Source organism: Oncorhynchus kisutch, linkage group LG19 (assembly GCF_002021735.2).
Source record: "Oncorhynchus kisutch isolate 150728-3 linkage group LG19, Okis_V2, whole genome shotgun sequence".
Lineage (NCBI taxonomy): Eukaryota > Metazoa > Chordata > Actinopteri > Salmoniformes > Salmonidae > Oncorhynchus > Oncorhynchus kisutch.
This window is the reverse complement of record NC_034192.2, coordinates 36,461,584-36,533,672: the sequence shown is the minus strand read 5'-3', so window position 1 is coordinate 36,533,672 and position 72,089 is coordinate 36,461,584. Positions and strand designations below refer to the sequence as shown.

The 72,089-nt window shown below is 41.4% G+C and overlaps 1 protein-coding gene across 4 annotated transcripts; it reads left to right on the top strand.

Moving 5' to 3' along the window:
- Positions 1-23,047: 23,047 nt before the first annotated feature.
- On the top strand, positions 23,048-46,971 carry LOC109865075 (protocadherin-10). 4 transcript variants are annotated; one of them, XM_020453200.2, is made up of 5 exons: positions 23,048-26,076; positions 27,214-27,272; positions 27,641-27,747; positions 42,416-42,772; positions 45,672-46,971. In XM_020453200.2, exons 1-5 carry the CDS (start codon positions 23,575-23,577, stop codon positions 45,689-45,691), a joined length of 3,045 nt encoding a protein of 1,014 aa, XP_020308789.1. In that variant the 5' UTR covers positions 23,048-23,574; the 3' UTR covers positions 45,692-46,971. The 4 variants fall into 4 exon arrangements, with proteins under 4 accessions (XP_020308789.1, XP_020308790.1, XP_020308791.1 ...); XM_020453201.2 differs by having other exon boundaries at positions 23,052-26,076; positions 42,416-42,573; XM_020453202.2 differs by having other exon boundaries at positions 23,063-25,911.
- The last annotated feature ends 25,118 nt before the right edge of the window (positions 46,972-72,089 follow it).

The following is a 72,089-nucleotide window of genomic DNA, read 5'->3' as shown; positions in this document are numbered from 1 at the left end:
CAGTTATTAATTGGCTACAGTCATTAATTGGTTGCAGTCATGAATTGTCAACAGTTATTCATTGTCTACAGTCATTTATTGGTTGCAGTCATTAATTGTCTACATTTATTCATTGTCTACAGTCATTAATTGGCTACATTCATTAATTGTCTACAGTCATTAATTGGCTACAGTCATTAATTGGCTACAGTTATTCATTGTCTACAGTTATTCATTGTCTACTGTCATTAATTGGCTACAGTCATTAATTGTCTACAGTTATTCATTGTCTACAGTCATTAATTGGCTACAGTCATTAATTGGCTGCAATCATTAATTGGCTACAGTTATTAATTGTCTACAGTTATTCATTGTCTACAGTCATTAATTGGCTGCAGTCATTAATTGTCTACAGTTATTCATTGTCTACAGTCATTCATTGGTTGCAGTCATTAATTGTCTACAGTTATTCATTGTCTACAGTCATTAATTGGCTACAGTCATTAATTGGCTGCAGTCATTAATTGGCTACAGTTATTCATTGTCTACAGTCATTAATTGGTTGCAGTCATTAATTGTCTACAGTTATTCATTGTCTACAGTCATTTATTGGTTGCAGTCATTAATTGTCTACAGTTATTCATTGTCTACAGTCATTAATTGTCTACAGTCATTAATTGGCTACAGTCATTAATTGGCTGCAATCATTAATTGGCTACATTTATTAATTGTCTACAGTTATTCATTGTCTACAGTCATTAATTGGCTGCAGTCATTTATTGGCTACAGTTATTCATTGTCTACAGTTATTCATTGTCTACAGTTATTCATTGTCTACAGTCATTCATTGGCTGCAGTCATTAATTGTCTACAGTTATTCATTGTCTACAGTCATTAATTGGTTGCAGTCATTAATTGTCTACAGTCATTCATTGTCTACAGTTATTCATTGTCTACAGTTATTCATTGTCTACAGTTATTCATTGTCTACAGTTATTCATTGTCTACAGTTATTCATTGTCTACAGTCATTAATTGTCTACAGTTATTCATTGTCTACAGTCATTAATTGACTACAGTCATTAATTGGCTGCAGTCATTAATTGTCTACAGTTATTAATTGGCTACAGTCATTAATTGGTTGCAGTCATTAATTGTCTACAGTTATTCATTGTCTACAGTCATTAATTGGCTACAGTCATTAATTGGCTGGAATCATTAATTGGCTACAGTTATTAATTGTCTACAGTTATTCATTGTCTACAGTCATTAATTGGCTGCAGTCATTTATTGGCTACAGTTATTCATTGTCTACAGTTATTCATTGTCTACAGTCATTCATTGGCTGCAGTCATTAATTGTCAACAGTTATTTATTGTCTACAGTCATTTATTGGTTGCAGTCATTAATTGTCTACATTTATTCATTGTCTACAGTCATTAATTGGCTACATTCATTAATTGTCTACAGTCATTAATTGGCTACAGTCATTAATTGGCTACAGTTATTCATTGTCTACAGTTATTCATTGTCTACTGTCATTAATTGGCTACAGTCATTAATTGTCTACAGTTATTCATTGTCTACAGTCATTAATTGGCTACAGTCATTAATTGGCTGAAGTCATTAATTGTCTACAGTTATTAATTGGCTACAGTCATTAATTGGTTGCAGTCATTAATTGTCTACAGTTATTCATTGTCTCCAGTAATTTATTGGTTGCAGTCATTAATTGTCTACAGTTATTCATTGTCTACAGTCATTAATTGGCTACAGTCATTAATTGGCTACAGTCATTAATTGGCTGCAATCATTAATTGGCTACAGTTATTAATTGTCTACAGTTATTCATTGTCTACAGTCATTAATTGGCTGCAGTCATTAATTGTCTACAGTTATTCATTGTCTACAGTCATTCATTGGTTGCAGTCATTAATTGTCTACAGTTATTCATTGTCTACAGTCATTAATTGGCTACAGTCATTAATTGGCTGCAGTCATTAATTGGCTACAGTTATTCATTGTCTACAGTTATTAATTGTCTACAGTCATTAATTGGTTGCAATCATTAATTGTCTACAGTTATTCATTGTCTACAGTCATTTATTGGTTGCAGTCATTAATTGTCTACAGTTATTCATTGTCTACAGTCATTAATTGGCTACAGTCATTAATTGGCTACAGTCATTAATTGGCTGCAATCATTAATTGGCTACATTTATTAATTGTCTACAGTTATTCATTGTCTACAGTCATTAATTGGCTGCAGTCATTTATTGGCTACAGTTATTCATTGTCTACAGTTATTCATTGTCTACAGTTATTCATTGTCTACAGTCATTCATTGGCTGCAGTCATTAATTGTCTACAGTTATTCATTGTCTACAGTCATTAATTGGTTGCAGTCATTAATTGTCTACAGTCATTCATTGTCTACAGTTATTCATTGTCTACAGTTATTCATTGTCTACAGTTATTCATTGTCTACAGTTATTCATTGTCTACAGTTATTCATTGTCTACAGTCATTAATTGTCTACAGTTATTCATTGTCTACAGTCATTAATTGACTACAGTCATTAATTGGCTGCAGTCATTAATTGTCTACAGTTATTAATTGGCTACAGTCATTAATTGGTTGCAGTCATTAATTGTCTACAGTTATTCATTGTCTACAGTCATTAATTGGCTACAGTCATTAATTGACTGGAATCATTAATTGGCTACAGTTATTAATTGTCTACAGTTATTCATTGTCTACAGTCATTAATTGGCTGCAGTCATTTATTGGCTACAGTTATTCATTGTCTACAGTTATTCATTGTCTACAGTCATTCATTGGCTGCAGTCATTAATTGTCAACAGTTATTTATTGTCTACAGTCATTCATTGGCTGCAGTCATTAATTGTCAACAGTTATTTATTGTCTACAGTCATTTATTGGTTGCAGTCATTAATTGTCTACATTTATTCATTGTCTACAGTCATTAATTGGCTACATTCATTAATTGTCTACAGTCATTAATTGGCTACAGTCATTAATTGGCTACAGTTATTCATTGTCTACAGTTATTCATTGTCTACTGTCATTAATTGGCTACAGTCATTAATTGTCTACAGTTATTCATTGTCTACAGTCATTAATTGGCTACAGTCATTAATTGGCTGAAGTCATTAATTGTCTACAGTTATTAATTGGCTACAGTCATTAATTGGTTGCAGTCATTAATTGTCTACAGTTATTCATTGTCTCCAGTAATTTATTGGTTGCAGTCATTAATTGTCTACAGTTATTCATTGTCTACAGTCATTAATTGGCTACAGTCATTAATTGGCTACAGTCATTAATTGGCTGCAATCATTAATTGGCTACAGTTATTAATTGTCTACAGTTATTCATTGTCTACAGTCATTAATTGGCTGCAGTCATTAATTGTCTACAGTTATTCATTGTCTACAGTCATTCATTGGTTGCAGTCATTAATTGTCTACAGTTATTCATTGTCTACAGTCATTAATTGGCTACAGTCATTAATTGGCTGCAGTCATTAATTGGCTACAGTTATTCATTGTCTACAGTTATTAATTGTCTACAGTCATTAATTGGTTGCAATCATTAATTGTCTACAGTTATTCATTGTCTACAGTCATTTATTGGTTGCAGTCATTAATTGTCTACAGTTATTCATTGTCTACAGTCATTAATTGGCTACAGTCATTAATTGGCTACAGTCATTAATTGGCTGCAATCATTAATTGGCTACATTTATTAATTGTCTACAGTTATTCATTGTCTACAGTCATTAATTGGCTGCAGTCATTTATTGGCTACAGTTATTCATTGTCTACAGTTATTCATTGTCTACAGTTATTCATTGTCTACAGTCATTCATTGGCTGCAGTCATTAATTGTCTACAGTTATTCATTGTCTACAGTCATTAATTGGTTGCAGTCATTAATTGTCTACAGTCATTCATTGTCTACAGTTATTCATTGTCTACAGTTATTCATTGTCTACAGTTATTCATTGTCTACAGTTATTCATTGTCTACAGTTATTCATTGTCTACAGTCATTAATTGTCTACAGTTATTCATTGTCTACAGTCATTAATTGACTACAGTCATTAATTGGCTGCAGTCATTAATTGTCTACAGTTATTAATTGGCTACAGTCATTAATTGGTTGCAGTCATTAATTGTCTACAGTTATTCATTGTCTACAGTCATTAATTGGCTACAGTCATTAATTGACTGGAATCATTAATTGGCTACAGTTATTAATTGTCTACAGTTATTCATTGTCTACAGTCATTAATTGGCTGCAGTCATTTATTGGCTACAGTTATTCATTGTCTACAGTTATTCATTGTCTACAGTCATTCATTGGCTGCAGTCATTAATTGTCTACAGTTATTCATTGTCTACAGTCATTAATTGGTTGCAGTCATTAATTGTCTACAGTCATTCATTGTCTACAGTTATTCATTGTCTACAGTTATTCATTGTCTACAGTCATTAATTGTCTACAGTTATTCATTGTCTACAGTCATTAATTGGCTACAGTCATTAATTGGCTGCAGTCATTAATTGTCTACAGTTATTAATTGGCTACAGTCATTAATTGGTTGCAGTCATTAATTGTCTACAGTTATTCATTGTCTACAGTCATTTATTGGTTGCAGTCATTAATTGTCTACAGTTATTCATTGTCTACAGTCATTAATTGGCTACAGTCATTAATTGGCTACAGTCATTAATTGGCTGCAATCTTTATTTGGCTACAGTTATTAATTGTCTACAGTTATTCATTGTCTACAGTCATTAATTGGTTGCAGTCATTAATTGTCTACGGTTATTCATTGTCTACAGTCATTAATTGGCTACAGTCATTAATTGTCTACAGTTATTCATTGTCTACAGTCATTAATTGGCTACAGTCATTAATTGGCTACAGTCATTAATTGGCTGCAATCATTAATTGGCTACAGTTATTAATTGTCTACAGTCATTAATTGGCTACAGTCATTAATTGGCTGCAATCATTAATTGGCTACAGTTATTAATTGTCTACAGTCATTAATTGGCTACAGTCATTAATTGGCTACAGTCATTAATTGGCTGCAATCATTAATTGGCTACAGTTATTCATTGTCTACAGTCATTAATTGGCTACAGTCATTAATTGGCTGGAATCATTAATTGGCTACAGTTATTCATTGTCTACAGTTATTCATTGTCTACAGTCATTAATTGGCTGCAGTCATTTATTGGCTACAGTTATTCATTGTCTACAGTTATTCATTGTCTACAGTCATTCATTGGCTGCAGTCATTAATTGTCAACAGTTATTTATTGTCTACAGTCATTTATTGGTTGCAGTCATTAATTGTCTACATTTATTCATTGTCTACAGTCATTAATTGGCTACATTCATTAATTGTCTACAGTCATTAATTGGCTACAGTCATTAATTGGCTACAGTTATTCATTGTCTACAGTTATTCATTGTCTACTGTCATTAATTGGCTACAGTCATTAATTGTCTACAGTTATTCATTGTCTACAGTCATTAATTGGCTACAGTCATTAATTGGCTGAAGTCATTAATTGTCTACAGTTATTAATTGGCTACAGTCATTAATTGGTTGCAGTCATTAATTGTCTACAGTTATTCATTGTCTCCAGTCATTTATTGGTTGCAGTCATTAATTGTCTACAGTTATTCATTGTCTACAGTCATTAATTGGCTACAGTCATTAATTGGCTACAGTCATTAATTGGCTGCAATCATTAATTGGCTACAGTTATTAATTGTCTACAGTTATTCATTGTCTACAGTCATTAATTGGCTGCAGTCATTAATTGTCTACAGTTATTCATTGTCTACAGTCATTCATTGGTTGCAGTCATTAATTGTCTACAGTTATTCATTGTCTACAGTCATTAATTGGCTACAGTCATTAATTGGCTGCAGTCATTAATTGGCTACAGTTATTCATTGTCTACAGTTATTAATTGTCTACAGTCATTAATTGGTTGCAATCATTAATTGTCTACAGTTATTCATTGTCTACAGTCATTTATTGGTTGCAGTCATTAATTGTCTACAGTTATTCATTGTCTACAGTCATTAATTGGCTACAGTCATTAATTGGCTACAGTCATTAATTGGCTGCAATCATTAATTGGCTACATTTATTAATTGTCTACAGTTATTCATTGTCTACAGTCATTAATTGGCTGCAGTCATTTATTGGCTACAGTTATTCATTGTCTACAGTTATTCATTGTCTACAGTTATTCATTGTCTACAGTCATTCATTGGCTGCAGTCATTAATTGTCTACAGTTATTCATTGTCTACAGTCATTAATTGGTTGCAGTCATTAATTGTCTACAGTCATTCATTGTCTACAGTTATTCATTGTCTACAGTTATTCATTGTCTACAGTTATTCATTGTCTACAGTTATTCATTGTCTACAGTTATTCATTGTCTACAGTCATTAATTGTCTACAGTTATTCATTGTCTACAGTCATTAATTGACTACAGTCATTAATTGGCTGCAGTCATTAATTGTCTACAGTTATTAATTGGCTACAGTCATTAATTGGTTGCAGTCATTAATTGTCTACAGTTATTCATTGTCTACAGTCATTAATTGGCTACAGTCATTAATTGACTGGAATCATTAATTGGCTACAGTTATTAATTGTCTACAGTTATTCATTGTCTACAGTCATTAATTGGCTGCAGTCATTTATTGGCTACAGTTATTCATTGTCTACAGTTATTCATTGTCTACAGTCATTCATTGGCTGCAGTCATTAATTGTCTACAGTTATTCATTGTCTACAGTCATTAATTGGTTGCAGTCATTAATTGTCTACAGTCATTCATTGTCTACAGTTATTCATTGTCTACAGTTATTCATTGTCTACAGTCATTAATTGTCTACAGTTATTCATTGTCTACAGTCATTAATTGGCTACAGTCATTAAATGGCTGCAGTCATTAATTGTCTACAGTTATTAATTGGCTACAGTCATTAATTGGTTGCAGTCATTAATTGTCTACAGTTATTCATTGTCTACAGTCATTTATTGGTTGCAGTCATTAATTGTCTACAGTTATTCATTGTCTACAGTCATTAATTGGCTACAGTCATTAATTGGCTACAGTCATTAATTGGCTGCAATCTTTATTTGGCTACAGTTATTAATTGTCTACAGTTATTCATTGTCTACAGTCATTAATTGGTTGCAGTCATTAATTGTCTACGGTTATTCATTGTCTACAGTCATTAATTGGCTACAGTCATTAATTGTCTACAGTTATTAATTGTCTACAGTCATTAATTGGCTACAGTCATTAATTGGCTACAGTCATTAATTGGCTGCAATCATTAATTGGCTACAGTTATTAATTGTCTACAGTTATTAATTGTCTACAGTCATTAATTGGCTGCAGTCATTTATTGTCTACAGTTATTCATTGTCTACAGTCATTCATTGTCTACAGTCATTAATTGGCTACAGTCATTAATTGGCTACAGTCATTAATTGGCTGCAATCATTAATTGGCTACAGTTATTAATTGTCTACAGTTATTAATTGTCTACAGTCATTAATTGGCTGCAGTCATTTATTGGCTACAGTTATTCATTGTCTACAGTTATTCATTGTCTACAGTCATTCATTGGCTGCAGTCATTAATTGTCTACAGTTATTCATTGTCTACAGTCATTAATTGGTTGCAGTCATTAATTGTCTACAGTTATTCATTGTCTACAGTTATTCATTGTCTACAGTCATTCATTGTCTACAGTTAATCATTGTCTACAGTTATTCATTGTCTACAGTTATTCATTGTCTACAGTTATTCATTGTCTACAGTTATTAATTGTCTACAGTCATTAATTGGTTGCAGTCATTAATTGGCTACAGTCATTAATTGGCTACAGTCATTAATTGGCTGCAATCATTAATTGGCTACAGTTATTAATTGTCTACAGTTATTAATTGTCTACAGTCATTAATTGGCTGCAGTCATTTATTGGCTACAGTTATTCATTGTCTACAGTTATTCATTGTCTACAGTCATTCATTGGCTGCAGTCATTAATTGTCTACAGTTATTCATTGTCTACAGTCATTAATTGGTTGCAGTCATTAATTGTCTACAGTTATTCATTGTCTACAGTTATTCGTTGTCTACAGTCATTCATTGTCTACAGTTAATCATTGTCTACAGTTATTCATTGTCTACAGTTATTCATTGTCTACAGTTATTCATTGTCTACAGTTATTCATTGTCTACAGTTATTCATTGTCTACAGTCATTAATTGTCTACAGTTAATCGTTGTCTACAGTTATTCATTGTCTACAGTTATTCATTGTCTACAGTTATTCGTTGTCTACAGTCATTCATTGTCTACAGTTAATCGTTGTCTACAGTTATTCATTGTCTACAGTTATTCATTGTCTACAGTTATTCATTGTCTACAGTTATTAATTGTCTACAGTTATTCATTGTCTACAGTCATTAATTGGCTGCAGTCATTTATTGGCTACAGTTATTCATTGTCTACAGTTATTCATTGTCTACAGTCATTCATTGGCTGCAGTCATTAATTGTCAACAGTTATTCATTGTCTACAGTCATTTATTGGTTGCAGTCATTAATTGTCTACATTTATTCATTGTCTACAGTCATTAATTGGCTACATTCATTAATTGTCTACAGTCATTAATTGGCTACAGTCATTAATTAATTGTCTACAGTTATTCATTGTCTACAGTTATTCATTGTCTACTGTCATTAATTGGCTACAGTCATTAATTGTCTACAGTTATTCATTGTCTACAGTCATTAATTGGCTACAGTCATTAATTGGCTGCAGTCATTAATTGTCTACAGTTATTAATTGGCTACAGTCATTAATTGGTTGCAGTCATTAATTGTCTACAGTTATTCATTGTCTCCAGTCATTTATTGGTTGCAGTCATTAATTGTCTACAGTTATTCATTGTCTACAGTCATTAATTGGCTACAGTCATTAATTGGCTACAGTCATTAATTGGCTGCAATCATTAATTGGCTACAGTTATTAATTGTCTACAGTTATTCATTGTCTACAGTCATTAATTGGCTGCAGTCATTAATTGTCTACAGTTATTCATTGTCTACAGTCATTCATTGGTTGCAGTCATTAATTGTCTACAGTTATTCATTGTCTACAGTCATTAATTGGCTACAGTCATTAATTGGCTGCAGTCATTAATTGGCTACAGTTATTCATTGTCTACAGTTATTAATTGTCTACAGTCATTAATTGGTTGCAATCATTAATTGTCTACAGTTATTCATTGTCTACAGTCATTTATTGGTTGCAGTCATTAATTGTCTACAGTTATTCATTGTCTACAGTCATTAATTGGCTACAGTCATTAATTGGCTACAGTCATTAATTGGCTGCAATCATTAATTGGCTACATTTATTAATTGTCTACAGTTATTCATTGTCTACAGTCATTAATTGGCTGCAGTCATTTATTGGCTACAGTTATTCATTGTCTACAGTTATTCATTGTCTACAGTTATTCATTGTCTACAGTCATTCATTGGCTGCAGTCATTAATTGTCTACAGTTATTCATTGTCTACAGTCATTAATTGGTTGCAGTCATTAATTGTCTACAGTCATTCATTGTCTACAGTTATTCATTGTCTACAGTTATTCATTGTCTACAGTTATTCATTGTCTACAGTTATTCATTGTCTACAGTTATTCATTGTCTACAGTCATTAATTGTCTACAGTTATTCATTGTCTACAGTCATTAATTGACTACAGTCATTAATTGGCTGCAGTCATTAATTGTCTACAGTTATTAATTGACTACAGTCATTAATTGGCTGCAGTCATTAATTGTCTACAGTTATTAATTGGCTACAGTCATTAATTGGTTGCAGTCATTAATTGTCTACAGTTATTCATTGTCTACAGTCATTAATTGGCTACAGTCATTAATTGACTGGAATCATTAATTGGCTACAGTTATTCATTGTCTACAGTTATTCATTGTCTACAGTCATTCATTGGCTGCAGTCATTAATTGTCTACAGTTATTCATTGTCTACAGTCATTCATTGTCTACAGTTAATCATTGTCTACAGTTATTAATTGTCTACAGTCATTAATTGGTTGCAGTCATTAATTGGCTACAGTCATTAATTGGCTACAGTCATTAATTGGCTGCAATCATTAATTGGCTACAGTTATTAATTGTCTACAGTTATTAATTGTCTACAGTCATTAATTGGCTGCAGTCATTAATTGTCTACAGTTATTAATTGGCTACAGTCATTAATTGGTTGCAGTCATTAATTGTCTACAGTTATTCATTGTCTACAGTCATTTATTGGTTGCAGTCATTAATTGTCTACAGTTATTCATTGTCTACAGTCATTAATTGGCTACAGTCATTAATTGGCTACAGTCATTAATTGGCTGCAATCTTTATTTGGCTACAGTTATTAATTGTCTACAGTTATTCATTGTCTACAGTCATTAATTGGTTGCAGTCATTAATTGTCTACGGTTATTCATTGTCTACAGTCATTAATTGGCTACAGTCATTAATTGTCTACAGTTATTCATTGTCTACAGTCATTAATTGGCTACAGTCATTAATTGGCTACAGTCATTAATTGGCTGCAATCATTAATTGGCTACAGTTATTAATTGTCTACAGTTATTAATTGTCTACAGTCATTAATTGGCTGCAGTCATTTATTGTCTACAGTTATTCATTGTCTACAGTCATTCATTGTCTACAGTCATTAATTGGCTACAGTCATTAATTGGCTACAGTCATTAATTGGCTGCAATCATTAATTGGCTACAGTTATTAATTGTCTACAGTTATTAATTGTCTACAGTCATTAATTGGCTGCAGTCATTTATTGGCTACAGTTATTCATTGTCTACAGTTATTCATTGTCTACAGTCATTCATTGGCTGCAGTCATTAATTGTCTACAGTTATTCATTGTCTACAGTCATTAATTGGTTGCAGTCATTAATTGTCTACAGTTATTCATTGGCTACAGTTATTCATTGTCTACAGTCATTCATTGTCTACAGTTAATCATTGTCTACAGTTATTAATTGTCTACAGTCATTAATTGGTTGCAGTCATTAATTGGCTGCAGTCATTTATTGTCTACAGTTATTCATTGTCTACAGTTATTCATTGTCTACAGTTATTCATTGTCTACAGTTATTAATTGTCTACAGTCATTAATTGGTTGCAGTCATTAATTGGCTACAGTCATTAATTGGCTACAGTCATTAATTGGCTGCAATCATTAATTGGCTACAGTTATTAATTGTCTACAGTTATTAATTGTCTACAGTCATTAATTGGCTGCAGTCATTTATTGGCTACAGTTATTCATTGTCTACAGTCATTCATTGGCTGCAGTCATTAATTGTCTACAGTTATTCATTGTCTACAGTCATTAATTGGTTGCAGTCATTAATTGTCTACAGTCATTCATTGTCTACAGTTATTCATTGTCTACAGTTATTCATTGTCTACAGTCATTAATTGTCTACAGTTATTCATTGTCTACAGTCATTAATTGGCTACAGTCATTAATTGGCTGCAGTCATTAATTGTCTACAGTTATTAATTGGCTACAGTCATTAATTGGTTGCAGTCATTAATTGTCTACAGTTATTCATTGTCTACAGTCATTTATTGGTTGCAGTCATTAATTGTCTACAGTTATTCATTGTCTACAGTCATTAATTGGCTACAGTCATTAATTGGCTACAGTCATTAATTGGCTGCAATCTTTATTTGGCTACAGTTATTAATTGTCTACAGTTATTCATTGTCTACAGTCATTAATTGGTTGCAGTCATTAATTGTCTACGGTTATTCATTGTCTACAGTCATTAATTGGCTACAGTCATTAATTGTCTACAGTTATTCATTGTCTACAGTCATTAATTGGCTACAGTCATTAATTGGCTACAGTCATTAATTGTCTGCAATCATTAATTGGCTACAGTTATTAATTGTCTACAGTTATTAATTGTCTACAGTCATTAATTGGCTGCAGTCATTTATTGTCTACAGTTATTCATTGTCTACAGTCATTCATTGTCTACAGTCATTAATTGGCTACAGTCATTAATTGGCTACAGTCATTAATTGGCTGCAATCATTAATTGGCTACAGTTATTAATTGTCTACAGTTATTAATTTTCTACAGTCATTAATTGGCTGCAGTCATTTATTGGCTACAGTTATTCATTGTCTACAGTTATTCATTGTCTACAGTCATTCATTGGCTGCAGTCATTAATTGTCTACAGTTATTCATTGTCTACAGTCATTAATTGGTTGCAGTCATTAATTGTCTACAGTTATTCATTGTCTACAGTTATTCATTGTCTACAGTCATTCATTGTCTACAGTTAATCATTGTCTACAGTTATTCATTGTCTACAGTTATTCATTGTCTACAGTTATTCATTGTCTACAGTTATTAATTGTCTACAGTCATTAATTGGTTGCAGTCATTAATTGGCTACAGTCATTAATTGGCTACAGTCATTAATTGGCTGCAATCATTAATTGGCTACAGTTATTAATTGTCTACAGTTATTAATTGTCTACAGTCATTAATTGGCTGCAGTCATTTATTGGCTACAGTTATTCATTGTCTACAGTTATTCATTGTCTACAGTCATTCATTGGCTGCAGTCATTAATTGTCTACAGTTATTCATTGTCTACAGTCATTAATTGGTTGCAGTCATTAATTGTCTACAGTTATTCATTGTCTACAGTTATTCGTTGTCTACAGTCATTCATTGTCTACAGTTAATCATTGTCTACAGTTATTCATTGTCTACAGTTATTCATTGTCTACAGTTATTAATTGTCTACAGTTATTCATTGTCTACAGTCATTAATTGGCTGCAGTCATTTATTGGCTACAGTTATTCATTGTCTACAGTTATTCATTGTCTACAGTCATTCATTGGCTGCAGTCATTAATTGTCAACAGTTATTCATTGTCTACAGTCATTTATTGGTTGCAGTCATTAATTGTCTACATTTATTCATTGTCTACAGTCATTAATTGGCTACATTCATTAATTGTCTACAGTCATTAATTGGCTACAGTCATTAATTAATTGTCTACAGTTATTCATTGTCTACAGTTATTCATTGTCTACTGTCATTAATTGGCTACAGTCATTAATTGTCTACAGTTATTCATTGTCTACAGTCATTAATTGGCTACAGTCATTAATTGGCTGCAGTCATTAATTGTCTACAGTTATTAATTGGCTACAGTCATTAATTGGTTGCAGTCATTAATTGTCTACAGTTATTCATTGTCTCCAGTCATTTATTGGTTGCAGTCATTAATTGTCTACAGTTATTCATTGTCTACAGTCATTAATTGGCTACAGTCATTAATTGGCTACAGTCATTAATTGGCTGCAATCATTAATTGGCTACAGTTATTAATTGTCTACAGTTATTCATTGTCTACAGTCATTAATTGGCTGCAGTCATTAATTGTCTACAGTTATTCATTGTCTACAGTCATTCATTGGTTGCAGTCATTAATTGTCTACAGTTATTCATTGTCTACAGTCATTAATTGGCTACAGTCATTAATTGGCTGCAGTCATTAATTGGCTACAGTTATTCATTGTCTACAGTTATTAATTGTCTACAGTCATTAATTGGTTGCAATCATTAATTGTCTACAGTTATTCATTGTCTACAGTCATTTATTGGTTGCAGTCATTAATTGTCTACAGTTATTCATTGTCTACAGTCATTAATTGGCTACAGTCATTAATTGGCTACAGTCATTAATTGGCTGCAATCATTAATTGGCTACATTTATTAATTGTCTACAGTTATTCATTGTCTACAGTCATTAATTGGCTGCAGTCATTTATTGGCTACAGTTATTCATTGTCTACAGTTATTCATTGTCTACAGTTATTCATTGTCTACAGTCATTCATTGGCTGCAGTCATTAATTGTCTACAGTTATTCATTGTCTACAGTCATTAATTGGTTGCAGTCATTAATTGTCTACAGTCATTCATTGTCTACAGTTATTCATTGTCTACAGTTATTCATTGTCTACAGTTATTCATTGTCTACAGTTATTCATTGTCTACAGTTATTCATTGTCTACAGTCATTAATTGTCTACAGTTATTCATTGTCTACAGTCATTAATTGACTACAGTCATTAATTGGCTGCAGTCATTAATTGTCTACAGTTATTAATTGGCTACAGTCATTAATTGGTTGCAGTCATTAATTGTCTACAGTTATTCATTGTCTACAGTCATTAATTGGCTACAGTCATTAATTGACTGGAATCATTAATTGGCTACAGTTATTCATTGTCTACAGTTATTCATTGTCTACAGTCATTCATTGGCTGCAGTCATTAATTGTCTACAGTTATTCATTGTCTACAGTCATTCATTGTCTACAGTTAATCATTGTCTACAGTTATTAATTGTCTACAGTCATTAATTGGTTGCAGTCATTAATTGGCTACAGTCATTAATTGGCTACAGTCATTAATTGGCTGCAATCATTAATTGGCTACAGTTATTAATTGTCTACAGTTATTAATTGTCTACAGTCATTAATTGGCTGCAGTCATTAATTGTCTACAGTTATTAATTGGCTACAGTCATTAATTGGTTGCAGTCATTAATTGTCTACAGTTATTCATTGTCTACAGTCATTTATTGGTTGCAGTCATTAATTGTCTACAGTTATTCATTGTCTACAGTCATTAATTGGCTACAGTCATTAATTGGCTACAGTCATTAATTGGCTGCAATCTTTATTTGGCTACAGTTATTAATTGTCTACAGTTATTCATTGTCTACAGTCATTAATTGGTTGCAGTCATTAATTGTCTACGGTTATTCATTGTCTACAGTCATTAATTGGCTACAGTCATTAATTGTCTACAGTTATTCATTGTCTACAGTCATTAATTGGCTACAGTCATTAATTGGCTACAGTCATTAATTGGCTGCAATCATTAATTGGCTACAGTTATTAATTGTCTACAGTTATTAATTGTCTACAGTCATTAATTGGCTGCAGTCATTTATTGTCTACAGTTATTCATTGTCTACAGTCATTCATTGTCTACAGTCATTAATTGGCTACAGTCATTAATTGGCTACAGTCATTAATTGGCTGCAATCATTAATTGGCTACAGTTATTAATTGTCTACAGTTATTAATTGTCTACAGTCATTAATTGGCTGCAGTCATTTATTGGCTACAGTTATTCATTGTCTACAGTTATTCATTGTCTACAGTCATTCATTGGCTGCAGTCATTAATTGTCTACAGTTATTCATTGTCTACAGTCATTAATTGGTTGCAGTCATTAATTGTCTACAGTTATTCATTGTCTACAGTTATTCATTGTCTACAGTCATTCATTGTCTACAGTTAATCATTGTCTACAGTTATTAATTGTCTACAGTCATTAATTGGTTGCAGTCATTAATTGGCTGCAGTCATTTATTGTCTACAGTTATTCATTGTCTACAGTTATTCATTGTCTACAGTTATTCATTGTCTACAGTTATTAATTGTCTACAGTCATTAATTGGTTGCAGTCATTAATTGGCTACAGTCATTAATTGGCTACAGTCATTAATTGGCTGCAATCATTAATTGGCTACAGTTATTAATTGTCTACAGTTATTAATTGTCTACAGTCATTAATTGGCTGCAGTCATTTATTGGCTACAGTTATTCATTGTCTACAGTTATTCATTGTCTACAGTCATTCATTGGCTGCAGTCATTAATTGTCTACAGTTATTCATTGTCTACAGTCATTAATTGGTTGCAGTCATTAATTGTCTACAGTTATTCATTGTCTACAGTTATTCGTTGTCTACAGTCATTCATTGTCTACAGTTAATCATTGTCTACAGTTATTCATTGTCTACAGTTATTCATTGTCTACAGTTATTCATTGTCTACAGTTATTAATTGTCTACAGTCATTAATTGGTTGCAGTCATTAATTGGCTACAGTTATTAATTGGCTACAGTTATTAATTGGTTGCAGTTATTAATTGGCTACAGTCATTAATTGGTTGCAGTTATTAATTGTCTACAGTTATTCATTGTCTACTGTCATTAATTGGCTGCAGTCATTAATTTGCTGCAGTCATTAATAGGCTCTATAATGGGCTCTACCATGTCCTCTATGATGGCTTCTATAATGGTTTCTATAATAGGCTCTATAATGGGCTCTATGATGGTCTCTATAATGGGCTCTATAATGGGCTCTATGATGTCCTCTATGATGGTCTCTATAATGGGCTCTATAATGGGCTCTATGATGTCCTCTATGATGGTCTCTATAATGGGCTCTATAATGGGCTCTATGATGTCCTCTATGATGGTCTCTATAATGGGCTCTATAATGGGCTCTATGATGTCCTCTATGATGGTCTCCATAATGGGCTCTACCATGTCCTCTATGATGGCTTCTATAATGGGCTCTATGATATCCTCTATAATGGGCTCTATGGTGGCCTCTATGATATCCTCTATAATGGGCTCTATGGTGGCCTCTATAATGGACTCTATGGTGGCCTCTATGATATCCTCTATAATTGGCTCTATGGTGGCTATGATATCCTCTATAATTGGCTCTATGGTGGCCTCTATGATATCCTCTATAATTGGCTATATGGTGGCCTCTATGATGTCCTCTATAATTGGCTCTATGGTGGCCTCTATAATGGACTCTATGATGGCCTCTATGATATCCTCTATAATGGGCTCTATGGTGGCCTCTATGATATCCTCTATAATTGGCTCTATGGTGGCCTCTATAATGGACTCTATGATGGCCTCTATGATATCCTCTATAATGGGCTCTATGGTGGCCTCTATGATATCCTCTATAATTGGCTCTATGGTGGCCTCTATAATGGACTCTATGATGGCCTCTATGATGTCCTCTATTATTGGCTCTATGGTGCCTCTATGATGTCCTCTATAGTGGCCTCTATAATGGGCTTATAATGGCCTCTATAATTGGCTCTATGATGGCCTCTATGATGGATGCAATGATGACCTCAATAATGGGCTCTAGAATGTCCCATATAATGGCCTCTGTAATGGCCTCTATAATAGACTCTAGAATCTCTAAAACAGTGTTTACATGTATTTGACCTTGTACTCTACAGGGCTGTGTGACGTACAGTTCTAAGGTTGTTTGTTCTGTTTCTGTAGCTGATTGTCTGTGTGTTCCTGACTACATGTCCATATTAGGTCTCCCTCTGTTCTGTTCTGTTGCGTTGTAAGAACAGGCCACAGAATGAATGTGCGTCCCAAATTGCATTGTATTCCCTATATAGAGCACTACTTTTGACCAAAGCCCATAAGGGGAATGTGGGGAATAGGTTGTCATTTGGGACACAATTGAGTGTAGAGGTTGGCCACAGTGTTCCTTAGCTCTTTTTGTCCTCTGTGAGTCTGGTGATTAGGACGAGACCTGAGTGGGGAGAGAATATTGTATTCACTCTCTTTGAGTCTAATCTTGATGAAAAGCAGAGAGAATAGGGACAGAAATGACTACTTGACCTACAAGAAGGCCCTCCTCCCTTAGCCAAGCCCTGATGTTCATTTCAATATATTCCTTTGATGCAGCTCTTTCCCTTTTCAGCAATATAGTTAAATAATGACTGGATTCATTTGTTTGTGAGGGAGTAAGTGTGTGTGTATGTGTGTGTGTGTGTGTGTGTGTGTGTGTGTGTATGTGTGTGTGTGTGTGTGTGTGTGTGTGTGTGTGTGTGTGTGTATGTGTGTGTGTGTGTGTGTGTGTGTGTGTGTGTGTGTGTGTGTGTGTGTGTGTGTGTGTGTGCGTGCGTGCGTGCGTGCGTGCGTGCGTGCGTGCGTGCGTGCGTGCGTGTGTGTGTGTGTGCGTGCGTGCGTGTGTGCGTGTCTATTTTATGACCCAAGCCAACACTAGTCCATTTTTAAGAATGTCTCATCTTCATGTTACACTAGTGTATGCAGTGGACCAGTGGAAAAGGCTCTTAGCACTACCAATATGAAGTGAGAGGACTCGACCACCCCGTTACACTATCCTCATGGAGATTAAACACGACTGTCACTCCAGTATATTGGCCTAGGAACCAACTGCATAGTCTGGGAACTCTAAAAGCCTTGTCTGAGTTTCCTTCAGACGCCTGTCACCTTCGCTCATACAGCCACATTCACAAACCCATCTCACAGACAGGAGATGACATTCCGGTTCCAGAAGAGCCATTTAAATGTTTTAAAAGGGGTCCTTTTGAATTAAAACAATCACTACCGTCAAAAAAATATCACAATTTTTCATTGTGTCACCTCCCCTCTCTCATTCTATCCCTCCCTCACCATTCACACACACACACACACACGCACGCACGCACGCACGCACGCACGCACGCACACACACACACACACACACACACACACACACACACACACACACACACACACACACACACACACACACACACACACACACACACACACACACACACACACACACACACACACACACATCCAGAATGGTGCCTGTCACTGTGGCATCATTCAAACACCAGAGGAAGAAGACTAAAAGCCTCCTCCACCAGACAGACAAACAGTGTGAAACCAATATGGGCCTGGAGCCTCTGGGGATAGAGACAGAGGCTTCAGCTTGAAGAGAGGAGAGCAGGAGAGGCAGGCAGACAGGCAGGGAGTGAGTGACACTGACACATATGGCCATCAAACATTGAAACCACATACAGCTCTCCTGTGTCCTGGTTCTCTGGTTGTACTGTATGTTGTGGCCAGTAGGTAGTGGTGGATTGTGTTGTATGTTGTGGTCATTAAGGAGTGGTGGATTGTGCTGTATGTTGTGGTCAGTAGGGAGTGGTGGATTGTGTTGTATGTTGTGGTCAGTAGGGAGTGGTGGATTGTGTTGTATGTTGTGGTCAGTAGGGAGTGGTGGATTGTGTTGTATGTTGTGGTCAGTAGGGAGTGGTGGATTGTGCTGTATGTTGTGGTCAGTAGGGAGTGGTGGATTGTGTTGTATGTTGTGGTCAGTAGGGAGTGGTGGATTGTGTTGTATGTTGTGGTCAGTAGGGAGTGGTGGATTGTGTTGTATGTTGTGGTCAGTAGGGAGTGGTGGATTGTGTTGTATGTTGTGGTCAGTAGGGAGTGGTGGATTGTGTTGTATGTTGTGGTCATTAAGGAGTGGTGGATTGTGTTGTATGTTGTGGTCATTAAGGAGTGGTGGATTGTGTTGTATGTTGTGGTCATTAAGGAGTGGTGGATTGTGTTGTATGTTGTGGTCAGTAGGGAGTGGTGGATTGTGTTGTATGTTGTGGTCATTAAGGAGTGGTGGATTGTGTTGTATGTTGTGGTCAGTGGGGAGTGGTGGATTGTGTTGTATGTTGTGGTCATTAAGGAGTGGTGGATTGTGTTGTATGTTGTGGTCATTAAGGAGTGGTGGCTTGAACACTACTCAGCTACAGTACTGCACATGTACTGACTCCATAGAAACTGGCTCCCAGTAAAAAAAAGCCATGTTTCTGTACTGTGTCTTCCACAGTGGGTGACGCAAAACAGGTCAGCAAATGGCAGTGGAGTGGATATCCATTGAGCCAACAATCACCTCACTCTCCGCAAGCTTCTTCTTCAAGGGTCAAAACCCACACGCTGCTGCAGTAGTGTATCCTCAGGTTTGAGCAGAGGCCATTGACAATACAGCTGCGTTTATTTTGGGACATATAAAACACTGTTTTTAGGAGAGGTGCTTTGCCTTTCATTCCTATGAACAGAGAGAGAGGGAGAGATAATGTCACGCCCTGATCTGTTTCACCTGTCTTTTTGCTTGTCTCCACCCCCCTCCAGGTGTCACCTATTTTTTTCCCCCATTATCCCCTGTGTACTTATAGCTGCATTTTCTGTTAGTCTGTTGCCAGTACGTCTTGTTTGTCAGGCTTACCAGCGTCCGTCCTGTCAGCTCCTGTCTTTTCCCAGACTCTCTTTTTCTCGTCCTCCTGTTTTTTTTAACCCTTGCATATCCTGACTCTGTACCTGCCTGCCTGTACTACTCTGCCCGTCCCTGACCCTGACCCTGAGCCTGCTTGCCGTCCTGTACCTTTGCTCCACCTCTGGATTACTGACCTCTGCCTGACCCTGAGCCTGCCTGCCGTCCTGTACCTTTGCTCCACCTCTGGATTACTGACCTCTGCCTGACCCTGACCCTGAGCCTGCCTGCCGTCCTGTACCTTTGCTCCACCTCTGGATTACTGACCTCTGCCTGACCCTGACCCTGAGCCTGCCTGTTGTCCTGTACCTTTGCTCCACCTCTGGATTACTGACCTCTGCCTGACCCTGAGCCTGACCCTGAGCCTGCCTGCTGTCCTGTACTGTTGTCCCTACACTGGATTACCGACCTCTGCCTGACCTGATCTGAGCCTGCCTGCCGTCCTGTACTGTTGTCCCTACACTGGATTACCGACCTCTGCCTGACCTGATCTGAGCCTGCCTGCCGTCTTGTACCTTTGCCCCACTACTCTGGATTATCGACCCCTGCCTGCCTTGACCTGTCGTTTGCCTGCCCCTGTTGCTGTAATAAACATTGTTACTTCACACAGTCTGTACTTGGGTCTTACCTTGTTTCCTGATAGATAATCAGAATTATAATATTAAATCAGTAATTGCCCATAATCCTAAAATAATAATGGACCCTTGATTCTATTCCCCGTGTAGCGCTCACCTTTGGCTATCAAAGTGAACAGTAAAGCAGCGCGATAGATCGACTCTTCTGGTTTTATCTGACTTGATTTTAGGAGGAAATCTCCTCTTGGAGGCATCTGATGCTTACCCTCCTGTGGCATATTATGATTTGCCTTGGCAGTTGGCTGCTGAAGCCAATCTCATTCTCCCAATGTGTGGTACGTTCCTTTACTGGAGCCTACGCAGGACATCTTAAACGTCTCCTCTTTCGATCAAAGACAATAAAGGAAGAGGTGCTAAATGGGAAGAAAGGGTATAGTGCCGTTGTTGATCACTAGGGGGAGCTGTTGTTCTCTGGCAGCCTGAACAGGTTCCCCTCATCACCTGTGTTCATCAGTCCATGCCCACTGAACACTTGGCTCTAGGTGGAATCAGCCCACATGCACAGATATAGGATCCGCTTACCCTGTCTCATTCCTAACCTTAAACCATTGGAGAGAGACACTGAAAAACTCATTGGCTGTTTCCCAGTAAAAAAAAATTATAAAACCATCCTTCTCTTGTTTCCTTTCCTATTTAAACACAGACCTCTGAGGTCCAGGTTAGGAATAGTTTTCACAGGACACATTTGTGAGGCATTTATATGAGGAACAGACTCTGCAAGCAATCTATCAAGTCCCCTCTGATCAGTGCTAGGAAAAGGCTGTTGTGTAAGAGTATAGGGATGAATCCATTTTGTTCCATTAGAAGTAAAAGTACATCCAGAATAGTAGCCTATCTATGCTTCACAATACGTGATGTGTCGCCAATGTACTACTTACCACAATGGGCAGTCTAAAGCTGGATGTCAGACATAGCATTTGTACATTCTGATGAGTACAATTACAACAACACGAGGAGGGGATTCACTTCATCCAGACTAGGGTACATACTGCACACTATAGCATCTATATGGCCTTATTCATATTTTCATTAGATTGAATAATCCCTACAGTAATCATCTGAGAAGGCACACTTAAAAAAAAAAAAGATTATTTAACCTTTATTTAACTAGTTAACCTTTCCAAAAGCTATTCAAGGTTGAAGGTCAGAATCCAATGAAATTACAATCAATTGTACCTTTGTGTGAATCATTCTGTGCAGAGCCGATTCTGTCTCTTTCCTGTGAATGTGCATTTTGTTACTGTCTGACGTCATGGACAGCTCCCGGTGATGTGGGATCTTCGTTTCATAAAAAAAAAAAATCTAGCCTAGTTATATTCACATCATCAACAACAAAAACAACATCACACGAGTTGTATAACCTATGACTTTTTATATAGAGAGTGTCAATGGGGAGCGTGAATTAGAGTAGGACACTATTTATAGGTCCGGTTTGTTGCGTTCTGGGCGAACCGGTGGATTTGGTTTTATGTTTCTCTCCTGGCCGCTAGGGGGCGCGTAAGGTCTGTGGTTTACGCCTTGCTTTGACAGAGGCTCAGAAAGATTCCACACAAATCTCCAGATTCAGTGTGAGAGCAGTTACAGAGAGAAGTTGCTGGATGAGGAATATTCACATTGTGGTGGTTAAAACTATTATGTGAGCATATAAATGATTGACGCATATCCGGCATGTTTCCTATATATCACATGTCAATACATTATCCTCACACAAACAGTCTGCACACGTCGCCTAGCAGGAAGCATACACAGCTATAAACTATCAATCAATGATAATAATCTAATGAATTATTGCGTTCTGTTTTCTTATTAGGCTAGTAAACGGCATGAGCATTGCCCCCAACCCAAAAGAAGTTAGGCCTAGAGGTGCTGACTAACGGAGAGTAAACTGAAAGCTATTCAAATAGAGTCGCTACACTATGGAAAGTATAAGCTCCTTGAAATGTGTTGGGAAGTTTGCCTAATACATTTCTGGGAATTTATACATAGTGTGTCACTCTTTATTGTTTTCCTAATAGCCAATGCTATTGTGTATTGTGCTTTTGTTGAAAACAATTTACCCTTTCAATGTGCTGCGCGTAAACATCTATAAAGCCCCAACTTCCTCCCCTCTTCCAAATGTCTCTTCCTCGTCAGGCAGGTATTCAGCTCGAACCAGCAACTGGGCTTGAAGCGTCATATCCCAGTGAGCGATATCCAGCATAGACAGACGTCCCAACCGTCCAATCAGGAGTGAGCTCAGCGGGTGTCCGAGGATCCCGTTGGCTGGTAGGGGAGGTGCGCTGCGGAAAAAGCGAATAGTTGAGTGAAGAGCATTCAATAGTGGGAGAGGAGACCGCTGCAGTGTGTGCGCTAAACGGAGCAGATATCACTGGAGAGAAGAGAGAGAAAAAAATCTGATAACAGTGGCTGTTTGAGAATTGGTATAGTTGGAAAAAGCTTGTAAAAAAAGTATCGATTACGTGGATTTTTTGTATATTTTTTATATTGATTTTGGGCCTATGCTTTTAGAGTCATCTCCTCACTATTATTATTAAGGAACACTCCGCATCATTGGAATGTGCACTGCTGCCGTAACGAGGCGCATCTGAAGCAGCCGAGAGCTTGTTGATCTCGGCAGTGAAGACAGGATTTGGGGGTAATCAAGCCTGCATTGAATATCACAAACAAGAAGGTCCATGTTTGACGGGACTGCTAAAAGGAAAAGAAATATCCAAAAGCCTTCTACATTTTGGGGACTTTCCTTGGACTAAGGGTAATGGGAATTGACGCTTTAAATAAAAAAGGATAAGATTTATTTTCTCCAAGTGCACTTGTTCTTTGGCGATGATTGTGCTATTCCTTTTGCTGTGTATCGCGGATGGAGTGGTCTCGCAGATACGCTACTCTGTGCCGGAGGAGGCTGGACACGGCACGTTCGTAGGGAATATCGCCGAGGACCTGGGACTGGACATGACCAAAATCGCTTCACGCCGCTTCCAGGTTGTGCCCAGCTCGCGGACGCCGTACCTGGAAGTGAACATGGAGAACGGGATTCTGTTCATCAACGAGAAAATTGACCGGGAGCAGATCTGCAAGCAGAGTGCCAGCTGTCTTTTACACCTTGAAGTGTTTTTGGAGAACCCACTCGAGCTGTTCCGCGTGGAGATAGAGGTCGTGGATATCAATGACAATCCGCCCAGCTTCCCCGAAACAGACATCACCGTAGAGATCTCGGAGAGCGCAGTCCCCGGTACCCGGTTTCCCCTAGAGAGCGCATTCGATCCGGACGTGGGTTCCAATGCGCTGCGCACATACGACATCACCACCAATAACTACTTCTACTTGGATGTGCAGACGCAGACCGACGGGAACAAATTCGCAGAACTGGTGCTAGAGAAGTCACTGGACAGGGAGCAGCAGGCGTCCCACAGGTATGTGCTGACTGCAGTGGACGGGGGCCAGCCGCCACGGACAGGCACTGCTCTGCTGGTGGTCAAAGTGCTGGATTCTAACGACAACGTGCCCGTGTTTGACCAGCCAGTGTACTCAGTGAGTCTTCAGGAGAACACACCGGCGGGCACCCTCGTTATCCAGCTGAACGCCACGGACTTAGACGAGGGGCAGAATGGGGAGATAGTGTATTCATTCAGTAACCACATCTCCAGCCGCGTCAAGGACCTGTTCGCCATAGACGCGCGCACTGGACGCATTGAGGTGCGCAGTGAGGTGGATTTTGAGGAGAGCAGTTTATATCAAATATTCGTTCAGGCGAAAGATCTCGGGCCCAATGCCGTGGCCGCGCACTGTAAAGTTCTGGTGAAAATAATGGACGTAAATGATAATGCTCCTGATATCACATTCAGCACAGTGACCGAGTCGGTGAGTGAAAGGGCAGCCTCGGGCACCGTTATAGCCCTGCTGAGCGTGACTGACAAAGATGCTGAGGAAAACGGAAAGATTCACGTTGAAATCCTCGGTGACGTCCCGTTCAAACTCAAACCTTCCTTTAGGAACTATTTCACCATTGTAACAGATGGACCCCTAAATAGAGAGAATGCTGACTCTTATTCAGTGACTGTAGTTGCCAGGGATACAGGGACCCCTTCCCTTGCCACCAGTAAATCAATCAAAGTGCAAGTGTCGGATGAAAATGACAATGCGCCAACGTTTACGCAGCCCATATATGATGTGTATGTGACTGAAAACAATGTGCCAGGTGCTTATATCCACGCTGTGACCGCTCTGGACCCAGATGTTGGACAGAACGCTCTCATTAGTTACTCCATAATGGAGTGCGATATTCAGGGTATGTCTGTGAAAACATATGTGTCAATCAACGAAGAGACGGGCTACCTTTACGCACTCAGATCATTCGATTACGAGCAGTTAAAAGACTTCACTTTCATGGTTCAGGCGAAAGATGCAGGTAGCCCTGAGCTCTTCTCGAACGCCACGGTCAAAGTAATCATCGTGGACCAGAATGACAACCCTCCCTCCGTTATTGCTCCTCTTGGTAAAAATGGCACTGCTAGAGAGCCTCTGCCCCGCTCCGCCGAGCCTGGCTACCTGGTAACCCGTATCATCGCCATGGATGCAGACGACGGAGAGAACGCACGGCTCTCCTACAGCATCCAGCGGGGGAACGAGAACGGCATGTTCCGCATGGACTGGAGGACAGGAGAATTGCGCACTGCCCGGCGCGTCTCCACCAAGCGGGACCCAAACCAGATGTATGACCTGTTGATAGAGGTGAGGGACCACGGCCAGCCACCCCTCTCCTCCACCGCCAGTGTGTTCGTGGTGCTGGTGGACAGTGTGGTGGAGGACCATCGGGAGAGGGGCACCGCCAAGTCCAAGGAGACATCGCTGGACCTCACCCTCATCCTCATCATCGCCCTGGGCTCAGTCTCCTTCATCTTCCTCCTGGCTATGATCGTGCTGGCCGTGCGCTGCCAGAAGGACAAAAAGCTCAACATCTACACGTGCCTCACTAGTGATTGCTGCCTCGGGTGCGCCACATGCTGCAGCAGGCATGCGCGAGCCCGCAAGAAAAAGCTCAGCAAGTCCGATATAATGCTGGTGCAGAGCGCCAACGTCACCGGGGCCGTTACAGCTCAGGTGCCAGTGGAAGAGTCCGGGAGCTTCAGCTCTCACCACCAAAACCAGAACTATTGCTACCAGGTATGTCTGACTCCGGAGTCGGCCAAAACCGACCTCATGTTCCTAAAGCCGTGTAGCCCATCTAGGAGCACAGACACGGAACACAACCCGTGCGGGGCCATAGTGACAGGGTACACTGACCAGCAGCCTGACATCATATCAAACGGCAGCATTTTATCAAGCGAGGTAAGAGTCCCCTCATACCTTTAAACTCCAATACCCCCAGCATGTACTTGCTCTCCGTATATTTGATACAGAGTGTGATAACTGCAACATGTGCTTGTCTGAAGAAAAAAAAGTCTCACTGCTGCTATTAGTATCTGGATAAAATATGAAATATAATCTGCATTCCGCATTATTAGGACATTTAGTTTAAGTGTCCCTGACATTAATGTTAACTTTCTATATGTTGCATCACCCATTGTTTTAGTAGAGTCCCTCACAAATACATGTATTATTTCCCCGAACACATAAGTCTGCATATCTTGCTATTAATTTACGTAACGACAATTCAACCCAAAATGATGAATACTAGTTGCTGACATGTTGCGGTTGGCAGTCCCGAGGGAGATTATCATCGGAATAGTAATGATTGCATGTTTATGTTCTGCTCAGAAGTGGTTTTGTCGTGCTTTTAAAATAAGATGGATTTGGAGTAATATAATAATACATCAGGATAATGCATGGGTGCCTTGAAGGCTGGAGTTGTGTGTGTGTGTGTGTGTGTGTGTGTGCGTGTGTCTGCGTGTGTGTGTGTGTGTGTGTCTGCGTGTGTGTGCGTGTGTGTGTGTGTGTGTGTGTGTGTGCGTGTGTGTGTGTGTGTGTGTGTGTGTGTGTGTGTGTGTGTGTGTGTGTGTGTGTGTGTGTGTGTGTGTGTGTGTGTGTGTGTGTGTGTGTGTGTGTGTGTGTGTGTGTGTGTGTGTGTGTTTGTGTGTGTGTGTTGTCATGCGCAATGACCGTGTCCCTTGTGAGAACACACACATTTCGCACACCAGTCACGATCGTGCTGAGTCGCACAAGAACAAAGATCCGTCTATAGTTCAGCAAGCCTGAATAGGTGCACCACTTAATTTTTCTCTTTTGTAGTATATATATATGCTATTTGCTAGTAGGCTTAAAACGACTCTTCTCAAAATATAGATATGAGACGTTTCGTTGTCGAACATCAGCAATCACGTCAAATCTAACGTCAAAATCAAAACTATCAATATGTCATGTACCAGATTCCTTGTTGTTATTTTGTATTTTAAATCTCAGGAAAATAGTTTGAGAATAAAATGCCACCGCGCCCCAAACTCAAAATGTCTCGTGCTTCTCTTTCAGACCAAACACCAGCGAGCCGAGCTCAGTTACCTGGTGGACAGACCTCGGCGTGTGAACAGGTAACGAGCATGCGCACCTGGTGCCCTGCCAGCAGACGTGATTGAGAGTGTTTTTTAAAGTAGCCATTCAATGCCGTAGGGGAGAGACTACAAACCACAACCATGCCAACATGGCTCAATACATAATACTGGTTAATTCACTCTCTCTGCTGCTGCCCACCTGTGTATGCACTCTCAGTCTATGTTGATGATAATGAAGTGCAGGATAATGAATGAATGATGATTATGATGAAGACGGTGAAAATAAAAGTGATTCATGTTTTATTCTAACATAATTATTATTTTAATGTACGTTTGAAAATAAAAATAGGCCTTCCACTTTCTTCAATACATTAAAGAATGTTCTCTATCCTTCTCTTATCTGTCAGTTCGGCTTTCCAAGAAGCGGATCTCGTAAGCTCTAAAGACAGTGGTCATGGTGACAGCGAGCAAGGCGACAGTGACCATGACGCCACCAATCGAGGTCACTCTGCCGGTAAGTCGAGTTTGTTCGTTCTTGGCTGGTTGCACGGCATTTGATCTCTTATTTTCTAATTAAAAGCCCTACAGAGGGCGATGACAGTGTTGTAAGGCGTGGTATCTGTCCACGGTGCTGACCGATCGATCATGGTGTGTTTCGAGGCCTATAGTCATTTATAGCCTTAAGAATGTTACCCGCGCCCGTGGCTGCTGCGTGTCTATAGTATCACTGCGCTGTTATGTTCCGATTGTGGTGCTGAACGGAAAGCGACTCACTGCACACTGCGCTAGTCGTGTCATAGCCTACTCATTCTCACCATCTCAAATATTGGAAATGTGCTTAGGATTTATGAAATATAGGCTTGAGTGTTTTTCTACCAGCATGTGATATACAAACGTCTCTTGCTTAGGCTACTGTAAGAATGGGCTGTTTTTGGTAGGCCTATATTCTAGTCGTCGTGTGTTTGTGAACTCGCTCTCTCCTGGCTGTAGCTCAATCTCTTTATTGTTTTGAACATGGGAAATGTTCTGAGGGACAATGACGCGCTGCTGAACTTAATCCTGTTGTTAGTAAATATGCAGGGTCGTTAATGAGGGAGGGCCCGCTGCTAAATCCATGCTAGAGACCACTTGATGGGTACGTGACGGAATTTATAACGAGGACCGGTTGGCTTGTCATTGGTCGGTGCCGTGTGGGAACGGGACCAAACTGGTTGCGGGCGCAAACAAACAAACGATTCATTCATTCACTGGGCTCTGCCTTCCCGCCCCGAGCCCCCACCGCCCCGATCGCATTCCTCCGTCCACGTCGTCGTTTTATCTGTTCCACCTAAAGGTTCACATACGTTTTATTTTTTTAAAATTGGGATTCTGAGGTTTGAATGTAGTTATCTCTGCATTCATCCTTGCGATTGCTTTGGTCCAGCCCCGTCTGTGTATGTCTATGCCCATGTTTTTTGGAAAGCAACAAGGTCTGCCCTTGGGGATGAACCCACAGCATGCGAAATGAGCCACGTCTGGAAATAATAATGGCACTATTTTAAGCCTGTGGATATACACCGACGTTTAAAGGGAAACATACTATTTTATGTAGCCAACTTTAAATGTATGATGTATCTAGTACGCTTGGACTCATTTATAAAAGGCACTTGTCAGATGGAACCCCTTTAATGTTCAACCAAAAGGCAAGTCATTTAGCAAGGTAGTTTATATCACGTTACATATTCAATTTGAGCCATAGGGCCCATATGACAGGTAGTACAAGCTACTTCTATATAGACACTACAGGAGCTATACTTTCTTTTTAGTTGAACCCTTCTTTCCTTCATACAGGGCTTGACCAGACTCCTAATGCTACGTGGTGACTCTCTGGCATGGTGTTTAGTGAACTTGCTGTCTTTGCTTTTGACTTTGAGTGATGTTGTATGGCAATAGGCTACTGTTGCTTTGTTTTCGAAATTATCGGACAATTTACTGTCTTCAAACAGATTAATTGCTGTGCATTAAGTCTTGGTTTGATTAGGATCGTTTATACTATGGGGCTTTAGTGTTTTTCTGCTTGCACGAGACTTAGACGTAACTGGCTGCTGTGCTATTTGCTAAAGTGATAATTGAGTTTGTGACAAGCAGAGATGCTAGAACCTCCGGATTTTTCTGTTTCAGTTGATCTTTTTATTCAACATTTTCATGAACAATTCCTTAGTTTAATGAGGTGAGGGTGAACTTAATTATAAACCGGGTGGTTCAAGCCCTGAATGCTGATTGGCTGAATGACATGGTATATCAGACCGCATACCATGGGCATGACAAAAACATACTTTTTACTGTTCCAATTATGTTGGTAACCAGTTTATAATAGCAATAAGGGTGTTTGTGGTATATGGCCAATCCAGAGGACAGTCCTTAGCCGTGGTACATTGGCCAAATACCTCACCCCTCATGCTTTATTGCTTAATTATAGCACTATGATTGTGATTAGAGACTAAAACAATGATGATAATTTAGGTGAATAAATGTTTGTTGATATTAGATGGATTTAAGCAGTGGAATTACTGTGATGGTATCAGAGATGATATAGCCTGTCTTATATAGACTGTTATCATGGTTACTATGGATCAACTGTCACCCTACTGTTTGGGAGCATTGGAGATAGCACTCCCTCCACCTCCCCATTTCCCCCTCCATCCTCCCATTCCCCGTCCAGATCCCTTCTTAGGCCCATGGTTCACTTTATCGCCATGGTAATATATGCTATTTGTAAATTCTTGCTGAACCGTCATCCATTTTCAGAACTCTGCATACCAATGACCAAATTAAGGACGCAATAAAGTAGGGGGTCAGTGCATTTACACAGTCTCTCTCGTTCGAACAATTTTAATTTCTCTCTCTCTCTTCCCCCCCAATTCAAAGGGCTTTATTGGTATGGAAAACATATGTTTACATTGCCAATGCAAGTGAAATAGACGTAAACATTACACTCACAAAAGTTCCAAAAGAATAAATACATTTCAAATGTCATATTATGTCTATATACAGTGTTGTAACGATGTGCAAATAGTGCAAAAGGGAAAATAAATAAACATAAATATGGGTTGTATTTACGATGGTGTTTGTTCTTCACTGGTTGCCCTTTTCTTGTGGCAACAGGTCAGAAATATTGCTGCTGTGATGGCACACTGTGGTTTTACACACAGTGGAAATGGGTGTTTATCAAAATAGGGTTTATTTTCGAATTCTTTGTGGATCTGTGTAATCTGAGGGAAATATCTCTCTCCCTCTCTCTCCCTCTCTCCCATCCCTCTCTCCCATCCCTCTCTCCCTCTCTCTCCCTCTCTCTCCCTCTCTCTCCCTCTCTCCCATCCCTCTCTCCCATCCCTCTCTCCCTCTCTCCCATCCCTCTCTCTCCTCTCTCCCATCCCTCTCTCCCATCCCTCTCTCCCATCCTCTCTCCCTCTCTCCCATCCCTCTCTCCCATCCCTCTCTCCCATCCCTCTCTCCCTCTCTCCCATCCCTCTCTCCCATCCCTCTCTCCCATCCCTCTCTCCCTCTCTCCCATCCCTCTCTCCCATCCCTCTCTCCCATCCCTCTCTCCCATCCCTCTCTCCCATCCCTCTCTCCCTCTCTCTCCCTCTCTCCCATCCCTCTCTCCCATCCCTCTCTCCCATCCCTCTCTCCCATCCCTCTCTCCCATCCCTCTCTCCCATCCCTCTCTCCCATCCCTCTCTCCCTCTCTCCCATCCCTCTCTCCCTCTCTCCCATCCCTCTCTCCCATCCCTCTCTCCCATCCCTCTCTCCCATCCCTCTCTCCCTCTCTTTATCTTTGTTTGGATATGGGGGATCTTTTGACAGTGCATTCAGTACATATTGAAGTCAGACTGATATACTGGAGACTCATGTTTGTTCCTTAAAATCAATAAACTACTAAGGCCAATAAATATTGTTGGTTTCGGTTCACAACTTTTATTAAACTTTCAGTTTTACTGAGGGCAGGTCCATTCTTTACTGAGGGCAGGTCTATTCTTTATTGAGGGCAGGTCAATTCTTTACTGAGGGCAGGTCAATTCTTTCCCGAGGTCAGGTCCATTCTTTACTGAGGGCAGGTCTATTCTTTATTGAGGTCAGGTCAATTCTTTACTGAGGGCAGGTCAATTCTTTCCCGAGGTCAGGTCAATTCTTTCCCGAGGTCAGGTCAATTCTTTACTGAGAGCAGGTCAATTCCTTACCGAGGGCACGTCAATTCTTTCCCGAGGTCAGGTCCATTCTTTACTGAGGGCAGGTCTATTCTTTATTGAGGGCAGGTCAATTCTTTACTGAGGGCAGGTCAATTCTTTCCCGAGGTCAGGTCAATTCTTTCCCGAGGTCAGGTAAATTCTTTACTGAGAGCAGGTCAATTCCTTACCGAGGGCACGTCAATTCTTTTCCGAGGGCAGGTCAATTCTTTACAGAGGGCAGGTCAATTCTTTACCGAGGGCAGGTCAATTCTTTACGGTCAATTCTTTACCGAGGGCAGGTCAATTCTTTACCGAGAGCAGGTCAATTCTTTACCGAGGGCAGGTCAATTGTTTACCGAGGTCAGGTCAATTCTTTACCGAGGTCAGGTCAATTCTTTACCGAGGTCAGGTCAATTCTTTACCGAGGGCAGGACACTTCTTTACCGAGGTCAGGTCAATTCTTTACTGAGGTCAGGTCAATTCTTTACCGAGGTCAGGTCAATTCTTTACTGAGGGCGGGTAAATTCTTTACTGAGGGCAGGTCAATTCTTTACTGAGGGCGGGTCAATTCTTTACTGAGGGCAGGTCAATTCTTTACTGAGGGCGGGTCAATTCTTTACTGAGGGCAGGTCAATTCTTTACTGAGGGCAGGTCAATTCTTTACTGAGGGCAGGTCAATTCTTTACGGTCAAATCTTTACTGAGGGCAGGTCAATTCTTTACTGAGGGCGGGTAAATTCTTTACTGAGGGCAGGTCAATTCTTTACTGAGGGCGGGTCAATTCTTTACTGAGGGCAGGTCAATTCTTTACTGAGGGCGGGTCAATTCTTTACTGAGGGCAGGTCAATTCTTTACTGAGGGCGGGTCAATTCTTTACTGAGGGCAGGTCAATTCTTTACGGTCAAATCTTTACTGAGGGCAGGTCAATTCTTTACTGAGGGCAGGTCAATTCTTTACTGAGGGCAGGTCAATTTTTTACTGAGGTCATGTCAATTCTTTACTGAGGGCAGGTCAATTCTTTACCGAGGGCAGGTCAATTCTTTACAGTCAATTCTTTACTGAGGGCAGGTCAATTCTTTACAGTCAATTCTTTACTGAGGGCAGGTCAATTCTTTACAGTCAATTCTTTACTGAGGGCAGGTCAATTCTTTACTGAGGGCAGGTCAATTATTTACCGAGGGCAGGTCAAGTCTTTACCGAGGGCAGGTCAATTCTTTACGGTCAATTCTTTACCGAGGTCAGGTCAATTCTTTACTGAGGGCAGGTCAATTCTTTACTGAGGGCGGGTCAATTCTTTACCGAGGGCAGGTCAATTCTTTACTGAGGGCAGGTCAATTCTTTACGGTCAATTCTTTACTGAGGGTGGGTCAATTCTTTACTGAGGGCAGGTCAATTCTTTACGGTCAATTCTTTACTGAGGGAGGGTCAATTCTTTACTGAGGGCAGGTCAATTCTTTACTGTCAATTCTTTACTGAGGGCGGGTCAATTCTTTACTGAGGGCAGGTCAATTCTTTATGGTCAATTCTTTACTGAGGGAGGGTCAATTCTTTACAGTCAATTCTTTACTGAGGGCAGGTCAATTCTTTAAGGTCAATTCTTTACTGAGGGCAGGTCAATTCTTTACGGTCAATTCTTTACTGAGGGCGGGTCAATTCTTTTCTGAGGGCAGGTCAATTCTTTACTGTCAATTCTTTACTGAGGGCGGGTCAATTCTTTACTGAGGGCAGGTCAATTCTTTACGGTCAATTCTTTACTGAGGGAGGGTCAATTCTTTACGGTCAATTCTTTACTGAGGGCGGGTCAATTCTTTACTGAGGGCAGGTCAATTCTTTACCGAGAGCAGGTCAATTATTTACCGAGGGCAGGTCAATTGTTTACCGAGGTCAGGTCAATTATTTACCGAGGGCAGGTCAATTGTTTACCGAGGTCAGGTCAATTCTTTACCGAGGTCAGGTCAATTCTTTACCGAGGTCAGGTCAATTCTTTACCGAGGTCAGGTCAATTCTTTACTGAGGTCAGGTCAATTCTTTACCGAGGTCAGGTCAATTCTTTACTGAGGGCAGGTCAATTCTTTACTGAGGGCAGGTCAATTCTTTACGGTCAATTCTTTACTAGGGTCAGGTCAATTCTTTACTGAGGGCAGGTCAATTCTTTACTGAGGGCGGGTCAATTCTTTACCGAGGGCAGGTCAATTCTTTACTGAGGGCAGGTCAATTCTTTACGGTCAATTCTTTACTGAGGGTGGGTCAATTCTTTACTGAGGGCAGGTCAATTCTTTACGGTCAATTCTTTACTGAGGGAGGGTCAATTCTTTACTGAGGGCAGGTCAATTCTTTACTGTCATTTCTTTACTGAGGGCGGGTCAATTCTTTACTGAGGGCAGGTCAATTCTTTATGGTCAATTCTTTACTGAGGGAGGGTCAATTCTTTACGGTCAATTCTTTACTGAGGGCAGGTCAATTCTTTACGGTCAATTCTTTACTGAGGGCAGGTCAAATCTTTACGGTCAATTCTTTACTGAGGGCGGGTCAATTCTTTTCTGAGGGCAGGTCAATTCTTTACTGTCAATTCTTTACTGAGGGCGGGTCAATTCTTTACTGAGGGCAGGTCAATTCTTTACGGTCAATTCTTTACTGAGGGAGGGTCAATTCTTTACGGTCAATTCTTTACTGAGGGCGGGTCAATTCTTTACTGAGGGCAGCTCAATTCTTTACGGTCAATTCTTTACTGATGGCAGGTCAATTCTTTACTGATGGCAGGTCAATTCTTTACGGTCAATTCTTTACTGATGGCAGGTCAATTCTTTACTGATGGCAGGTCAATTCTTTGCTGAGGGCAGGTCAATTTTTTTACTGAGGTCATGTCAATTCTTTACTGAGGGCAGGTCAATTCTTTACTGAGGGCAGGTCAATTCTTTATGGTCAATTCTTTACTGAGGGCAGGTAAATTCTTTACGGTCAATTCTATACTGAGGGCGGGTCAATTCTTTACGGTCAATTCTTTACTGAGGGCAGGTCAATCCTTTAATGAGGGCAGGTACATTTTTTACTGAGGTCATGTCAATTCTTTACTGAGGGCAGGTCAATTCTTTACTGAGGGCAGGTCAATTCTTTACTGAGGTCATGTCAATTCTTTACTGAGGGCAGATCAATTCTTTAAGGTCAATTCTATACTGAGGGCAGGTCAATTCTTTACGGTCAATTCTTTACTGAGGGCAGGTCAATCCTTTACCGAGGTCAGGTCAATTCTTTACCGAGGTCAGGTCAATTCTTTACCGAGGTCAGGTCAATTCTTTACCGAGGTCAGGTCAATTCTTTACTGAGGTCAGGTCAATTCTTTACCGAGGTCAGGTCAATTCTTTACTGAGGGCAGGTCAATTCTTTACTGAGGGCAGGTCAATTATTTACTGAGGGCAGGTCAATTCTTTACTGAGGGCGGGTCAATTCTTTACCGAGGGCAGGTCAATTCTTTTCTGAGGGCAGGTCAATTCTTTACGGTCAATTCTTTACTGAGGGTGGGTCAATTCTTTACTGAGGGCAGGTCAATTCTTTATGGTCAATTCTTTACTGAGGGAGGGTCAATTCTTTACGGTCAATTCTTTACTGAGGGCAGGTCAATTCTTTACGGTCAATTCTTTACTGAGGGCAGGTCAATTCTTTACGGTCAATTCTTTACTGAGGGCGGGGTCAATTCTTTTCTGAGGGCAGGTCAATTCTTTACTGTCAATTCTTTACTGAGGGCGGGTCAATTCTTTACTGAGGGCAGGTCAATTCTTTACGGTCAATTCTTTACTGAGGGAGGGTCAATTCTTTACAGTCAATTCTTTACTGAGGGCGGGTCAATTCTTTACTGAGGGCAGGTCAATTCTTTACCGAGAGCAGGTCAATTGTTTACCGAGGGCAGGTCAATTGTTTACCGAGGTCAGGTCAATTCTTTACCGAGGTCAGGTCAATTCTTTACCGAGGTCAGGTCAATTCTTTACCGAGGTCAGGTCAATTCTTTACTGAGGTCAGGTCAATTCTTTACCGAGGTCAGGTCAATTCTTTACTGAGGGCAGGTCAATTCTTTACTGAGGGCAGGTCAATTCTTTACGGTCAATTCTTTACTGAGGTCAGGTCAGTTCTTTACTGAGGGCAGGTCAATTCTTTACTGAGGGCGGGTCAATTCTTTACCGAGGGTAGGTCAATTCTTTACTGAGGGCAGGTCAATTCTTTACGGTCAATTCTTTACTGAGGGTGGGTCAATTCTTTACTGAGGGCAGGTCAATTCTTTACGGTCAATTCTTTACTGAGGGAGGGTCAATTCTTTACTGAGGGCAGGTCAATTCTTTACTGTCAATTCTTTACTGAGGGCGGGTCAATTCTTTACTGAGGGCAGGTCAATTCTTTATGGTCAATTCTTTACTGAGGGAGGGTCAATTCTTTACGGTCAATTCTTTACTGAGGGCAGGTCAATTCTTTACGGTCAATTCTTTACTGAGGGCAGGTCAAATCTTTACGGTCAATTCTTTACTGAGGGCGGGTCAATTCTTTTCTGAGGGCAGGTCAATTCTTTACTGTCAATTCTTTACTGAGGGCGGGTCAATTCTTTACTGAGGGCAGGTCAATTCTTTACGGTCAATTCTTTACTGAGGGAGGGTCAATTCTTTACGGTCAATTCTTTACTGAGGGCGGGTCAATTCTTTACTGAGGGCAGCTCAATTCTTTACGGTCAATTCTTTACTGATGGCAGGTCAATTCTTTACGGTCAATTCTTTACTGATGGCAGGTCAATTCTTTACTGATGGCAGGTCAATTCTTTGCTGAGGGCAGGTCAATTTTTTTACTGAGGTCATGTCAATTCTTTACTGAGGGCAGGTCAATTCTTTACTGAGGGCAGGTCAATTCTTTATGGTCAATTCTTTACTGAGGGCAGGTAAATTCTTTACGGTCAATTCTATACTGAGGGCGGGTCAATTCTTTACGGTCAATTCTTTACTGAGGTCATGTCAATTCTTTACTGAGGGCAGGTCAATTCTTTACTGAGGGCAGGTCAATTCTTTACTGAGGTCATGTCAATTCTTTACTGAGGGCAGGTCAATTCTTTAAGGTCAATTCTATACTGAGGGCAGGTCAATTCTTTACGGTCAATTCTTTACTGAGGGCAGGTCAATCCTTTACTGAGGGCAGGTACATTTTTTACTGAGGTCATGTCAATTCTTTACTGAGGGCAGGTCAATTCTTTACTGAGGGCAGGTCAATTCTTTACTGAGGTCATGTCAATTCTTTACTGAGGGCAGGTCAATTCTTTATGGTCAATTCTTTACTGAGGGCAGGTAAATTCTTTACGGTCAATTCTATACTGAGGGCGGGTCAATTCTTTACGGTCAATTCTTTACTGAGGTCATGTCAATTCTTTACTGAGGGCAGGTCAATTCTTTACTGAGGGCAGGTCAATTCTTTACTGAGGTCATGTCAATTCTTTACTGAGGGCAGGTCAATTCTTTACGGTCAATTCTTTACTGAGGGAGGGTCAATTCTTTACTGAGGGCAGGTCAATTCTTTACTGTCAATTCTTTACTGAGGGCGGGTCAATTCTTTACTGAGGGCAGGTCAATTCTTTATGGTCAATTCTTTACTGAGGGAGGGTCAATTCTTTACGGTCAATTCTTTACTGAGGGCAGGTCAATTCTTTACGGTCAATTCTTTACTGAGGGCAGGTCAAATCTTTACGGTCAATTCTTTACTGAGGGCGGGTCAATTCTTTTCTGAGGGCAGGTCAATTCTTTACTGTCAATTCTTTACTGAGGGCGGGTCAATTCTTTACTGAGGGCAGGTCAATTCTTTACTGAGGGAGGGTCAATTCTTTACGGTCAATTCTTTACTGAGGGCGGGTCAATTCTTTACTGAGGGCAGCTCAATTCTTTACGGTCAATTCTTTACTGATGGCAGGTCAATTCTTTACTGATGGCAGGTCAATTCTTTACGGTCAATTCTTTACTGATGGCAGGTCAATTCTTTACTGAGGTCATGTCAATTCTTTACTGAGGGCAGGTCAATTCTTTACTGAGGGCAGGTCAATTCTTTACTGAGGTCATGTCAATTCTTTACTGAGGGCAGGTCAATTCTTTACGGTCAATTCTTTACTGAGGGAGGGTCAATTCTTTACTGAGGGCAGGTCAATTCTTTACTGTCAATTCTTTACTGAGGGCGGGTCAATTCTTTACTGAGGGCAGGTCAATTCTTTATGGTCAATTCTTTACTGAGGGAGGGTCAATTCTTTACGGTCAATTCTTTACTGAGGGCAGGTCAATTCTTTACGGTCAATTCTTTACTGAGGGCAGGTCAAATCTTTACGGTCAATTCTTTACTGAGGGCGGGTCAATTCTTTTCTGAGGGCAGGTCAATTCTTTACTGTCAATTCTTTACTGAGGGCGGGTCAATTCTTTACTGAGGGCAGGTCAATTCTTTACTGAGGGAGGGTCAATTCTTTACGGTCAATTCTTTACTGAGGGCGGGTCAATTCTTTACTGAGGGCAGCTCAATTCTTTACGGTCAATTCTTTACTGATGGCAGGTCAATTCTTTACTGATGGCAGGTCAATTCTTTACGGTCAATTCTTTACTGATGGCAGGTCAATTCTTTACTGATGGCAGGTCAATTCTTTGCTGAGGGCAGGTCAATTTTTTTACTGAGGTCATGTCAATTTTTTTACTGAGGTCATGTCAATTCTTTACTGAGGGCAGGTCAATTCTTTACTGAGGGCAGGTCAATTCTTTATGGTCAATTCTTTACTGAGGGCAGGTAAATTCTTTACGGTCAATTCTATACTGAGGGCGGGTCAATTCTTTACGGTCAATTCTTTACTGAGGTCATGTCAATTCTTTACTGAGGGCAGATCAATTCTTTACTGAGGGCAGGTCAATTCTTTACTGAGGTCATGTCAATTCTATACTGAGGGCAGGTCAATTCTTTACGGTCAATTCTTTACTGAGGGCAGGTCAATCCTTTACTGAGGGCAGGTACATTTTTTACTGAGGTCATGTCAATTCTTTACTGAGGGCAGGTCAATTCTTTACTGAGGGCAGGTCAATTCTTTACTGAGGTCATGTCAATTCTTTACTGAGGGCAGGTCAATTCTTTATGGTCAATTCTTTACTGAGGGCAGGTAAATTCTTTACGGTCAATTCTATACTGAGGGCGGGTCAATTCTTTACGGTCAATTCTTTACTGAGGTCATGTCAATTCTTTACTGAGGGCAGGTCAATTCTTTACTGAGGGCAGGTCAATTCTTTACTGAGGTCATGTCAATTCTTTACTGAGGGCAGGTCAATTCTTTAAGGTCAATTCTATACTGAGGGCAGGTCAATTCTTTACGGTCAATTCTTTACTGAGGGCAGGTCAATCCTTTACTGAGGGCAGGTACATTTTTTACTGAGGTCATGTCAATTCTTTACTGAGGGCAGGTCAATTCTTTACTGAGGGCAGGTCAATTCTTTACTGAGGTCATGTCAATTCTTTACTGAGGGCAGGTCATTTCTTTACTGAGGGCAGGTCAATTCTTTACTGAGGACAGGTCAATTCTTTACTGAGGACAGGTCAATTCTTTACTGAGGACAGGTCAATTCTTTACTGAGGACAGGTCAATTCTTTACTGAGGACAGGTCAATTCTTTACTGAGGACAGGTCAATTCTTTTATTTTATTCAATTTTTTACTGCCCTATTTATTTCTGAAGAGACACCTAATATGCCTCAGTGAATATCTCATTTCCTAAAATGTCAAGAAATATCAAGATGTCTTGATCTGGCTTTTTAGCAGAGACATTTTTTCTCGGAGTGAGTCTGTGTCTTATCACTTCTCCAGATTCTAAATGCCAAATCTGAAACAGATTGATATTCACAAGCCTCCTCCTGTGATTATTGGATATGGAAATATGTTCATTATCCAGGGTCAGAGGTCACTGTCCCATTGCTTTGGTGAATATCTAAAGAAGTGCAGGTACCACTTGTTGAAATGAGGAGTAAATGTATGATCTATGGAGTCTATTAGTAGATACATTATTCAATAATACAAACTTTCTTTCATTGTTGTGTATGTGCTGACACTCAATGTGATGGTGTATTTGTGGATGTTCATTAATATTTAATAAGGAACTCACTCGTTAGGAAGCTCAGCATTTTTCCAAGCTGTTAGCGAGTCAAATTAATCCTCTTTGTAACAAAGCAAATTCCCCCTATGCTGACCTGTGGAAACACACACACACACACACACGCGCACGCGCACGCGCACGCGCACGCGCACGCACACACGCACACACACACACACACACACACACACACACACACACACACACACACACACACACACACACACACACACACACACCACAGTCTGGAGCCTAATCAGTCTGTGTACCACAGGATTATCTGAGGATACTCTTGGGGAGCAGTTTGGGTTTTACTCAGACACGCACATCATATGACTTAAAACATGGACTACGCCAAATTGACTTTTAAAGATTAAGTTAGGCAATAGCCTGGTTTTACTTAGGGCAAAAATATTAGTATCTATCTGAATTGAATCAGACACGGATTATTTTCGATTTTGTGTTCCACGATGGGCTATTCATGGATTCACTTGCACTATCATGAAGAATGAACTCAGAATGAACTTCCTCTTTGACAGAACATTGAAGGACTCGGGTTGACTTTTTTTGTTGGTGTTATTGCATGGACAGATTGAAAGGACATGAGCAGCCAAAGTAATCCAATACTTTTGAGCCTGTGGTTTAAATGATCTAATACCTTGGTCACAGGAAGCTCAGAGAGTGTAGTAGTGTGGTGTTAATGGTTTTAAACACGTCTCTTACTCTGCATGACCAGTCGTACCTGCTGAGATATCACAGAGAGAAACTACCACAGAGGGCCACAGCAATGATTCAATGATTCTAGCCTGTTTCTCTATTTCCCAATGGCAAAAATATTATAAAAACTACACACACATTACATAATGCATGAATACACCAGGCATAATTTATAGTCCAATATTTACATGTGTTTTGGGGAAGAAGGATTAGGGGGCAAGTGTTTAAATTGTGCAGTATTTAGCAATCCTAACAGGAGTCTGATAGCAGCAGTTGTGATGTGTGTGTAGCATGAATGTATATATATATGTGTGTGTGTGTGTGTGTGTGTCTGTGTGTGTCTGTGTGTGTCTGTGTGTGTGTGTGTCTGTGTGTGTGAGTGAGTGAGTGAGTGAGTGAGTGAGTGAGTGAGTGAGTGAGTGAGTGAGGGCATGTGTGTTAATAAGGTGTGGAGAATCAGGGTAGGTGGTCAGTCCAGTTCATGTGTTCCTCAGTCTGATGGCTTGTAGATAGAAACGGTCTCTTAGCCTGTTGGTATCAGACCTCATGCTTCGATTTCATCTGCCCGACAGGGTGTGTGGGGGTCCTTGATGATGCTGCGTGCCCTCCTCAGACACCATTTTGAGTAAATCCTGGATGGGTGGGAGCATGGTCCCAATGATGCACTGGGCCGTCTTCATCACCCACTGGAGGGCATTGCGGTCGTGGACAGACTAATTCCCGTACCAGGACGTGATGCAATCGGTCAGGACGCTCTCGATGGTGCAGTGGAAGTATTTGGAGAGGACACGGGTTGGCATCCCAAATGTATTCTGCTGCCTTAGGAAGTAGAGATGCTGTCGGCACCTCTTGACAAGAGTGGTGATGTTGTTGGTCCAAGTCCACAGTGAGGAAATTTTAACTACTGACTCTCTCTACTACCATTGATGTGGAGCGGGGCATGTTCCCTCCTCTGTAACAATCAACTCTTTTGTTTTACTGACTTTCACTTACCACTTCCCTATAGGCTGACTCGCTGTTGTTGGTTATCAGGCCTACAACTCTGGTGTCGTGGGCAAACTTGATTATTGACTTGGTGTCGTGCAAATGTATTTTAGCAGTTTTGGTTGGTTTTCACAAAGGGCTGTTTTTATTTGAATCTATCCTTAGTGTATCGGTAGAAAGATGAGGTAGAACGAGGAAGACGATAACCTCGTGACCTTTCCCTGTGCATGCTGGGCTTTCTAGTACAGTGTTTGCTGTTCTGCGAGGCTGAGAGTTTATCTCTCCACGTATGCTGCTGTTTCCTTTGATCTTGTATGGTGAAAAAGAGAACCCTGCAATAAGGAATTAGAGATCTGAGTCTATACGTGCACGCGCACGTACACACACAGCAGCAGCTTTGTGTGTATTTGTGTTCGTGAGTGAGTGTATGTGTGTGCGCACGTTTCCCCTGCTTCCTTTTTTGTCTTGTTTCAAGATTAATTGATTATTACCTTTATGACCACTAACTGTCTTTTCTCTCTCTCCATCTCTCCTCCCTCGTTCCCCTCCCCAGGCACGGATCTCTTCTCGAACTGTCTTTTCTCTCTCTCCATCTCTCCTCCCTCGTTCCCCTCCCCAGGCACGGATCTCTTCTCGAACTGTCTTTTCTCTCTCTCCATCTCTCCTCCCTCGTTCCCCTCCCCAGGCACGGATCTCTTCTCGAACTGTCTTTTCTCTCTCTCCATCTCTCCTCCCTCGTTCCCCTCCCCAGGCACGGATCTCTTCTCGAACTGTCTTTTCTCTCTCTCCATCTCTCCTCCCTCGTTCCCCTCCCCAGGCACGGATCTCTTCTGTAACTGTCTTTTCTCTCTCTCCATCTCTCCTCCCTCGTTCCCCTCCCCAGGCACTGATCTCTTCTCTAACTGTCTTTTCTCTCTCTCCATCTCTCCTCCCTCGTTCCCCTCCCCAGGCACGGATCTCTTCTCAAACTGTTTTTTCTCTCTCTCCATTTCTCCTCCCTCGTTCCCCTCCCCAGGCACTGATCTCTTCTCGAACTGTCTTTTCTCTCTCTCCATCTCTCCTCCCTCGTTCCCCTCCCCAGGCACGGATCTCTTCTCTAACTGTCTTTTCTCTCTCTCCATCTCTCCTCCCTCGTTCCCCTCCCCAGGCACGGATCTCTTCTCTAACTGCACAGAGGAGTGCAAGGCACTGGGACACTCCGACCGCTGTTGGATGCCCTCCTTTGTGCCCTCCGACGGGCGCCAGGCAGCAGACTACCGCAGCAACCTGCACGTGCCAGGCATGGACTCCGTGCCCGACACTGAGGTATTTGAAAGCCAAGAGCAAACGGGCGATAAGTCATTCTCCACCTTTGGCAAAGAGACCCCCCTCAGCCACCACCACCAAAACCACCTCCACCTCAGCCACCACCATGCCACCCACGCCAACCAAGCCAAGTTAGAGAGGAAAGCGTTTGAGGCACTTCTGTCTAACACGCGAGCGCCTTACAAACCTGCCTATTTGAGTGAGTATCCGCTTTGCACGGCAGCTCTGTAGCTAACCCACTCTATTCTCTCAACCAACCAACCCTGATCTGATGATTGACTTGAACAATACAAAAAAAAACAAATTATATTTCTTCCCCCATTGGCTGGAAGTGCCATGAAATTCTTTCACGTGCGCTGACCCATCTAATTTACCCTCTTGACAGTCGTTAACTAACTCTCTCTCTTCCTTTCACACATATTCATTATCGCTCTCTCTATCTGTGATGATCTAATCCTCCGTCACAGTCTTCCATATCACTCCCTCCTTCCACCAACAGCAGCAGCCCCATCTATGTGCCTTTTGAATTTAATGTGCCATGATCAATTAGAGTAGAGGTTGGAATCCATAGGAGAGTTTTGACATCGCCGAGACGTTGAAATGATGGATGATTTGTCCCATTATAGGGAGATGGGTGTGTTAATATACACGATGCTTCCTTCGCTCCGAAAGGGAATGAAAAAAGGAGTGTTTTTAATCTGCTGAAAAGAATAGAGGCTAAGAGATTACCCTCTCGCTCCTTTTCTTCTGACGGTATTGCTCTAGCTCCTAGGATCAAAACCGTTTCAGATAATCAGGGAAAGCAGAGGAAGGAGGAGGCACATTTCCATGGGGGATTTCTGTTTCCAAACTCCCTTTTCAAAGGGCACAAAGAGAGACATCCTCATCACTGCAATTTGGTGATAATGCTTAATTATAATTTTGTCAGCACTGCCTTAAGAGTTGCACGTTCGTTCACCGCTCATCAGAACTTGCTAGAAGAATTCTCAAACTGCTGGAGTCTCCCCTACCTCTGTAATTCCCAGCCGCAGCATGGGGCACTACCTCTGATGAATACAGATGAGGTAGAGACTCCATAAAGATAAAGATGTCGACTTCCTCTCTCAGAGGCTATTCTCATTGACAAACATTTAAGGAGAGGCAGCGTGATGAGATGTACAAGTTACATAATATGTACATAAACGTTTCAATTGACACGACATCCTTGCCTTACCTTTTGTTCTGGCCGGCAATGTGACATTGTTGCTCTGCAGCTCCACATCTACCGTAATGATCAGTATCATAGTATCTACTGACTAGCCAGGAAGCTTGCAAGCTATTCAACAATGCGAGCATCTTTTCCTCTATAACATACTATCTACACTCTTGAATAATGCCATCGAACCGTATCACTTAATTGAATAATGCAACTATTTGCTCGTTGGTACACGCATGAGCTAAATGTAGCTTGCAAGACAATAACACAGCTAGCTAGCTATGTTCGCTAGTAATATTAGCTAACATATCAAACATGAATGTTTACCTCTCTCATATATATATACACACACACACAAGTACAGTTTCAGCATATTAAAAGTTACATCAGAACAAACCAGGCTTCATTTGATCAATATCGTGGAAGTCATTATAGGAGGTAAACCCAAAATGTTGAGTGAGTTGATCCGTTTCTTTCTGCATTCTTCTTGCCTGGATGATGGCTCAGAGCAACCAAGGGGAAAACTCCCTTTCTTAAAGATACAGCGACATTCTCAGAATGTATTTATTTTAATTTTATTTAAACTTTATTTAACTAGGCAAGTCAGTTAAGAACAAATAATTATTTACAATGACGGCCTACCCCAGCCAAACCCTAACCCGGATGACGCTGGGCCAATTGTGCACCGCCCTATGGGACTCCCAATCACGGCCAGTTGTGATACAGCCTCAAATCGAACCAGGGTCTGTAGTGATGCCTCGAGCACTGAGATGCAGTGCCTTAGACCGCTGCACCACTTGGGAGCCTCAAGTTCCAGACTCCATTTCCTTAGAATGTAATAGGCTACTGCCATTACAGGAATAAATATCTATAAAACAAGTCTCAAATATAAGGACAATGTTTATACATTTCAACTGTTTCAAAAACCTTGCTCTGCTATTAATATTTTTACCATATGAATGTTGGGCTCAATGAAACAATTCTGTTGACATTGTCCTGCATAGAGGGGGCAACTGTTGGGCGAGTGTTGTGCGTGACCTCCGGAGGTATCTTTCGAGACGTGAGAAATACGCTCTTTTACATTACATTAATGGCTCTCGAAAATCGATACCTCTCAAGAATCTCTTGAAATTCTCCTTAATTCTCGTCAATTACAATAGACCCTCAGTCTCAACCCCTATTCTTCTCCTCTCTGTCTCAGCGACTACACATGGGCGTAGAGCTAATCACCACAATACATTCCTTATTTAGGGGATGTCTGGCAGGGGGTCTGGAAGGGGGAAGAAGAGGGGGGATGGGGCGGTATCCTCATGATACTAAGAGTCTGTGTCTTATTTCGGAGGGGAGTCTGGAAGGGTGGGTGGGGGGGGGTGTAATCCTCATGATACTAAGAGACTGTGCCTTTCCCCTAATCTGATAAAGTCATCTGGAGACACAGAGCCCCTTGTAGCCAGAGACAGCGGTCGGTCATTACCCTAATCAAACAGTGATGACATAGAGCTGCTGCTAGCTGGGGGATTGTTGAGCTGTCATGGGGAAGGGGGAGAGGGGGGTGTTGAGGGTAAGGGGTGTGGGCGGAGGGGGAGCTCCATTTGTTTCCATGTTGGCCTTGGCCCATTTGAGTTAAGGCCCATTGTTGCTGTCCTAAATAAATTGAGCAAGAAACATTCTCAGAGACACAGACCCATATTCACACGCATTATCAATGAGAGATTCACAGTGTGGATATACATGGTTCCAGAAGAGAACGGATGAAGGGCTTCCTAACCTTCCTAACCTTGTTTTCTTGACTGTCTTACAACACTGAGTAAATAAATGAAGGTTCCTCTAGATGCATTGTCTGTTTTTCTTTTCTCTCTCAGACAAACTTGATCCCTAACCAGCATGTGTTCTCTTCTTGCAGCGAGGAAAGGGGTTTGCTAGCTCCTTTCGCGTGGACATACCAGAGACCGTATGACTTTGCACAATCAGTCAAAACAACAAAAACTAAAAAGAGCATCAAGTTCCAGACTCCATCTCCTTAACTGTTCCACGTCTGACTGACATTCCCCCTACGTAACATGGAACTCTGTGGACAACATTCCCTCCGGAATTCTCTTGGAACACTGCCGGCCTTGGAAACTACTACCTTTTGGACTCTGGAGGGGTTGGAAGTGGTGGGGACAGACAGAGAGACAGGGTCAGGAGACGGACAGACAGACGGCTCTGCACGTGGACCCCACCGCTCTCAGCAGGACTGAGACAGAGTTGAAAACACAACTAATAGAGGGGGGAGAAGGAAGAGGAGGAGGACGAGGATCCCCCCTCTCCAATCTATGTGTGCCTGTTTACAGCACTAATGTACATCTTTAACAAATAAAATAAAATAAAATAAAAAAAGAACAACAACAAAAAATGACAAAATATGAAAAACCAATTGGAAAAGGAACGTCGACGTCACTGAGCCCTTTAGATGTTTATACTCACAGCAGAAGCCAGTTGTACAGGAGATCTTTGTGCATTTTAAATGCAATACCACTGTTTTAGACTTGACTGTTTTTCTATTCAGTTTGTGTGGTCAGGTGTCTTCTCCTCAGATCTAAAGTACTTCAACTTTATAAGGAAAGATTGTGGGCTGGATTATGAATTTTCAAGTTCCGTTCTCTTTTTTCCCCATCACATAGTGGATCTGAACAGTGATGGGCTTCACCTTTGAATTCTGAGCTGTTTAGTAGTTTATATCATGTGAGAAGTGTTTAATGTACTCTTTTGAAAAGCTTCAAAATGCATATAAATCTATATATAAATCTATCAATATATACTTTTTCTGAAGGTGTGCTATCCATTTGGTGGGTTAACTATTCTGTGTAGACAGAGGTCCATAAGCTGCTTAAGGTGCTGTAGAAGGGACGATCTAACAGGTTGGGGCTGTTCTTTACCATGAAAACACAACAACCTTGTCTGCCACGTGATCGTTTTCATCCGGTTTCATTTCATTATTATAATTTTTTGGGGATATTGAAAGTTGAAACTCATGTCTATAAATAAAATTAAAGGCGGTAATAATTTAGATTGAATTCCATGGTAATTCTGTGTTATTGTAACCAAAAAAAAAGGGTCAATTAAAAAGAACAAAACAAAAAGTGGCCATATAATGAAAGGTGTTGTGCACTTGCAGTGCAAAATCAAATATGTGCACATACACACACTCACATACACATGCACACACATACACACATACACATACACACACTCACATACACAGACTCTCACACACACCATTATGCCAACAATAAATCAAAAAATGAGAAATGTACGGTTTGTCTCATGTTGTTTGATTTTCGATAACTTGGGCGGGTTTACATCCAATCACAGCGAAGGGAATGTCTGATATCCTGACCTCTAGTCCCAATGTATATCTATTGTATGTCAGCACCCTTAGATCATTTCAATTCATATTTGACTCTGTAAAGTGTCACCTGTTTTATAGGATATGGTGAGGTTGTTTTCACATTCTCTATTACTCTTGATTTTACATACACCCCTTGTGATTCCTTCCATCTGGTGACAGATACACGGTAAGGACATGTTCTTTTTTCGAGGGAGGCTTTTTGACAGCGTCTGAATGGAGGAAGGATGCACAGAAAGACTCCAGGCAGAGTTGGGTTATGGAATACATGCCGCAGCTCTGGAAGATTACAGGTCTCAATTGGACACCCACGTTCTTCGGCTTTCAACGGAGTTCCCCATTCTGACAACCGCTAAAGAGAAATCATAGAAAATCTATGTTTATATGTGAGTGGTGAGAAATGCCTATATAGGCCACACAATGATGGCATATGTTAACTAACACACTGTGGCCACATGCTTCTTTCAGCCGTTTGTCAGTCTGGTGCGTTTCCTCGCTAAAACCTTGTTTAAAAAAAATGACATGTTTTTTTTAATCTATTATTTTCACACAGAACAAGTGTTTAAGATTAAACTTCTGCCTTCAATTATACAATACATGTGTAATCTTCCTGAAGTGGCAGTAACGACACATAAACAAGGTGGAATAAGATATTAGCCACAGATGGTGACTAACCAATAGCAGAGTCTAAATGAGAGACATAATGACATGTAATCCTTTATAATCTCACATGTTTGAATATTCATTGATGTTTTTCCACCAGAGATGTGTTCCAATCTGATAAACAGGAGGTATTAAAATCTATATTAATCTTTGGCTCACAGTCTACATCAAAAACATAACATGTACAACATCTTGACTGAGTTCATATTTATTCAAGTCTTAAGTAACAATTGGAAATCTACATGTAGAATAAATGTAAATAAAATGAATTGAAATCTGCCTCTTGACTATCCTTTATTCCAGCATAACGAGGGCAGAACTCTATCAGCTCTGTTCTGCTTAGATTTAGCAGGACACTTTGACGAACATATGAGGTATAATCATGTCTACTTTCTTCCTTAATGAAAGCCATTATATTTGACCTTAGTCACTCAGGTTAATCTCTTTCGTATTCCAAAAGCTTTAATTTCCGCATGTATTTATGAACACAAGGCTCCAAATGAGAAAAAAAAAACAGAGTATAATGAAATCTAATTTAAGAAACAAAAATAAATGACTTACAATTTCCAAAACAGGACAGAACATTTAGAAAGGGAGAGAGGGAGAGAGGAACACAGAGAGAGGTATAAACAGAGAGAGAGAGAGAGCGAGAGAGAGGGCAAAGTGAGAGAGAGAGGCTGAGAGACAGAGAGAGAGAAGGAGACTAACATGCTTTTTATATTCCTGGGTGCATTCGTTATTAACCGAAAGTGAGTTTCAAAGTCACTCATTGCACAAAGGAAGAGAGGATTAGGGAGTGCCAACTTCTATGTTGGAGTGCTCCACTTTTCACACGCAGACACCAAAAGACTTAACACAATGGCTAGCTCTCAAACCCTCCATTCATCAATGCTGGAGAAATAAAATAAACGTATTAGCAAATTATGTGACTGTGAACAGATGCTTAACATGCTAACTGAAGGTTGATTAGGGATGTTCTGGGGGGTTTCAAGTGTTTTTTTTCCATCAGAGTTACCATGATGTAGTTTAGTCTACCAAGAGCAAATACCACCAACTGTGGTTGAGTTGTATTAAAAGGACTTGAATGGAAGTTTATTCCGTCATATTGATTGAGGACATTAGTAGAAACATACCAAGACAAAACTTTTCCCCCTCAGGAGACTGAAAGATTTGGCAATGGTCCCCAGATCCTCAAAATGTTCCACAGCTAGCACCATCGAGAGCATCCTGACTGGTTGTATCACCGCCTGGTATGGCAACTGCTCTGCATCTGACCGTAAAGCGCTACAGAGGGTAGTGCAAATGGCCCAGTACATCACTGGGGCCAAGCTTCCTGCCATCCAGGACCTATATAATAGGTGGTGTCCATAAAGGAAAGTCCATAAAATTGTCAAAGACTCCATCGGTACCCCCTGTATATAGCCTCGTTATTGTTATTTTATTGTGTTACTTTTTATAATTTTTTACTTGAGTTTATTTGGTAAATATTATCTTAGCTCTTCATGAACTGCACTGTTGATTAAGGGCTTGTAACTAAGCATTTCACGGTAAGGTCTACACTTGTTGTATTCGGCGCGTGTGACAAATAAAGTTTTATTTGATATGAGTACAGAAAACATTGCTTCTAAAGGGTTCTTCCGCTGTCCCCATGGGATAACCTATTTTGGTTCCAGGTGTAATCCTTGTGGGTTCCAGGTAGACCCCTCTGTGGAAAGGGTTCTACATGGAACCAAACAGAGTTCTACCTGCAACCAAAAAGGGTTATTCAAAGGGTTCTTCTATTGGGACAGCCGAAGAACCCTTTATAGGGTCTAGAGATCACCTTCTTTTCCAAGAGTGTAGTTACGGAAAAACTTTTATTGAGATGCAATACTTTTACCTTGCAAGAACAGTTATGCTAATATACATTTACCTTCAACTGTGTTCTTTTCTCTATGATCACAAGCTATTGAAGGTAGTAACAGCTTGATCCCAACAGATATCCCCACAGAACAGAACACATGTTCAGTGTCTTTCGTCTTTCTCCCCCCTCTGTCAACCTCTCCCCTCCTTCCTCTTCCTCCTCTAACACCTCCTAGTCTGTTATCACTCCATTTGTCTCTTCTTAGAAGTGGCGTATTTTGCGGCGGGTGTTTTTTTCTCCCCTCTCCTGCCCCTCTGGAATCCAGAGACAGAGGTTGAGCATAGCAGGAGACGACAGACAAGAAGAAAGGAGGAGGAACAGAAGGGGAGGTTGTTGGTCTTTCTCTCTCTCTCGTTCTCTGGAAAGGTGTTGTACGTCTGCTCACAATCTCGATGTGCTTCCCTCCACTGGGAGATGTTTTTGAAGGCCCCGGCTCTTCTGAAGAGACGGCGAGATAGCACACTGTCTTCTGTCGGGAGAGCCGGGGTGAGAGGGGGAGGCAGAGTGTGAGGAGGTGGAGTGGGTGTGTGGGGGTTGGGGGACGTTAGGGGCCTGTCGGGGCATTGGGCAGGGTCATGGAGGACTGATGAGGTGCTGAGACAGGATTGAAAGGAGTAGGATTGGAATGCAACGGCAGGGAGTAGTGTGGAGGCCATAATTCCCAGGTGTGGTGGGGCTGTCTGAAAATCCTGCAGGGGATAAAAATATAAAATAACACACTGTTGAACAGAGGCCTAGTGTTACCGTTCAAATTTGTTCACATTCTACAATTGAATTCATTTGAAATTAACCCTATTTTCTTTCTATTTTTTCATACACCCCCTGATATAAACTACATTTACTCTGCTTTCTCACTCACAACAAACAGCAGGACAATGAAATGCTCGGCCCACAGGTACATCCATGTAGTTGACACACACACACACACACACACACACACACACACACACACACACACACACACACACACACACACACACACACACACACACACACACACACACACACACACACACACACACACACACACACACACACACACACACACACACACACACACACACACACACAGAGAGAGAGACAGCTATTAGCCTAGGTTCTATCCTGACCAGGGAACAGCTTCCTGCTGTGTGGATCAACAGACCGTTACCCCCATCACTAACCCCTCTCCAGGCCTCCCTTATCCCCCCTGACCCCTCTCTGCCTCAGCTACACCTTCCCTGGCTCCATCTGGGGTGGCCTGGTGCTGGGGAGAGAGACCAGGGATAGGGACTGGTTAAAGTCAATCCCCCTAGAGAGAGAGAGAGAGAGAGAGAGAGAGAGAGAGAGAGAGAGAGAGAGAGAGAGAGAGAGAGAGAGAGAGAGAGAGAGAGAGAGAGAGAAATAGACTGTTAAGGACATGGTTCATCAACATGACAGGGAGAGAGTGGATGAGACGAGGAGAGAGAGCGAAAAAAGGAAAAGAAAACAAACAGGCTGATTCCTTGGTGAAATATTGAATACTAGCCTGAGGGAGCTATTGTGGTTTTGCAAGTCTAATTTCCAGTTTCCACTCCTACTTATTTTATGTCCTCTGGACAATGATTCCAATTTCAAGTGCAAAAGGAAGGAAATAAATGATAATGCAATTCTATAAGTTGGATATGGTTTAAGTAAATTGATAAAAGTTATGGACTGTAGTACTTACTTTCACTCTCGGGGTAGTTATTTTACGATGTTGTTCTCTGAATGTACTTTAACTGGTATGTTAGGGATCCCGAGTGACACAGCGGTCTGAGGCACTGCATCTCAGTGCTAGAGGTGTCACTACAGACCCTGGTTTGATTCCAGGCTGTATCACAACCGTCCGTGATTGGGAGGCCCATAGGGCGGCGCACAATTGGCCCAGCGTCATTAGGGTTTGGCCGGGGTAGGCCGTCATTATAAATAAGAATTTGTTCTTAATTAACTGACTTGCCTAGTTAAATAAAGGTTAAATAAAAATTACATAAATAAATGAAGTTAAACAACACATCTTACAAGCTATTTTTGTTGCCTGCAACTGAATTGCTTCTTGACTGCTCCATGAAACAACCCCCCAACTAACAAGAAAGTAATCTGCAACTTGGTTGTATCCAGTTGAAATGTTTCAACTTTGTGCAACTAGTTGGAAACAACCTGCCAATCAAAACAAAATGCTTTTGTGTCAGGATCCATTGGAAGGTTCAGAACTCCAGCCCAGTTGTCATGTCAAAAACACAGCTGTCAGTGCTGCAGAACCATGATGAAGGTAGACAGAAGAAACATGACCAATCCTGGCACCAGGGCTATTAAAGGTTTGTGTACATGGTTTGGAAGTCAATGAAGACCATTTTTTAAGTAAACCTAGACCTCCCTCTGACCAGTTTCAACAAAAAATGCTCAACATGAGCTGCACTCTCTAGCAAGCTTGTTGCTAGCTTGGTTAGCTCGTCGCTAGCTATCTAGCTAACTTGATCAAACAGTGCTGGCAATTTGGTTTAGTCTTGCTAGTTAAATTGTACAGTCAGCATTTTGTCTAAATCAGTCCTCATACAATAACGACACGGTTGGATGAACAAATAATGTGTGAAATAACGATGGAATGCAGCAGACCACTTGGGGTGAGTTTAGAATTCTCAAACAATATGACAGAGGCAGCTCCAATCTGATTGGCTGTTGCATGCAATTTTAATTGTGATTGAATTGCTTCAAATAACAGCAAAGTTGCTTGAGATGATGTCACAAGTCAATCTCCAGCTACTGTATAGCCATACTGTATAGTCATAAACAGTATGACACATATCCTACAGGGTTCAACTGCAATACTGTTAACAAATCTGAAGTATAAAGTGTATGTTATAAAGTATCTCTGTGTAGAGTATGGTAAGTTCTTTGTAAAGTATGATAAGTTCACTTGATACTTTCCATACGTGACAGAGCGCTCCTAGCATACTTCACCTCACCACAAGGTTCCACACCTCTCTGTTTCCCTCTCTTCAATGGGGTCGACATGACCTTCCTAATGCTCTCTGTTTCTCTCAACTCAGTCTGAAAGTGTTTAGCTCTTTTCTTCTCTCTCATCTCTCTTCTTTGACAAAACTGAATAGTGCACTTACTGTAGATCCGTAGCCTGATTTCCCAGATATTGGAACCAGTCCAATTCTTGCTGTAGGATGTTCAGACAAGCTCTGGATCCCCTGGCGAGCCCACTTTAACTAGCTGAAGTAGACTTGAAGTAGACAGACTGTTGGTCTTTATCAAAGGTCTGAATGGAGTATAATATTTCACTGACTTAAAAACTCCAAACCAGTCATTTACATACCTTCCTCCCCTCTTGTGTGTGTGTGTGTGTGTGTGTGCAGAAATTGCATCTCACTGCTAATGAGTGGGTAATTAGACACACAGATACACACACTTCACTCCTCAGGACTGACCGCCATATGTTCCAACAGTTGGCAGTTGCCAGGAACAGATTTTAAGGAGGAAGGATGGGAAATTATGAAGTTCAGACCGCAAATAAACCAGGAAGAAAAGCAACCTTCACCAGCACAGTGATGCCACTCACTCTGCTAACTCTGGATTGTATATTAAGAAGATCATGTTGACTCTCAATGTTATGTGTATTATAATCTCTCAAATTCATAAGAGCTTACTTACAGTGCATTTACTTCATCCTCTTTGTCCCCATTGGGAATTGGGACGTACGGCCCAATTTATAACAGCTACCCATTTAAACTTGCTACCACTATTTTGCCCCATGTAACATGATCCATCCCTTCAACACCTGGACAATGACAGGTGAGAACGAAGAACACAAAGAATGCAAGGTCTGGGGACGATGATTAGCGTGGTCTAGTTCACGCCCAGCAGACGGAATCAACACCTAGACAACAGATTTATATAGATGTTCTCAACACAACTAGGTTAGAAAAACGAATCGTTCATCAACAATCATTTGCCACGGGACGTAGCTGGTCTTTGACAAGATCTCAATGGTTCAGCAGGAGATTTGGTCCTGGAGATTTGGTCCATGAGATTTGGTTCTGGAGATTTGGTTCTGGAGATTTGGTCCTGGAGATTTGGTCCAAGAGATTTGGTCCAGGAGATTTGGTCCTGGAGATTTGGTATTTAAATGGTAAAAAAAAGATGTCTTGACTTGAACTGATAACCAGGCAGGACCATTTGGAGGGTCGTCCGACACACTACCCACACACACACAAGCACACATGCGCGCACGCACACACACGCACACACACAAACAAACAAACATACGCTATCAGAGCCATCTGTTCCTAAACAGGATCTAAAGACGGTGGAGCTCAACAAACAACCAACACACCAGGGGGCCTGTTAAGGGGCCGTGAGGGGGGCTGGGTTCAGTCAGGAAGCCTGTTAGAGGGCCTGTTAAGGGGCCGTGAGGGGGGCTGGGTTCAGTCAGGGAGCCTGTTAGAGGGCCTGTTAAGGGGCCGTGAGGGGAGCTGGGTTCAGTCAGGGAGCCTGTTAGAGGGCCTGTTAAGGGGCCGTGAGGGGAGCTGGGTTCAGTCAGGGAGCCTGTTAGAGGGCCTGTTAAGGGGCCGTGAGGGGGGCTGGGTTCAGTCAGGGAGCCTGTTAGAGGGCCTGTTAAGGGTGCTGTGAGGGGGGCTGGGTTCAGTCAGGGAGCCTGTTAGAGGGCCTGTTAAGGGGCTGTGAGGGGGGCTGGGTTCAGTCAGGGAGCCTGTTAGAGGGCCTGTTAAGGGGCCGTGAGGGGAGCTGGGTTCAGTCAGGGAGCCTGTAGAGGGCCTGTTAAGGGTGCTATGAGGGGGGCTGGGTTCAGTCAAGGAGCCTGTTAGCGGGTGTAACGGCTCTCGTTGGTGGTAGAAAGAGTAGACCAAGGCGCAGCATGGACAGTGTTCATGATTTTATTTTATTTTAAACACTCAAACAAAAGAACAAAATTGAAAACAAAAACACACAGTTCTGTCAGGCAACAGTAACTTAACAGAAAACAAGGTCCCACAACCTAATGATGGGAAAAAGGGCTGCCTAAGTATGATCCCCAATCAGAGTCAACGATAGACAGCTGCCTCTGATTGGGAACCACACTCGGCCAAAAACAAAGAAACAGAAAAATAGAATTTCCCACCCGAGTCACACCCTGACCTAACCAAACATAGAGAATCATAAGGATCTCTAAGGTCAGGGCGTGACAGAGGGCCTGTTAAGGGCACTGTGAGTGGGGATTGGTTCAGACAAGGGGGCTGGGGGGGGGGCAAACCTCCATTTTGCAAATTGCTGAATAGGCTGCAATCAATATGTAATTTCTTGTGTGAACACACACACACAAGATTTTGCAACAAAAACAATGTTCATTAAGAGATATTAACATTTTATGATACTACCTCTTGTTAGTTATTTAATAGATCTGATACAGCATTTTTTATTCCCAGATGACAATGTGGTGAATGTAAGGTCAAAGTCACAATAACACACAGCATTGATTGAGACAGATTCACCTAGAGATAATCGGGTCCATCAACAGCTGTGTGGTGACACTTAGCATAGTGTACGTGTTGTGCCCACTGTTCTGGCCATCTCTGTGGAAAGCATGGTTCTCTATGGCCCTCAAGAACGATCCATTTTATCGTCCGCCCCGTCTCCTGCTCCTTGCCATGTGCACCCTGATCATTAGCCAAAGAGATTTGTAGAACACTTTCAGTTGCTTCGGGGGAATTCATATCGACATCTTCCTCTGTCCGCCACACGATGAACTCTCAATAGATAATAACATTCATCACCAGCCGCCATCCCCTCTCTGTACTGGGTGATATATAATGTATCCTATAATGTTACCATATTTACTAAACCACAGCCAGGCTTGTCTGCTTCTGAATATCGATATTAATAGGAAGTCGGTGATGTGAAGTCTTTTTCATTTTTTCACAACTTTTCCTACGTGATCAATTGTTGCGAAACAAATTATTTTCCATAAACCTGTTCAATAACAATATCATTTAACATGAACCCAAACTTCAGCCAACTCATGTGGGCTTAGGCCGGGAAGACACAACTTGCACTAGGGTCTAATACAGACATTTTGTGATAATCCCAGCCAGAGATAACAGATCAGGACACAGCAGCAACAGCTACGCTAGCAGAGTCGAATCCTGATGAAGATACATCCGCGATATGGGACTGACTCTGGTGAGATGGCGAGATGGGACTGGCGAGATGGGACTGACTCTGGTGAGATGGCGAGATGGGACTGGCGATATGGGACTGACTCTGGTGAGATGGCGAGATGGGACTGGCGAGATGGGACTGACTCTGGTGAGATGGCGAGATGGGACTGGCGAGATGGGACTGACTCTGGTGAGATGGCGAGATGGGACTGGCGAGATGGGACTGGCGAGATGGGACTGACTCTGCCCTGTCCCTTTGGACCTAGCAGTGGACACTCTGAGTGGACAGACAGGCCTTCTTCTTTATACAGCCCTTCCAATCAGGTACTGGTGACATATTTAATCTGGCAGCACCAACCAATCAGATTCAGGAGATACAGATTCAGTAGAGGAAATGGGGTTGACAGGCTAATCATATTATACACGATATTTCATCAGAATCTCGTAGGTTTCTAAGGTGCGTTTGGACTGATAACACACAGCTGGTGATGTCTCTAGGCCTATTCATTAATAGGACACTTTTAGTCATTTTATCAGACATTCTTATCAATTTACAGTAGTGAGTGCATACATTTTCTTACTTTTTTGGGGGGTTCTGGTCCCCCGTGGGAATCAAACACACAACCCTGGCATTGGCAAGCACCGTGTTCTATCAACTGAGCCACATGGGACTAAGACCTTCAAAACTTCATATCAAAGTTGTGATTCCCACGCACGACTGGGAACGACATCTATTGACATGGAGTTATGTGTTCGCGAGCAAAGCAAAGTACACACAGGTGTGCCCATACCTGAGCCCATGTTAAGCAGGTTATGGTGAGCTCAAGACAGACGCCACGACTCAGCAACATGAAAGGGCTCCATTTAAACCAAACAAGGCTAAGTCGACGACAGGTATTCTAGTAGCGTCTGAACACAGATGAAATAGAGATCCTGGTAGGGAGCCCGAGAAGAGAGACCCTCTGAGACAAATTGCTACAACTTTGATCTTAATTTGGTTGATGGTTACTAAGCAACTCCACTTGAGGAAATCAAAGCCCTCTTCATTATTATTGATTCAGATCTCTCCATTGATATTAATCTACAAAATATGGCTGCTGTCAGACTCCACTAAAATATAATAATTTGCCAAAATAGTTGCTTTCTCACCATAACATAATTCATTAAATTGTTTATCTTGTCTTTCTCAAAAATGTTTTGTCATTCATGTAAACTCTAATTATATTTGAATACAATGATGCATACACTTATATCTGACAGATGACATCTAGATAACGACATAATAGATTATGTATGTACTCCTTTGATCAGAAGAGGACAAGTCCTCCCATAAAAGTAGAGCAAGAATGCTTTCAACTCTTACATTTATTTTCATCTGCAGCCATACTGTAAAAGTCCAATACTACCAAAACCACCAGCAGCAACAAAAACAACCACTCACATACACACACACACACACACACACACACACACACACACACACACACACACACACACACACACACACACACACACACACACACACACACACACACACACACACACACACACACACACACACACACACACACACACCTCCTCACATACACCCTGAAAAATGTTAGATTAATTCACTGGAGAGGAAACCATTATGGAAAGAACAATTGGGGTGTCTATCCCCCTGGAGTACACCATCCGTCACTGTCTGATAGCCTTATTACGACTCAACTATATAGTAGACCCTAATTCCACACCAGAATAGAAATCCAGTACTACTTCCTTTTTACATTATACAACACACACACACACACCATCAGGCAGACAGATAGGGCAGTATGCACATGCACAAACACACACAACCAACTAGCCCACCACAAACATGCATGCAGTCACGGCCACAACGATGCTCAAACATTTGTCCAAGTTCTCATTGGTTTCCCATGAGGCCATGAAGTTGAACAGTAAGTTTATAAGAAACACATGGCGCTGTGCTGCTCCTACACTTCAGAGAAACCTGGGCTCTTTGTAATACGGATGAACATGCACAGATAGACAGCCATTACAGCTTACTCCCCTTGCTAAAGAAGCATAAACAACCTGTTCACACCGCATACCGTGCCAAACTGGCAACTGGCACATACACACTTGGCACAGGCAAACGGGCTGCTCTCAAATAACAGGGAAAAACCTTGATTGGTTGTTCCTGAAAACTGTAGGAGTCGTGGTTAGCGAGAACACAGGATGTAGGTAGCTGAAACTGTTGGGATATCTGAGGTTATTCTCTTTTCCGAGAAGCAGAATGCCCAAAGCAGTTATCATGAATTGATGATGATCTGTGCCCACTTGCAGCTGGTGAGTGCAGTCTGTGGCTTTTCAGACTGACCCTAAACCCTCTGATTTATAATACATTGCATCCTCATTCCTGAAGACCTTACATTACCTTGTCTGATCTAAATTCACAGTGTTATATTCAAATTCACTTCCTCTCAGGTAGTGGATAGGGTGCAAGAAATATTATTGATCTGCTTCCCTTGCTCCTCTTTCTCTCTCCCACTTTTCCTCTCTCTCAGATAAAACAGAAGAATCATAAAACACGGGGACGAGATGTTAAAAACTGTCCATTGTGCCAATAGATGGTATGCACTCACATGATATTTGCTGTGATGTTGACAGAGTGGCATGGGAGGGGGATCAAGCCTTAGCTTGTGTCCCATGCCCAATTAAGATTTCCCACGGGACTATGCAAGGCAGGGGCGTCCTCTTCCCTGAGCCAGCCCTGCAGCTGACCGCATTCTTCATATGCCCTCCTCAAGTTGGAGGGATCCGAATTGGGTTCTCAGGTGGGGGTGGGGGGGTCATGAAGTTATAGCCCAGCAAGGGTCCTTCCGTTTGATCCAGATCCACTGGCTGCCTCTTTCAGCTGCTTGAGAAACTGCTCTGACGGTCTGCCGCAGAGCCTGTCCATGGATTCCAAGTTCGTTCAGCAACCTGATGGTAGAAGAAGCCACGAATCCTCTGCATCCCACTTCAACTGGCCAGACTTTTGCATTCCACCCATGCTGAGTTGCGTCTGCTGCCAACTCTGTGTAACGGAGTTTCTTACGCTCGTAGGCCTCTTCAACAGAGTTTTCCCACGGGACTGTGAGCTCTATGATGTACACAGCCTTTTGTGAAGGGGACCAGAGTACCATGTCTGGCCTAAGGTTGGTAGAAGCAGTCTCAGGTGGAAATATTAGTTGCTGGCCAATATCGACAAGCATCTTCCAGTCCCGGGCCATGGCTAGGTGTCCAGTTTCTGGCTTCGTAGGAGGATGCTTGGGCCTTTTCTGTCCCTCCTGGATGAATGTTGTTGTTTTGACGGGATTGCTTGTTTTTGGAGGTAATGAATTGGTTGCACTCCTCTTGGTCTCAAGTGCTGCAGCAAGGCTCTTGAGGACCTGATTGTGCTTCCAGGTGTAGCAGCCTTGTGAGAGGCTGGTCTTGCAACCTGTCATTATATGCCTGAGAGTCGCTGGAGTTTCAACTGTTCTGCCTTATTATTATTCGACCATGCTGGTCATTTATGAACATTTGAACATCTTGGCCATGTTCTGTTATAATCTCCACCCGGCACAGCCAGAAGAGGACTGGCCCCCCCACATGTGCTCTCTCTAATTCTCTCTTTCTCTCTTTCTTTCTCTCTCTCGGAGGACCTGAGCCCTAGGACCATGCCCCAGGACTACCTGACATGATGACTCCTTGCTGTCCCCAGTCCACCTGGCCGTGCTGCTGCTCCAGTTTCAACTGTTCTGCCTTATTATTATTCGACCATGCTGGTCATTTATGAACATTTGAACATCTTGGCCATGTTCTGTTATAATCTCCACCCGGCACAGCCAGAAGAGGACTGGCCACCCCACATAGCCTGGTTCCTCTCTAGGTCTCTTCCTAGGTTTTGGCCTTCCTAGGGAGTTTTTCCTAGCCACCGTGCTTCTATACCTGCGCTGCTTGCTGGGGTTTTAGGCTGGGTTTCTGTACAGCACTTTGAGATATCAGCTGATGTACGAAGGGCTATATAAATACATTTGATTTGATTTGATTTGATTTGGAGCTGGGCAGAGGGGGCAGGTCGGGTCCTCGCCATACCATTGATGTAGGTCTTTTGGTGATGGAAGCACATCATAAACAGCTCTTATGATGAAGCTGATGTTGCTTGCCTCCATTTGCCAAAGCTCACTCCAGTTGATCTTTCTCCTCTCCAGGCCTTCCCACCGCATCCATTGCCCTTGTTTAGCAAGAGAGACAGCCTTTGCACTTCTTGCAGTCTCCTCCTCTCTGCGCACCTCCTCGACCACCAGCTTCCTGCGTTCAGATGTTTTTGCCTTATGGAACGTTGGTTTGCTTACTGCCAGGCCAAAGCCTCCTCTTCCATGCTGGATATTCCCCAGAATTTCTTGGTGTCTCAGGGCTGATGTTGCTTGCTGCACAGCCTTGGATGATGTCCATTTCCGTCCAGTTTGTAGGGGAGGTGCAGCCTTGCTAATGGTCTGGTCTTTGGAGTCCTTCAATGTCATCTGAAGTCTTACTTTAGAGCACTTGTACTCCTCCGTTAGACTTGTAAGAGGTAGTTCAAGGACCCCTTTGCCATAGAGGCCGATGTTACTCAGGCATCGTGGGACACCCAGCCATTTCTTCACGTATGAGGTAATGGTTCGCTCCATCTTCTCCACTGTTGTTATTGGGACCTCATAGACAGTGAGTGGCCACATTACCCGGGGGAGAAGTCCAAACTGTAGGCACCAAAGATTGAGATTGTTTATATTTACCTCTACTTACTGTAACTAGTGTCAATACATACCCTGCAGTGTCCCTCAACATATTGCGAAAAACCCCTGAATCATACAGCCATTCATCTCTTATAGGGATAAATGGCTTGAAACACATTTGTGACTCGTTTCAGGAAATTAGGAGTATGTCGCACGTCACTGCTTCACAGGAGGACTTTTTTTTTAATTATCTAAATTTTGGGCAGAAATGCCTTCTTGAACATGTGAACTTTCATGTGCCTTAATGGCAAAATTGTATGCCATCTGTAAATACAAATAAAATTGCTGAATTACAAGCCTAGTTGGTTTCGCCACGGAAACAGTCAGCAACCTTCCCGCTAGTCATGATTGGCTAAAATGCAGGAGTCGAAAAGAGAACACTCAGAACACTGCTGTATAAAACACCTGTCTCTGGATTACATCTTCAAACTAAGGGCAACCATGGTATCCGTGACAGAGAGGGAAAAGCGTCCATCCATGTATATGAATAAGATAGTCTAGCTGGCTACATTTTCAGATATTACACATTTCAAATTTTGTTAGAAAGTAGTTTTCATTTCAAGTTAAAGTGTACTGTTAGCTAGCTAGCTAATGGTAACTGGCTGGCTAGCTAGCTAACGATATATGTTTGATCTGTGCAGTAATATTATTTGTTGCTCAGAGCCATTTGCATTGTTAGTTATAGCCTAATGTTAGCTAGCTAACATTGAACCTGGTTGGTTAGCTACCTGCAGATTCATGCAGGGTAGTAACGTTATGTGTTGGGATTATGGTTCATTGTTTAGCTAGCTAGCTACATGTCTAAAAAAGACTCCACTATGCAAGTATCTATTTCAGTAGAATGTTTATGATGTCACTGCGACAACTGTTTGATAGGCGAAGCTGGTAATTAACTCAGGAATTTACGAACACTCAACACCCGTTGAATATGGCCGATGTTAGTAAACAATGGCAAAAAAGTGTAATTAAATTGTTGCCAACAGCACACTTGCAGTCACCAATGTTAGGGCAGGTAAAATGGTCAGTGAGCTGTTCTCTCATTTGTGTCTGTAAGTAGCTAGCAACCTGCCAATGTTAGCCAGTTAGCTTAGGTGCTTGACTGCTGTTGTTAGGTCAGAACACTCAGATTAACCATACTCCTCTGCCATGGCATCCAGTGTGTGCTCTGAACGCTCCAAGAGCGAAATGCTCTGAATTTACGAACGGATAATCTGACAACCTCAGAGTTTACGAACACCCAGAGCACACTCTGGCACTTCAGATTAAATTTATGAACACACCCAGAGTGGAAATCAGCCTTTCGTCTTAACGGCTTTGGTTGTTTAGTACATAGCCTCACATGTGAATTCTGTAAGAGATGTGTGGGGCTAAAGTGAATGATGCTGAATGGGTGTAGACAAAGAAGAGCTCTCCAATAGGTATCAAAACAATCAAGGGCCATTTTCTGAAAAGTGAGGTTACAAGTTAATCAACTTTCAAAGCAGAACTACTTTCCCATGGTTCCTCAACTGTAGTGCATGATATACCATTTTCTAGTTCCGAGTCTCTACTTTTATCCATGTAAAATACACCATTTCAAATTTTGCTACATAACACCGAATCGAGCCAGTCGGTCACATTTCTGTCAAACGTCTTCATATGTTGGTAGTGTCCTAATGTTGAGCTGTGTCCATTTCCCACAGCTTTTATCCCATATCCAGAAAAATGTATGCAGTCTTGTTTCCCAGTATCACGACACAGGATATGACCCAGATGAAGACATGGTTCTGTTCTCAGAATATTTAATATAACAAAGGGACAGGAAAAAGGTCAGGTCAAGGGCAGGCAGAGGTTTATAATCCAAGGCAGAGTCAAAAAGGGACAGAACGGCAGGCAGACTCAGGGTCAGGGCAGGCAGACTCAGGGTCAGGGCAGGCAGACTCAGGGTCAGGGCAGGCAGACTCAGGGTCAGGGCAGACAGAAAGGTCGGAACCGGGAAGACTAGAAAACAAGAACTCGAGAACTGGTAACACACGGAAAACACGCTAGAACGACTTGACGAGACAAGACCTTGTTACTTAATTATAGGTAACAAAGTGAAGCTGGTCTTGTTCTCCATCCTGGAATTTGTGAATCCATCCAACTTTTTAGCATTTTCTCCCTGTTTTGACTGTTCCCGCACATTCAAATTTGCTTCTTGTTTTGACTCAATTCCTGAGATCTGACGGGAATAGACCGGTTAGCTGACAACGTCACGAAAACGACATTCATGCTTCCATGGGGCAGAAGTCAGCATGGTGTTGTGATTCTGAATGGCCAGATTGCTTGCAAGAATGTCAAGAAACTTCCATGTGGGGAATCGTAAGTGGCTCATTTCAGCTAGTTTAATATTGTTTTTGATACTATGTCTTGTTTTGAGCTGTTTTAACTGATTACATGGCATTGCTAATATGGCAAAAAGTTTCTAGCTAGCTAACCAAAAACTATTATAATGTGTTTGAGAGACTACATGTGCTCATTGTGCAAATGTATTTACATTTTCAATGAACATCGCAGATTAAATATAGTTACGCACGCCTCAGTTTTGTTGCTAAACATTTGTCTATACAGTCAGGCCTGGCGGTAACAGGAAGCACATTTGAAAGTGCCATATTTGTCCCCCCAAAAAGTTCAGCAACATAGCAAATTAGCACCGCTAAATATATTCAACGAAATAGAGTCCCAGATAGAGAAGAAGACATATAAGAGCTGGCTTAGGAGGAATAAATGTAGCTACTTGAGGACACGTCTGACAAAGTTTGTTTCAAGGGTGAAATACACCTATCCATTCCCCTAGTAATAGAAGTCAAGCCATGCATCTCCACTCCCTGCTGTGGTCAGACACATCATGTTCCACGTTGTTCCAAATATCCTACCAAGGTAACTATTACTCCCTATAAAACATTCATAGGCTGATCATTAATTCAACCTCCAGGCTAGAGCAGTCTTGTTTTGAGAGGCTCTTGAAGTTTCTCTCTCTGGTGGATTTTATGAAATAGACATAGATTGGGGTGAAAGAGTGTGTGTGTGTGTGTGAGTGTGTGTGTGTGTGTGTGTGTGTGTGTGTGTGTGTGTGTGTGTGTGTGTGTGTGTGTGTGTGTGTGTGTGTGTGTGTGTGTGTGTGTGTGTGTGTGTGTGTGTGTGTGTGTGTGTGTGTGTGTGTCTGTGTCTGTGTGTCTGTGTCTGTGTCTGTGTGTGGGTGTTTGCAGTACTCACCCCTTTCATCTCTGTATGACCAGTGGCACATACTCACTGCATTCGTTCTCATCACCCCAAGAGCTGAAATTTAAATGTACTCTTTATCAACAACAACAAAATACCAAACCACATATGCATTATTTCATTATTCAATTGTACACCAGTATTGAATTTTAAAAGCTTGTTATTTTCAATTAAGTGTCCTTTAATATAGACCACATGAAAAATTCAATAATTCAGAATTTTATAAAGAATAAAGACTTGCTATAGAGCTAAAATTCAGTATTTTGACCATCTGTGCTGTCATGCCCTGGCCATAGAGAGGCTTTTTATTCTCTATTTTGGTTAGGCCAGGGTGTGACTAGGGTGGGCATTCTATGTTATTTTTCTATGTTTTTGCATTTCTTTGTTTTTGGCCGGGTATGGTTCTCAATCAGGGACAGCTGTCTGTCGTTGTCTCTGATTGAGAACCATACTTAGCCTTTTCCCACCTGTGTTTTGTGGGTAATTATTTTTCCACGTGTGTTTGTGTGCACCTCAGTTGGATCACGGTCTTTGCTGTTTACCTGTTTGTTTTTTGGTTGTTTAGGTTTCTCTTTCATTAAAAGATGTGGAACTATAGACACACTGCGCCTTGGTCGATTTATGACAGGGAGTTTGAGGATAGCGAGCGTGACACTTGCACGCTCTGTGACTTCCAGGAAGATTTTAACCCACTTAACCACATAATTTCTCAAAGTTTTCACCAATGTTGTAAAGCCCTAGTTATTTTGTTGTTTTGATAAAGTCATTTCTGAAGATTATCATTTATTTTATGTGATTAGTGATTCATTTACAACCATGTTATGTGAACTGAACTCTCACTTTAACACTTGTGAAATTCAAAAGAATTACCCATACATACACTGAGCAAAAATATAAACACAACATGCACCAATTAAACGTTTTTTATTTTTTATTTTTTATTCACTAGGCCCCAATCTATGAATTTCAGATGACTGGGAATACAGATGCATCTTTTGGTCACAGATACCTTCAAAAAAAGGTAGGGGCATGGATCAGAAAACCAGTCAGTATCTGGTGGGAGCACCATTTGCGTCATGCAGCGCAACACATCTTCTTTGCATATAGTTGTTTGTGGCCTGTGGAATGTTGACCCACTCCTCTTCAATGGGTTAGCGAAGTTGCTGGATATTGGCGGGAACTGGAACACACTGTCATACACCTCGATCCAGAGCATCTCAAACATGCTCAATGGGTGAAATGTCTGGTGAGTATGCAGGCCATGGAAGAACTGGGGCATTTTAAGCTTCCAGGAATTGTGTACAGATCTTTGTGACATGGGGCCAAGCGTTATCATACTGAAACAAGAGCTGACCGCGGTGGATGAATGGCATGACAATGGGCCTCAGGATCTTGTCACGGTATATTTGTGCAATCAAATTGCCATTAATAAAGTACAATTGTGTTCCTTATCTGTAGCTTATGCCTGCCCATACCATAACCCCACTGCCACCATGGGGCCCTCTGTTCACAATATTGACATCGGCAAACCACCCTGAGACAGTTTCTGGCAGTTTGTGCAGAATACTTTCAGTTGTGCAAACCCACAGTTTCATCAGCTGTCCAGGTGGCTGGTCTCGGACTATCCCGCCGGTGAAGCAGTGCTGTCTCGTGGTGGCCCACCACCCTATTAAGACACTTCATGTTGGTGGTTCCTTTATTTTCAAAGTTACCTGTGTACGATATACCAGAAGGGAAAAACACATGCCAATATATTAGACTGTCATGAGTAGGGTTAAAGTGTTTTTTTTAGGAGCGATGATGAGACAGCCATGCTCAGTGGCAGTGAGATGTGAAGGTATAATGGCACACTGCCAGATAGTCCCATTCTCTGGGGAGGGAGAGGAAAGGGAGCCCAGAAAAACACCAGAGACTCCTTGACAATGCAATCATACACCTTATCTTAACGCTTGGCTTTCCACTGAGACATTTTATAACAAGCCGCTGCAGGTGAGAGAGTCAGTGTCAGCCCTCCCCCTGTGAGAAGAGCTAGCGCCTGAGCTTCCGTGCCTCAGCACCTCCCTGTAAAGAGCATTCCTGGAGCCCCCGAGCCTTGTCTGGGCTGGATGATAAAGTGGCCAGGCAGGAGGTCTGTCAGCTCAGCGGCCCACATAGAGGCCTCTCTCCTGGGGAGGCCCTGACCGGCTGGAGGTGCATTGACAGACAGTCTGAACCGCATCGAGCAGGGCCAAACCTTCACGTATCCTACCTACCTACCTACCTACCAACCTACTTACCTACCTGTCTCTCTCTCTCTCTCTCTCTCTCTCTCTCTCTCTCTCTCTCTCTCTCAGCAGTGAGGTGTGGTCTGAGGAATCCTCTCTTGTCACAGGAAGCAGAGAAAGAGAGAGAGAGACAGAGAGAGAGAGTGAAAACAGAAAACACCACGCGTCATTACCCCACTGAATAACGCTGTCCCACCATCTGACAACGGCTGCCTGTCATTCTGTTCCCTCTGATGAATTAGACTCCCTCTGTCCTGCCTCAACCTGTTCCTTAGCTGCCACAGAGTCTCTCGGGGGTCAGGCGTTCACCGATGAAGCCGCTGATAGCGAAGGCTAAAAGGCTTTTGTGTTACACCTGCCCCGTGAGCTCAACAGTTATAAATGATCTGGATGAATCAGTGAATCATGCTTAAGGATGAGCACATGTGATGACAAACTCTGCATCCAGGTTTCATGTAAAAAGAGCTTTAAACCATCCAAATCATTGACACCATCCATACACTTAATTCAATTCTTGGGATTATGCATGTAATGTGCAGGGTTGATGGCTGCTGTGACTAACAACCCACTCAGAGGTTAGATTGTATTTGACATGCTCATGTCTGCAATATTATACACACATTCAATGCCATTTTGACTATGCTAGTACTTCCTGGTTTGGGGGTTTATCAGAGTAGTATTGAAGGTGAGTCCACATCCTCACATAGGCAGGAGCTGCTTTCAGGAACTCAACTGGCCGCCTGTTGAGGCTGGGGTGTCCCAGATTAGACTGTGTTTACAGGAGTATTTATGGTCCTGCGCCCAGATATCTAAGTGATTACTTTCCTCGTGTTAGGGATGCACACAATCACAGCACCAGACCAGGTGTTGTTGATGTATGCTTATACAGGTTCAGGAGTAATGCTGGGTAAGGTACTTTCTTGTGTACTGGAGCCTCAGAATGGAATGAGTTGCCTCTGCCTATAAAAACAATGTCCTCTCTGGGCAGCTTTAAACATAAAGTAAAAATATATTTGATGTCTTCTGTGCCCATATGAATAACCCCTATGATGTAACTGGAATGATGAGAGAGATGTTCTTCTTCTGTTTTGGTATTATTATTTCACTGCCATACTGTGTTCCATCTTGTCTCAAGAGGACTACAATGGAAATAAGTCCCAGACTTTATTGTGTGTTGTCCTCAAAGATTTTATTCATGTTGCATGTAAGGCATTTTCAAGTTTTATGTGTGCCTGTTTTTTTAAATGGTCAAATGAATACACTAAACTAAAAAAAAACACACAAGGAAAATGGAATCCCAATTCCATCATGTCATAAAACTTCCTGACAGAATTCCCAATGAATCCCCTCCCTCCCCCTCTCCCCGCCTCCCTCCCTCCCTTCTACAAGCAGAAGGAAGAAGTGACAGCAGTCACCTTCCACCTTCTCCCTGGAATATTCAGCACCAGCAGAAACAGCACATTCCGAGACTGAAATGCCAGAAACTCCATCATCCAAGAAAACAAAAGCACATATGTTCCTTGTGTTGCAGAGTAGGTAATTAAAACAGCAGATTCTCTCTGAGCAACATAAGACAGTCCACAGCCCACAGCTGCACATTTCAGATTCATGATTCCATGCCCGTGTGCACATCTGACAAAGCTACAATGATGACATATGCACAAACGCTCCCCATTCAAGAACACTAGACTGACACGCAGATAAGCTATTGTTTCCCCGGTGAAGTATTGTTGATAATATCTATCGGCTGTATCAAGAGTCTTACTCTTTTCTGATCTGCTCTGATCTCTGAGAGCCTTAATGACTCAACTGTTTCCCATCAGTGGATAATAACCTTTGAGGCAAAAGGCTTTAACACAGACCTGCTCATCATGTACACCATGATGTAAACCCAGGCAAGGCAGCTAGCTACCGCCTAGTCCCATGTAGCCAGCCTGAGGTCTGATAACACAAGCTAATCACTCTTCATCCCCCAGGTTCACTCAGTTAACTCCCTCATTTACTCAGTCTCTTACTCTCCTACTCTCTTACCTTCTACTGTTCCCTATACAGAACCCCAAAAAGCACACAGAGGGTATTTTAGAGGTGTGAGCGTCAGCCGGTGCTAACGTTTGCAATGTGTTGCATCAGTGTTAGAGCAGGAGAGCAGGGATAAGCTGGTGAGGGTGATTGGGACAAACAGAGAGGGGTGTTGGCCGCTATCCCAGAGTCCCATTGGCTTTCATTGGCTACAGTACCTGTTTCCTCCCACCTGGACGTTACCTGTCTGCTCAGACCAGTGGACATGGCTGCAACTTCCAGGAAACTTGTGTGCAATGTTAGGAAACTTCTGGAATAAGTCAAAGTAATGTCAGCTTGGATACACTCAGAAAGTCTCCAGTAGTCTCGATAAAATTAGGGACCCAGATATTCTCTCTGTCAGTGAATTGCCTCGATTAAATTCAATCAATTTCCATACCGAGGTTTACAATTTAAGACAGCTTTCTCGCAAAGCTATTTGTCACTAAACACTTAACAAAAGACAGGCCCAGACCTGAACTGTCCAAAAGGAGGGGATGAGAGGAAAGAAACGAAAATAAAAACATGTCATTTTAGTTAGGACAGAACTAAGCTCAGAGGAACTAGACATTTGCAGTGGAGTCTTAGTCTCATGGTGTTGTTAACCTTCCAAAATAAACCTGAAAATAAATACATTTTCACCTCCTTGTTTTCTTGAAGCAGTATAAAGTATGGAAACATGGTGTTGTTGACGTTCCAAAATTCACCAGAAAAGCAATACATGTTATCTCCTTGTTCACCATGTTGTATTAAAGGTGCATGGATACGGGGTGTTGATAGTTTTGCAACACAGTCCTAACCCAGCTAGCAAATACCGTTCTAAGAATCATGTTTCTTAGAGCTTGGTGAGAGTGTGGTTGTCCTATGGTTATTTGTCATGCAACCTTCCCACAACTTTCTAGGAATAGTGCAGGATTGTTGCTTGGCTTTGGAACATTCTCAGCACATTTAAGGAACTTCACAAAAAAAAACATAATTTTCTTGGCATTTCATTACTTTAACAAAATGTTTCCCAAAAGTTAAAACATGGTTGCATTTCATTTCAATGTTGATAATCTTCTCGGAATGTTCTCCAACTGGTTTGACATTGGGAATGTTCTCAAATAGTTCAGAGAACATTAATAAACAATGTTATTCTATGGGAATTTCGGTACTTCAGCATAACATTTCCCAAAAGTTTCCCCATGTTCTCAAATTGTTCCGCAAACAGTAGGAAAACTTTCCATAAAAAACACAAGGAAAATTGTATTAACGTTTAGAGAACATTCTAAATGTTTTATTTAAAAACATACACTCCGTTCTCATATTGTCACGAGTCCGACCGAGGGTGTCTTCCCTTCCCGGTCGGGTGGCGCTCGGCGGTCGTCGTCACCGGCCTATTAGCTGCCACTGATTGTCTTTCCTCCCCATGTTTATTGTTAGCACCTGTTCGTGAATCATTATTTGGGCTTTGTGCGGGATTAATTATTGTGACCTTCGGTTATGTAGTAGAGGAACGTGTTTGTTCCTGGTCGTGTATTTCTGTTGTACTATTTTCGTCCCCCGTGTTTGGGGCAGTTTGGTTGTGAGCACCCTGTGTTGCGTTAGTGCATTAAAGAGCACAGCATTGCACTCTCTGTTTCATGCGTCTGACTCCATACCCACGACACCCGGAGCGTTACACATATAGTTAAGAAAAGTTCCCAGAAAAACCACTATAACATTTTAGTAAAGTTCAGAGATGTTCTAAGAATGTTATTTAAAAACATATACATTCCTCTCTCAGCATCTCTATATCCTCTATCTACACTGTTAGAAAAAAAGGTGTTATCTAGAACCTAAAAGGGTTCTTCAGCTGTCCCCGTAGGAGCACCCTTTGAAGAACAATTTTTGTTTCCAGGTAGAACCCAATTGGGTTCCATGTACAACCCTTTCCCCGGAGGGTTCTACATGGAACCCAAAGGAGTTCTACCTGGAACCAAAAAGGGTTCTGTCAGGACCAAAAAGGGTTCTCACTGGAACAAAAAGGGCTCTCCTATTTGGACAGCCGAAGTACCCATTTCAAACCCTTTTTTTCTAAGAATGTATTTCAGTGTGTTCAGGTGTATTGGTTGCTCCCACTAATTGACCATACCTGATCTTAAAGAGTGCTTACTTCCTTTGAAATGGGGTATGACAAAAATGTATTAACAGCTTTGTATGCGCACGACACATGGCATGCTAGCTCCATCCTGTTGGCGAAGTGTACTAATTAAATGGATAGAGAACAAAAGATTATAGGTTAAAATCTCAATGATGCCATGCCAAAATAAAAAAACAAATGTGCTCGCATGATTAATGCCTCAGGAAAATAATTTCCATGAGTCCTATCTGTGTTTAGAGTTCATGTGCTTAGAGTTTCTACAACAAGCAGCGTTAATAAAAGTCTTATTGAAACATTCGGTGCAAGTTTTAAACAAAGTTCTCAAAAACCTCAAAATAACCTGTAATTTCTGTTCTATGAGCGTTAATAAAACCTCCAGGAAAACATACAAGGAACCAGAGTAAAACGTTCTCAGAACCTCCATGCAGTTTAACAATGAACATTCCCAGGTCAGGCAAAATGTTCACTTTCATTCTCAGAACGTTTAAAAAACATTAATTCCCAAAACTTCCAAGGAATCAAATGTGACCGACCGGCTTATGTAGTAAAATCTGAAAGTGTTTTTTTACATTGGATAAAAGTAGAGACTCAGAGCTAGAAAACAATATATCACACACTACAGTTGCGGAAATGTATGGGAAAGTAATTTTGCTTTGAAAGTTGATCAACTTGTAAACTCACTTTGACCACTGGAGCGCCCTTCTTTGTCTACACCCATTCAGTATCGTTCACACCTTCATAAGCTTTAACCCCACCCATCTCTTTAAGGTCTTATCTGAACGTTCTGTACTAGCAACAGCAGTCAAGCACCCAAGCTAACTTGCTAGCTACTTCCAGACATCTAAGTGAGAGAGAATAGTTCAAGAACAACACTCGCCCTAGCAGAGCTGGTTAGGCTGTTATGTTATCCAGAGTGTTGGTGACTGTAACTGTGCTGTCAGATTGTCCATTCGTAAAATGGATGCTCTGGCAAATGAGTAGGGTTGATCCACAATGGCAGTCAAGCACCCAAGCCAGGGCACTCCATTCTGACCATTTTACTCGCACAAGCAGAGTTGGTTAGGCTATTTTCATGTTATGCAGAACGTAGGTGAATCTAGCTGTGCTACTGGCAACAATTTAATTACGATATTTTTGCCAACGTTTGCTGACACATTCAACGGGTGCATAGCGTTCATAAATTCATCAGTTACTCCGCGCTCTGGCACACTCAGACAAGAGTGTTCTGAAATTGGAGTAGATGGCCAGACTGAATTTAAGAAATCACCCGAAATAGTTACTTGCAATGTGGAGTCTTTTGTTAAGAGATGTAGCTAACTAGCTAGGTAAACAATGAACCATAATCCAAACTCAGGAAGTTACTACCCTGCATGAATCTGCAGGTAGCTAACCAACCAGGTTCAATGGTAGCTAGCTAACATTCGCCTACAGCTAGCCAAGCAAATGGCTCTGAGATATGAATAGTAAGATCATACAGGTAATGTTAGCTAGCGAGCCAGCTAACGTTAGCTAGCTAGCTAGGTAAACAATGAACTATAATCCCAACTCTTGACCCTAATACCCTGTATGAATCTGCAGGTAGCTAACCTATAGGTTCAATGTTAGCTAGCTAAAATTAGGCTATAGCTAGCCAGGCAAATGGCTCAGATACATGAATAATACGATCAAACATGTAATGTTAGCTAGCGAGCCAGCTAACATTAGCTAGCCAGCTAGATAAACAATGAACAATAATCTCAAC

Excerpts from the sequence above, each read along its gene's own strand:
- LOC109865075 (XM_020453200.2), top strand. The coding sequence starts at position 23,575 with ATGATTGTGCTATTCCTTTTGCTGTGTATCGCGGATGGAGTGGTCTCG. Across the intron at positions 27,273-27,640 it reads AGACCTCGGCGTGTGAACAG|TTCGGCTTTCCAAGAAGCGG; the intron begins GTAACGAGCATG and ends CTTATCTGTCAG. Across the intron at positions 42,773-45,671 it reads TTACAAACCTGCCTATTTGA|CGAGGAAAGGGGTTTGCTAG; the intron begins GTGAGTATCCGC and ends CTCTTCTTGCAG.